The 72,089-nt window shown below is 36.6% G+C and overlaps 4 protein-coding genes across 5 annotated transcripts; all 4 read left to right on the forward strand.

The window, feature by feature from the left end:
- Positions 1 to 5,058: 5,058 nt before the first annotated feature.
- Positions 5,059 to 10,197, forward strand: LOC110774855 (probable leucine-rich repeat receptor-like protein kinase At5g49770). 2 transcript variants are annotated; one of them, XM_021979447.2, is made up of 8 exons: positions 5,059 to 5,564; positions 6,422 to 6,628; positions 6,721 to 6,926; positions 7,674 to 7,800; positions 7,877 to 7,948; positions 8,984 to 9,170; positions 9,268 to 9,400; positions 9,686 to 10,197. In XM_021979447.2, the coding sequence occupies exons 2-8, from the start codon at positions 6,478 to 6,480 to the stop codon at positions 9,947 to 9,949; spliced, it is 1,140 nt and encodes a 379-aa protein (XP_021835139.1). In that variant the 5' UTR covers positions 5,059 to 5,564; positions 6,422 to 6,477; the 3' UTR covers positions 9,950 to 10,197. The 2 variants fall into 2 exon arrangements, with proteins under 2 accessions (XP_021835139.1, XP_021835137.1); XM_021979445.2 differs by having other exon boundaries at positions 5,060 to 5,564; positions 6,718 to 6,926.
- An 8,983-nt stretch (positions 10,198 to 19,180) lies between these two features.
- LOC110774856 (uncharacterized) lies at positions 19,181 to 20,038 on the forward strand. Its single transcript, XM_021979448.1, has 2 exons — positions 19,181 to 19,384; positions 19,532 to 20,038. Exons 1-2 carry the CDS (start codon positions 19,181 to 19,183, stop codon positions 20,036 to 20,038), a joined length of 711 nt encoding a protein of 236 aa, XP_021835140.1.
- A 6,762-nt stretch (positions 20,039 to 26,800) lies between these two features.
- Positions 26,801 to 39,332, forward strand: LOC110774853 (uncharacterized). Its single transcript, XM_021979441.2, has 6 exons — positions 26,801 to 27,059; positions 27,159 to 27,242; positions 29,218 to 29,338; positions 35,814 to 36,113; positions 36,934 to 36,999; positions 38,928 to 39,332. The coding sequence occupies exons 1-6, from the start codon at positions 26,872 to 26,874 to the stop codon at positions 39,015 to 39,017; spliced, it is 849 nt and encodes a 282-aa protein (XP_021835133.1). The 5' UTR covers positions 26,801 to 26,871; the 3' UTR covers positions 39,018 to 39,332.
- A 5,256-nt stretch (positions 39,333 to 44,588) lies between these two features.
- LOC110774854 (uncharacterized) lies at positions 44,589 to 49,172 on the forward strand. Its single transcript, XM_056833515.1, has 4 exons — positions 44,589 to 44,956; positions 45,359 to 45,454; positions 46,739 to 46,884; positions 48,951 to 49,172. The coding sequence occupies exons 2-4, from the start codon at positions 45,403 to 45,405 to the stop codon at positions 49,056 to 49,058; spliced, it is 306 nt and encodes a 101-aa protein (XP_056689493.1). The 5' UTR covers positions 44,589 to 44,956; positions 45,359 to 45,402; the 3' UTR covers positions 49,059 to 49,172.
- The last annotated feature ends 22,917 nt before the right edge of the window (positions 49,173 to 72,089 follow it).

Genomic DNA, 72,089 nt, shown 5'->3' on the forward strand with positions numbered 1-72,089 from the left:
CCCAAACACAGAGAGTGATATTTCATTGATCGTTGAGGTTGAAGAATCAATAGTCCACAAAAATAGCTTCCATAAGGAGAGTATGCCTACTTTCTCTTTTCCTTCTTTTTCCTATTCTTCTTTTATTATTGTTTTTTCCTTTTGTTCTTCTTCCTTTAGGCATCCTACTCCTTACTGGCATAGAGTTCGTTCGGACTTTATGCAATTTTTGTTGTTGGTTATCGTGCATGTCCGGTTGCACGAAAGATGTGCGAGTGCGCATGACAAGCTTCTGCGCTCGTTGGTTGGTTATTTACTAACCAAGGTCGAGCGGAAGGCATAGAAGACTTGGACCCGGAGGGGTTCAACGATTATTGAGACCCTCGATCTTCACTCCTTTAAGCACTGGGGACATTGCTGAGTTTGGCTTTGGGGAGGTATGTGTTATTGCTTTCTAGATTAGTTTATCGCTTTTGAAAAAAAAATACAAAAATACGTTCCGATGAATACAATATCATGCTTCCCTGTGCCCCTTGAACGAAAATTGTTTTGATTCTTGGTATTTGATGATGGGCAATGTAGATGTGTTAGCCATGATTTGATATTCGATTGCTTTGATGCCTTAACATGAGTCAACTCCGACTAACTATTTGTGGACTTGGTGCTTGATTAGTTGATTTGGTTAGGATGTGTGATAGCTTCCTGGTGTGTCATTGATTTTGAGTATTGATTTGCAACTATTAGTAGTATTTTATGACTCATATACATGCACATTGTGGAGGACGAAGGCATTTTTCTATTTAGGTAGCCTTCAGATGAAATTAGATACATTTGTCCCCTCCTTTTCTACCCATGTTGTTGCTTGTGCCCTTTTATTCGGTGACTAACCATATTACAAGCCCATGAAAAACCCCATTGGTTACTAGTCCCAAGCCTAGCTTGGGGGAGCTAATAGTAGTGAGGTGAGGGAGTTGTAATGTGCTACATTTTGAGCACAAAGTAGGTATTGAAAAGGAGTTCGTCTTATCATGTTTGTTGTTGAAAATGAGTTGAAAATGAAAAGAGATGAAAGAACAAAACAAATGTGAAGGTTTCTAAAAAGAAAGAAAAAAGAGAGATTGAAAAGGAAAAGAAAGAGAAAATTCTATTACTCTCATAAAAAAGTTCAAAGTGTTGTTTCAATCAAGTTCTGCAAATTCATATCCTTATGAGTGATTGGTTACAATTGTGAAAAAAATGCAAGAAAGTGTGGTGTTGGCTATTTGTTGTTTTGTCATGTGTTGAGTGGGAGATTATGGTCATTATGTTGATTGATCACGGTTGTTTTTAGGATTTATGCTCCCCAAAGCCAAGGCTTTAAAGCTCACATTATACCCAAATTTACCGCACCCTTACCTAAGCCTAACATTACAAGCTTTGAAGACCTTCCGACCTTTGTGCATAGAGTCGTACTTATGTGAAAATAGTTGTTTATCAATGCAAGTTATGACATGACACATATCAAGTCGACTACTAGGTTGAGTGTATGTTTTTCTAGACACACGAGTGTTGTGAGTTTGGGAGGGCATTGTTCACTTATATGTTGGGAGGAGAGCGAACGGGTACATCTTTTACCCGCCACATAAATGAGTGATGAGTGTGTGAGCACTAGTCTTGAATTCCATTGTGCACTTGTGGTTCGCTTTGCGTGACGATTGTTAGGGAGGATTTGTGGTTGGGTGGATTTGATTGGTTGACATTGATGCATGCTCGTTAGATTTTGCTTGAATTATGTTTTTCATTTTGAAATATGGTGGGGGTGAAGTTGGTCTTGTATTCATCGATGATTTTCTTGCTTAGGGACAAGCAAGGATCTAGCTTGGGGGAGTTTGATATGTGTGTTTTATGTAGAGTTTTTACCCCCGTCCCTTAGTACTTTTTGATCTCAAATGAGCTCTTCGGAGCGATCTTTAGTACTAATGTGCTCCTTGTAGTGTGTTTGTAGTTTCAGGTTCATCATTGTAGGAATTAGTATATTTTTGTGAATTTTCTACTCATTTGAATCAATAAAAGAGATTATGTACTTTCGAAAGCACAAACATTAAGTTTGAAGAGTTTTGAAACAAAGCGAATAACGAAGGAAGTACAAAAATGACTATAGTCCACTATTTTAAGCATAACTCAAGTTCTACAACTCCAAATGATGTAATTCCAATTGGGTTGGATTATGGACTTCAATATCTTTCCAACAAGTGGTCACTCGCCTAATTCCGACGAATAACGAAGGAGATATGACGTTTTGAAGATAGAGGATCGTGCAGTTTCAACACGCGCCCGATCGGGCGAGCTTCGCCCGATCCGGATCGGGCGGTCATTCTGGGCGCTGTTCTGGGCATTTTGCAACCGCCCGATCGGGCGGAATTTCGCCCGATCGGGCCGACTATCGAGCACATCGCCCGATCGGGCGAAGCGTCGCCCGATCGGGCCACGCCAACCTCCAGCGTATTTCGCGAGATTTTATTTCCGATTTTGGGCTCTATTTTGGGAAAACTATAAATACTAGCCCCTTATATTTTTAGTGACATCTTTTATTCTAGTTTTCAATACTTAGTTTATTTCTAGTTTTCTCTCCAATTATTCAAATACTTAGTTTTTAATTTCAAGTAAAGATCCAAACTTTATTATTTTATTTGTTCTTCAATTCGGTATTATTTCCTACCTTAATTTATTTTGTTGCTTTAATCATGTTTTCCATTATGCTAATTGCTTTGTTATTTATTATCATGAGTGAGTAGTTTAATTTCTAGGGTTTAGGGGATCCATGAATGCATGATTGGGATTATATGTGGGCTTGATTATTGATTGATTGATTATAATTTCTATAGCTTATTATTATTGCTCGTCAATTCTGTTCGGCCGGACTATTTTGATTTGAGTTTGATTAACCTTGGATTATGCGCCGAGAGGTATAAATCTGATGTTTTTGGTCTGTGGCTATTAGATAGGAATTATTTCTAGTACGTAGCGAGAGCCCGCTAGTTGTTCTATCCTAAGGAATTCATAAGATTCAAGAGATGCATGTTTTCCTAGTTATGATTGTTAATTGATTGTCATTGTTCGTTGTCCAATCCCGGTCTGCATTTATGGTGAACTGCTGCCCTAGATTCCTTTAATATTGTTATTTTCCGATTTGATTATTTGCTTTAGTTTAATACACAACCCAATCCAAACTCTTGTTACCAGTAGTCTAGATTAATAATTTAATAGTAGAAAGAACGCCTGTTTCCCTGTGGATACGATCCCTGCTTCCCTTGCTATATTTTTAGTTGGTGAACGTTAGGTTTATCTTTGATAGGAGTACGATTTAGCTTGTCAGTTTGACGGCGTAGAATAAGAGGAGATGTGGCGGAGGAAGGAGAAAGGGGGTGGTGGTTGAGGAATAAATCGACGCCGAAGGGCGGCGGAGAGAGTGGGGGAGTGAGAGAGTGGGTGTTTTTTGAGGGAAGAACATAGGAAGAAGGAAGAAGAAAGGTTAGGGGGTAGAAGTTGAAGGAGGGGTAGAATAGTAAAAGCACACTAATGGAGACTTAACACCGTAAGTCATTAAGGGTCATTCAGGGTATTTCATGCGAGAAAATGAAACCTGAGGGGTACCTGGTGAATTACTGAAACAACGAGGGTATCTGTTGAATAAACTTAAACCTCGGGGGTATCTCATGAAATATCCGTTTATATTATGCTAACTCATTTGCTAAAACTTATCTTATTTTTTTTATTTTTTTTTGGAGGGGAGAGTTCGGGTAAGGTTTAAAAAGGTTGCATACAAAATGAATACAGTGTAAGTGTGTAACCCTGTAATGAATTGGATTGAAGAGGAGAAAAAGGAGAGAAAGCTTTAATTCTTAGAGAGCGTGTTTGTGGTTGTGTGAGTGTGTCGGCGCTGGGTCACTTTCTGTCATCATTGTCTTGTATTAGAGCTGTCAAAAATTGATCCGACCCGAGAAATCGACCTGAACCGACCAGTATTTTTAAGGACCCAGGCCCGACCCGAGACCCGAAATTTTGTTAAAATAGGAAACCCGTAACCCGACCGTAGCCAACCCGTTAAAACCGACGACCGATTTTGACCCGTTAATGCATGACCCGGACCCGAACCTGATACCCGACCGAAATATAACCGATAACAAAACTGAGTCAGCTTACCCGACCGAAAATGACCCGAACCCGATTCAATACCCGACCCGATGTCAACCCGAAACCGATTATAACCCGATGAAACCTGTTATTGACTCAATTCGTGACAACCCGTTACCTGAATTTACGCGACCTGTTGACAACCCGATTTGTCATTGACCTAACTAAATAATAACTTAAATCAAGTTAGTATATTTTTTTATAATTACCTAATCTAGAACAAGTGAAAAGCGTTAAACCAAATTTAACCAAATTTATAAAAGTTAAATTATAAGGTTAAAAATTGACTAATCCTGATAGCTATCGTTCCCGGTCTTAACCCGTGTCCGATAGTGAACCCGACCTGAATTTTAACCGACCCGGTAATTATCCGATCCGAACTTGACCCAACTCGTTAAGACCCGAACCCATAATTGTACTAGGCTAGAAAAAGACCCGACCCGAACCCGAACCGAACCCGACCTAAACCGAAATGGAAAAATAACCCGACATGACCCGACAAATTTTCAACCTGACCGAACCCGACTCGAGAGAGTGGGGGAGTGAGAGAGTGGGTGTTTTTTGAGGGAAGAACATAGGAAGAAGGAAGAAGAAAGGTTAGGGGGTAGAAGTTGAAGGAGGGGTAGAATAGTAAAAGCACACCAATAGAGACTTAACACCGTAAGTCATTAAGGGTCATTAAGGGTATTTCATGCGAGAAAATGAAACCTGAGGGGTACCCGGTAAATTAGTGAAACAACGAGGATACCGGTGAATAAACATAAACCTCGGGGGTATCTTATGAAATATCCATTTATATTATGCTAACTCATTTGCTAAAACTTATCTAATTTTTTTAATTTTTTTTTTGGAGGGGAGAGTTCGGGTAAGGTCTAAAAAGGTTGCATTTTACAAAATGAATACAGTGTAAGTGTGTAACCCTGTAATGAATTGAATTGAAGAGGAGAAAAAAGAGAGAAAGCTTTAATTCTTAGAGAGCGTGTTTGTGGTTGTGTGAGTGTGTCGGCGCTGGGTCACTTTCTGTCAACATTGTCTTGTATATCCAACAACAAGAACAAAGGGGGCGCATTGCATTTTCTCTCTCCTCTTTCTCCTTCTCGTTCTTCATCCTTCAAAATACTTTAATTTATTCCAAAGTACTACTTTGATGAAGTGGATTGATTAGCTGCCAATTGCTATTCCAAAGTACCCATTCTTATTTTTATTTTTCTTCATTCGGCGCCCGGTTTGATTCTGCTAAATTTTTTCCCCCTTTTTTAAAATTTTATACTTCATTATATATATTTTTTTTGTGATTTTTGGAGTTAAATAAGAACACCCTTCTGTCAATGGAAAGACCCCAATTCATGAACTTTTATTGGTGAATTTTGAAGTGGTTGTTGTTAAGAGTTTGAAGATCAAATGTAAATTAGGTGGGTAATGCAAATGCAGCTTAGATTTCCCCCCGAATTTGATTGTTTTGTGTTATTTCAGGTTGCTTTAACTTCCAATTTTTAATTACTGTTTTTTATGCTTTTGTTATACTTGTGCTATGTTTCAATGTATCCACATTCATGTATTATTTGTTCGTCATTAGTTCAAGAATTTGAATTGCATGCATTGATGTTGGAAATGTGTAGTTTTTGTATTTCTGAGCAATGTGGAGCAAAAAATTATCTGGAGTGTGTAGTGTAGTAGTGTTTGTTCGCAACTGATTCCGTCCTTTTGTGATTAAGGCTTTGGCATTGTTGTTGTTGTTGTTGTTGTATGTAATGTTTGTTGGCAACTAAGGCCGGGTATGCCAGCTTCAATCCCTAACCCATCTCGTCCTGCTAATAGAAATTCGATGTTTTTTTAATGAACCTCCTGTTAGCTATAATAATCAGAACAACTTAGCTGGATAATATTCCCACATTTTCCCATTTCCCACTCATTTTCTTTTGTATTCTCACTAGGATTTCCAACACCTCCATGTATTCAGTGTCCAATTGTCCACGATGATCACATTATTTGATGAGTTGAGAATAACCATTAATTTTAATGATCAAAAGTGGCACTTTAAACTCCAATATAAGTTCTCTCAAGTGTTCAACTTGTTTTTGTCACTATTTTTGTGATAATGGTTCTGCATTTGATTATTCTATGTCATTGTTAGCCTTTAAGTTTGAATGTTTGACTTCAAGTTGGAGCTTCTTTATGAACTTTTTGTTTTTGTGGGACTTTTTCTTTTTATCAGCATTTATCTATACATAGACATAGTGCTGTTTTAATCATTGCAATGTAATTTCAGGTTTGATGAATGATAGCTTCTACTACCATTAGTAGCTGAAGTGGTTCGAGTGCCAAATGTCAAGGCATCTTGCAGTAATATTAGGAGTAGTTGCAGGAGCTGTGGCATTTGCTAGTATAGTTGTATATGTTATTTGGTTTTGCTGCATCCGTAGTCGAAGTGCTTCGAGAACTTCTGAAACTGGGTCTTCTGAACCTTCTTATCAAGGTAACACTGATTGTTTATCATTTTTGTATGTACTGTACGTGATCAACCACCGTCAAGCTCATTTTCCTGTTTGCCTCATTTATATTTAGTAGGAAAATCTGGTGGCATTGAGTTGTCTTTTCGAGAAGCAAGGCGCTTTAACTGGGAAGAACTCTGTGCCGCTACAAAGAACTTCAGTGAACAAGGTCTAATTGGAGTAGGAAAGTTTGGAGAGGTCTACAAGGGATTGCTCACAGATGGTGTGCTGGTAGCCATTAAAAAGCGGCATGTTGCGCCTACTCAAGAGTTTGTTGAAGAGGTAATGATCATCCTTTGACTGGGAATTAGTATTGCTGTTTAACTCATTCACTGCCGGTTTTAGTCACTTTGTTTGCCTGAGATGTTTGAGAAACTAGTCTTTCCATTCTTCCTGTCATTTAACTGAGTATGCAGCATTTTATCCGTCTAACATCTTGTTCAGTTCTATGTATAAATTTCAAAAGTGATATCCTTTTCCTATGAAACAATTGATTATGCCTATTAGGATATATTTCTCTTAACATGCACCTTTAGAGTTCAGATGCCAAATTTGATGATTATTAGCAATATGTTGGAGAACTTTAGTGGGAAGTCTGGGAACCAGCAAATGTTTATGTTGAACTTCTCAATTTCTGGGTTATGGTAGATTTCACTGCATCTTGATGATATGTATATGTACTTTATAATTTGTATTTATCAGTCTTTTCATACCAAAATAAGCCGAACAAATGTCTGAATGACATGTCTTTAAGGACATTTTTTCTGTTTAAAACCGAAAAAAGGGTTGATTTCTACCCTTTACAATAAGTAACTTTCTTTATCATCCGAAGCATGTTGTCCTGAATCATGCTATATATGAGATGGCGAATTGACAATGTCAAACTGACAGGTTTGCATTGCATCAAAGGCTTATATAGTAATGCAAAATGTTTATTTCCTACTCTTGCTAGCAAGCTTGCTTCTGTTTATCATTGTCACCTGCATTTCTATTGATTTCTAAATCCATTAAGAAATAATTTCCACTCAGGTGCGCTATCTCTCAGCTATTCACCATCGGAACATTGTGACACTCTTAGGTTACTGCCAAGAAAATAATCAACAAATTCTTGTTTATGAGTACATACCTAATGGAAGTGTTGCCAGTCATTTATACGGTAACTTTCAGTAAAAAAAAAATTAAGCAATTTGTTCCATGCTCTTTATCGCTTTAATTAATAAGGGACTTTTCAGGACCTGCTCATGTTTCACGAGAGAAGCTGGAATTTAAGCACCGATTGTCAATAGCTCTAGGGGCAGCTAAAGGTGATCCTCTGCCAAATCCGTGAGCATTTGTGGCTTTCCTGGTATTTGTTTTTCTTTTCCTTGTTCCCTAATAAACAAAAAATAAGTAAAAGGAGCATAAATCTGGGTAAACAAGTCAATAAATTTTAGTTATCAGGAAAATAGAAAATGAAGGTACCTCAACGACTTTATTCTAATATTTATTTGGTTAATAAACAACATCTCCAAACTTTGATCAATGCTAGAAAATACTACCTCCGTTTCACAATACTTGCATCATTCTTTTTTCACGTATTTCCAACACGCTTCTTTGGACATTAATATCTCTAATTGCGTATAAGTAAAATTATAAAAAGTTGATATTTGGAATCTCGCATTGTTATGAATTTAACAAAATCTCACTTGAATATGCCTTTTCTTACATAATTAATGGTGAAAGAAAGTTTGTCAAAGTTGGCTGATAAATAGTGCCCAAATGAGAAACGATGCAAGTATTGCAAAACTGAGGTACTTTTAATATCCATGTAACAAACCAATGACACATTGGTTCCTGAAAAGAAAAAAGAAAGTAATGACACTTTTGTTATTGGCTCTCAGTTGTTTCCATTATGCAGCTTCTTCTCAAAACCCCAAGTGCACTCATAGTTTTCTTGATGAATTACTATATGCCACATTGTATTATTGACGTGAAAAGTAGGTCCCATATAGAGTCATTAGAAACAAATATCTCAGGCCAACCTAGAGAAGTACACCATCTAGCACTAGAAAAACAGTAACCATCAAAAGAGAGGTCAACTGAGTTTTACTCTCGGAGAGGTAATTGGAAGGAAATTTTCTAATAAACTAATTAAAACGTAGGAACTGAAGAGTATAAGCAGTCAAATGCTGATTGCATCTCCTTTGAAAAACAGACAATTACGTTAAGGTTTTAAAAGCTAATTTCATTAAGAAGCTTCTCCAAGGATTATTTGTTGTTTTATGTTTAACTCTGAATAGGAAGGGCTACAGATTATGTATACTAATCAGAGATGCCTCATTTGCTTTAACATCGTGCAGGTTTGGCTCATCTTCATTCCCTTAGCCCCCGTTTGTTGCACAAAGACTTCAAGACCTCAAATGTGCTTGTTGATGAAAATTTTGTCGCAAAAGTTGCAGATGCAGGAATCCGGAATTTTCTTGGAAGATCTGATGCAGCGGGTACATCTTCTCAAGTGGAAGCTGATGAGATTTTTCTTGCCCCAGAGTACGCTCTATTGCTTTTACATTTTCATTTTACAAATCCTTAAGAGTACGACAGTTTGACAGTGATATCATGTAACTGGTATTTTCTTTTCTTCAAGGGTGAAAGAGTTCAGACAATTTTCTGAAAAAAGTGACATGTACAGTTTTGGTGTTTTTCTCTTGGAGTTGGTCTGTGGACAGGAAGCAAGAGAATCATATTCTCCAGACTCCAATCAAACCTTGGTCGAACGAGTAAGAATCTTTATCTACAATTATTCGTGGCTTCCTGAAGATTAGTTTTGTTATTTTATCTGCTAAAACACAATATCGTTGCAATGTCAATATCTCCCTAACGGACATCCTCGTCATGCTTACAATAATGATAAATGTATGATTGGGGGTGCATGTGAGCATACAAGTGCCAACCACAATTTCGTTCCTGGAATTTGTATTAGAAAATGTTGACTTGCCGTTTACTAGCTACTATGATAATGATATTTCTCTTGATGGCAGTATCTTTCTCTTTTGAGTTGTTAGGTGCTAAATTACCATGACTTCAGCACTGTCTCTACCATGGTTGATCCAAGAATGGGAAATAGGTTCACAGTAGAAGGTATGGAAGAGTTTGTACAGCTGATTGTCCGTTGTATAGATCCGTCTTGTGAACTCCGACCCGGGATTAGTTATGTGGTTACGGAACTCGATCAGATATTGGAGAAAGAAATGAACTTGACTACAGGCATGGGGGAAGGAACCCCTACAGTTACACTTGGAAGCCAGCTTTTTAGGGGTTTGAAATAATAGGGCATTCAGCCACAACTGTTTCTGGTGTGATTTTTGTTAAATATTTCTTCATTCATCTTCTCCATCTGGAAAAATAGAAGTCAAATCATCAGAGACATGCAGCTGTTTGATAATTGTATAAAGAACAGCTGTTATATTTTTTTATTTTTTCCGCCTCTTCAATTTATATGTGTATCCAATCAAAAGACCTTATTCTAAACCATTATTTGTTTGTTAATGTATAGTGGTGATGTGATTTTGCTGGATTTGATCTATTATCAATTTTGGAAATGTTTCAATGTTGGAAATGGTATTCAATCAAAAGACCTTGTTATAACCAAACGCATGCCACGACCGATTGGGAACAAACCTGCAATTACAATATAGAATAAATAGCAAAAACAATAATAAAAGACACACAAGTGTTTGTGAGGAAATTTAGATTTCCTCCCCTTAAATATTATCGTATTATTAAGTTCCTGCAAAATAATACAATAACCCTTCAATTGATGATTCCTCTCACCAATGTATTGTCGCTCTTATTTACTAGCTGCAGCATAAACCCTCTTTTATAGGCTAAACTAAAAACCCACGTCTATTAGAATTGTACTTGCTCCCCAAATCTAAATAATTATAGAGATTGTTACACACCAAAATATATCTAGTTTCCTAGTTACAATTCTAATTAAACTAGTAAACAAGATATAAACCAGACAAGACTTATATTTGACTCCAAATCCGTTTCGTATTCTTGTCGACTTAACTAACTTGTGCTTAATTCCTAACAAACCTTCCCTTAAACTCAACTTAGTCTTTTCGCAAATCAAAAAACTACATTCATAGCTTGCCTTCCCTTGAGCCAAAATTTATCCCTCACTACCTCCTTTAAGTATGAATAGGTTTTGTTTATTACGTCGTCCCTTCAAGATCACACTCCTAGCCTTGGTGACCTTCAAACGACCTCCCTCAATATGAATAGCATAACTCAAGCCATCCAAACAACCCAAAGATATGAGATTGCGATCAAGTCTTGAAATATACCTCACCTCTCGTAATTTTCGAGTCTTCCCATCATATGTCTTGATCTCAACCTCACCTATACCCTCAACCTTTGCCTCTTCCCCATTAGGCAAGGTAACACACAACCCATCACTTTGTTTATAAGAAGTAAACCACTCCTTCCTACAATAAATATGTTGTGAGCATCTCAAATTCAAAATCCAACCCTCTTTTGGATCTTTACTCTCCTCCACCATTAGAGCCATGTCCTCATCCATAGCAATAGTAGCGACACCTCTAACCCTACCGTTCCTCAACACCATCAAGTTTTCTTTGTACCTAGGACACACTTTGATTGTATATGTCCTACCTCGTCACAATACCAACACTTGATGTTAGGGTCTGTATTGCTCGCCTTCTTATTGTCTTTCCATTTGTTGCTACTATCCTCCGCTACTAATCCTGCTCCTCCATGAATTGACGATCTCTCTTGCTTCATGAACCTCTCCGCCTCGAATAACGCCACCACAGTATCATCCAAAGCAATTGTTGTCTTCCCTACAAGTAAACTAGTTATCACAGAGTTATAACTTTTAGGAAGAGATGTCAACAATAAAATTGCCTTGTCCTCCTCAATTTTCACATCCAAAATTGTCAATTGGGTGATCAAGCCATTAAACTTATTTAGATGATCTTGTAGTGTGTTGTCTTCCTCCATCTCGAGTGAATAAAGGTCTTTCTTCAAGAACAACTTGTTGGCCAATGACTTAGATGCATACATCTTAATCAATTTGTCCCACAACACTTTTGGATTATTTTCCTCTAAGACGTTGTACTTGATCTCCGGTGCAAGAGCCAACCTGATCTTACTAGTATCCTGTAGTTGCATATCCTCCCACTTGTCTTTGTCCACCAAATTGAGTTTCTTATCCTCCAAAGTCCTACGAAGACCTTAATGCATGTATAAGAATATCCTTAATTGTACTTTGCCACAACGAGAAATTTGTCTTCCCGTTAAAAGGTTCTACTTTGTACTTGTTCCCGAAATCATCCATGGCTAAACCCAGCTCTTGATACCAGTTTGTTATAACCAAACGCGTGCCACGAACGATTGGGAACAAACCTGCAATTACAATATAGAACAAATAGCAAAAGCAATAATAAAAGACATAAGTGTTTGTGAGGAAATTTATATTTCCTCCCCTCAAATATTATCGTATTATTAAGTTTCTGCAAAATAATACAATAACCCCTCAATTGATGATTCCTCTCACCAATGTATTTTCCCTCTTATTTTCTAGCTAGGCATAAACCCCCTTTTATAAGCTAAACTAGAAACCCACGTCTACTAGAATTATACTTGCTCCCCAAGTCTAAATAATTATAGAGATTGTTACATACCAAAATATGTCTAGTTTCCTAATTACAATTCTAATTAAACTAGGAAACCAGATATAAACCAAACAAGACTTATATTTGACTCCAAATCCGTTTCGTATTCTTGTCGACTTAACTAAGTTGTGTTTAATTTCTAAAAACTTTCCCTTAAACTCAACTTATTCTCTTCGCGAATCAACAAACAACATTCAGAGCTTGCCTTCCCTTGAGCCAAATCCATCACTATCTCCTTCAAGTATGAAGAGATTTTGTTTATTACGTCGTCCCTTCAAGATCACACTCCTAACCTTGGTGACCTTCAAACGACCTCCCTCAATATGAATTGCATAACCCAAGCCATCCAAACGACCCAAAGATATGAGATTGCGATCAAGTCTCGAAATATACCTCATCTCTCGTAATTTTCGAATATTCCCATCATGTGTCTTGATCTCACTCACCTATACCCTTAACCTTTGCCTCTTCCCCATTAGGCAAGGTAACACACAACCCATCACTTTGTTTATAAGAAGTAAACCACTCCTTCCTACAATAAATATGATGTGAGCATCTCAAATCCAAAATCCAACCCTCTTTTGTATCTTTACTCTCCTCCACCATTAGAGCCATGTCCTCATCCATAGCAATAGTAGCAGCACCTCTAACCCTACCGTTCCTCAACACCATCAAGTTTTCTTTGTACCTAGGACACACTTTGATTGTATATGTCCTACCTCGTCACAATACCAACACTTGATGTTAGGGTCTGTATTGCTCGCCTTCTTATTGTCTTTCCATTTGTTGCTACTATCCTCCGCTACTAATCTTTCTCCTCCATGGATTGACGATCTCTCTTGCTTCATGAACCTCTCCGCCTCGAATAACGCCACCACAATATCGTCCAAAGGAATTGTTGTCTTCCCTACAAGTAAACTAGTTATCACAAAGTTATAACTTTTAGGGAGAGATGTCAACAATAAAATTGCCTTGTCCTACTCCTTAGTTTTCACATCTAAATTCGCCAATTGGGTGATCAAGCTATTAAACTTATTTAGATGATCTTGTAGTGCGTTGTCTTCCTCCATCTCGAGTGAATAAAGGTCTTTCTTCAAGAACAACTTTGTTGGCCAATGACTTAGATGCTTACATCTTAATCAATTTGTCCCACAATTTTTTTGGATTATTTTCCTCTAAGACGTTGTACTTGATCTCCGGTGCAAGAGCCAACCTGATCGTACTAGTAGCCCGTAGTTGCATATCCTCCCACTTTTCCTTGTCCACCGAATTGGGTTTCTTATCCTCCAAAGTCTTGTGAATACCTTGATGTATAAAAATATCCTTAATTGTACTTTTCCACAACGAGAAATTTGTCTTCCCGTTAAAAGGTTCTACCTTGTACTTGTTCTTGAAATCATCCATGGCTAAACCCAGCTCTTGACACTAGCTACAAGAAACCGTCGAATTTCCGACTGCCGAAAATAGTCGGTAAAAGAGCGTTTTGGTCGCAAAAAATTTACCGACTAAAAGTAGTCGAAAAACGGTTGTCGGCGATACTCTGGTTGGAATTTGGCCAAATTCCGACTAAAAATTAGTCGGTAAAAATTTATGCCTACTTTACCGACTACAAATAGTCGGAAAATTACCGACTACATTTTTAGTCGTAAAATTAACGACCAACAAAGTAGTCGGAAAATTAACGACCAACAAAGTAGTCGGAAAATTATAGAAAATTACCGACTAATTTTTTTAGTCGTTAATTTTCCGACTAAAAAAGTAGTCGGTAAAATTATATTTTTTTAAAAAAAAACTTTTGTTTCTTCCAGTAGCATATGCGCATATATACGGAGTCTCAGAAAAAAAATATCAAATCCATTCATTGGCTAGTAAATTTCATAAGACATGATCTACAATCAAACACAAATACATGGAAGATCTTTTATATTTATTATTAAGATAGCAAATCCCCAAATAAATTACAAAAAATCCAAAAATCTAATATATACGGAGTCTCTGAAAATTTATAATTAAAATTCTATAAAGTTTTAATAAAATAAAAACAAAAATTGAGATCCTAAAATTATTTAGAATAGTTCTTCCTCTGATTAGCATTTGATTCATTTCTTCCTGCTTGAGTCCCTTGATTACTGATTATGAATCGATGGTCGTCTGACGTCTCACATCTGCTATACAGTTCATTTAACCACAAATCAATATCATAAACCCTAAATGTCAATTCCTCCCCAATATTACCAAACATAAAAAAGATTCCATTACTTAGGAAAAATAAAGCATTATTTTCAAAATCCCAATAATTAAACAAAAATAACATAAAAATTGAAGGAATTAAACAATTCACCTCTATATTACGAACGAATATGCTCAAAAACCCCCCTTCGAGCATATACCCGAGCAGATCTGTTGATTTAGCCATTATTGAACATAACTCCTGTATCATACGCGCTTGAGTCCTTCGTATTAAATAAAAAAATGGACCATAGAAATTAAATTAAAAACGAAAAGAAAGAGGATGAAAGTAAATAGAGACAATAATGAGAAGAGAAGATGAAGGGTGCAGATGAGATCATGGGAGAAAGAAAAAAGGAAAGCTAATGAAAGAGAATTGAAAGAAGTTGATGAGAGAGAAAGAGAAATGGGGAGGGAGGCGGCAATAAGGAAATGGGGGGTTTAGATTTTAGGTTTTGCATTTGTGGGTCATGTGACTCATGTCCCTTTAGTTGCTATTTTATTTTATTTAGAGAAAAGGAAAAATACGTATTGTGGTCGGTAACATATTTTAGTAGTCGGTAAATTTTTAATGTTTTTATATTTTTTGAGATTTTATAAATTTACGACCAACATTTTGGTCGGAAATTTTTTGCGAAATATTTCTTTTTGGTCGATATTTTACCGACTACTTTTGTAGTCGTTAAATTAACGACCAACTTTAAAGTAGTCGGTAAAACTTTATTTTGATGACCAAACCTCAATGTAGTCGGTAAATTCCGACTACATTTAAGTAGTCGGTAAAATATTTAGTCGGTAAAATTAGTCGGTAAGTTTTTTTTGAATATTAGTTTTGGTCGACTTAATTCACGACTATTAAGTAGTCGTAGTTTACTTGCAAAGTGGTCGTAAATTACCGACCACTTAATTTTAGTCGGTAAAAAATAATATTAACGACTATTATTTTATTAGTCGGTAAAATTATATTTTACCGACTACTTTTCTTATGGTCGGAAAATTCAGTCGCTAAATCACCGTTTTTTTATAGTGTGATACCAGTTTGTTATAACCAAACGCGTCCCTCTATCCTTCACTTCCTCTCTCCTCAATTCATCCCAAACCCATATTTTTCTTCATAGAACAACCACCTCTACTGCCTTTCACCGCCTATTTGTCAAATATCCTAACAATCAAAACCAAGAATCCTTCATTTATCCCAAACGACGTTTACAAATAAAAAAATCCTTGGCAGTTAGGGTGGAAGTGACTATTTCAAAAAAGGTTGCGATGTTGGTGTTAGGGTAGGGTTATGGAATTGAGTGATTTCCGGTGGATTAAATCAAGTAATTGCTTTTGTGGTTGTTGTTATGGTTGTTGCTGCTCCATCCCATCCTCTGTTTTTTCCACCTTATCCTCTCCTTCTGGGTTTTTGCTCTTGAATTTCTTCTGAATATGGGTGCAGTTTGGTGGTGGGTGTGACTTGATAGGTGCAGTGAATAGTGTATAGAGAGGAATTGGTTCCATGGTTGTTTTTTGTTTGTTGCTACTTCATTTCTCCTCTTTTTCTCTCTTGAATAGTGGTGGTGGGTGCGGTTGTGGTTGTTTTTTTTTTTTATAAAACAAATTAATTCATTGATAAAAAGTCATACGACATCTATATAAAGATATAAATCTAACAAATACATAACAATCGAATCAAATAAAAACTTCTTTTCACCATAGCTACGATCGTAGTATATCAAACATTCTGTATACCCTCTTTTATATCGCTGTAATTTACAGCCTTCATGGACGAGGGGGTCTATAGATTTGTTGTAGCCGTGACAAATATGATTTCCGTCTGATTCGTCTGATTGTAGTCGAAAGATTGACATATTTTTCGATCCCGCATAAATCTTTACCAAAGAAACAACCTGAACTAAACTAAACACACAAAACTTAACTAAAAACAAACCCACTATAGGGGTACTTACTACACCGAAACAATCAAACCCACCATAGGGGTACTTATTGAGATCTAACGCAAAAACACAACGGAATTGAAAGAGAAAGGGCGGAAATAACCAAATTTCCGAAGAAAATTGGCTATTTCCGCCCTAGAAAACCCTAATTTTTATAAACCCTAAAAAGAGAGAAAAAAGAGGGAGAGAGGGGAGAAGCGGCAGATGCGGTTGTGGTTGTTGTTGTTGTTGTTGTTAATTTTCCTAATTCTCGTGAAAATAGTGAAACATGACGACCAATATGAGATGAGGAGAGTATCATTTTGGGATACCAGAAATAAAAAAAATAGAACAATTAATATGGGACGAAAAGAGTAGTAAAATTTATGTTGAAAAATTTATTGACACGTGGGGTCTATACATGCTATAAGATGTTGTGGCTTGTGGATTGTGGCCTTTCTATGAAAGAGGTAGGAGGTTGAAATTGTTGTTTTTTTGGGTGCAAAAGCGAGGCAACCCCAAAAAAATATAGGAGGTTCAAAATCTGATGTGGCTAACAAAGTTGCAAAGGTTGTAACTTGCCATCACTTATGCTTTTAACCCTTTAACATGGTTACACCTAAAGATCGGTGTCGGTCGGGTCGACCCGAGGTCTGACCCGACACAAAAAATCTTGGTTCGACAAGGGGGCACAGTCGTGGGCCGCATTTTTTGAAAAAAGCACGACAAGGTACAACACGGGCGGATCTCTACAAAGCATGCTAAATTTAATAAAATTAGGTTTATGCACGACGGTCCAATCCGACTCGATACAAGGGCCCACGGTACTAGCCAGCATGGGACACATGTTTTAAATTTTCGACATGACTCGTCCGTCCCGACCAACAACCCTATGTAGTTACACACTTACACTTGGGTGATCATGATTCCAAACCAATAAATACACTCGACAAATCACATGGAAAAATCGTAAATAAATACACTTTCAAGATATACATTTAACTTCAATTTTTTTATTCATTTAAACTCACATTTTATTCTATTAACTTCAAATTATATTATGTTAACTAATATTTTATTCAATTTACTTTTTTTGTTTCTTTTATAATTTCCACCTTCTTTTTAGTTTTCTTACCGATATGTTTACGAAAATACAATATTGTTTGACTATTCACAAATTGTTAAGAGTCAAACATTTACACTACAAAATGTGAATGTCCAACCTTGCATTTAATGAATTGGCAAAATTTCTTGCCTCCTACTCTAGGTAAACTAGGTAGTAGCTTGACATTGAATAGTGGAATCACCACTATAAATACCAATGTAAATCATTTGTAACAACTCAATACAAGCAATACATTTTGCATAACCGAGAGTTTGTATCATATCAGATATAAACTTTTCTTATTTCCTATTACCTCACAACACGTTATCCGCACCAATTTTCCTCAGGCATATTTTTTATCTGTTACTCAAAATTTTAGAGAAAGTGGTTATATTCTTAACAAAATGTTTTTGAGGAGTATGCTTTATAGTTGCCCATATTTGGGATCCTCTATATCAAAAACTCTAAACACCCGTTTTTAATCATAAAAGATAGTTCACATTGCTACCGGTCTTATGATCAACTTGGTAAAAGGAGAAAATGCATGTGTAATTTATTTATGACACTTGGTTGTTTTTTCTCATTCATGCATGCATAGTTGTATATATGCACTCTTACGTACTACATGCATGCATAGTAATATTAGCCATGCATTATCATTACATATATATATATATATTATTCATTTGCATGCCTACATGCATATAGCTAGACTAGACTTAAAATAATATATTTTTTTGTGGTAAAAACGATGTAGCCTTTATTTTCAGCTACATCTTTATTTTATTTTTTTCGAACCCACGATCTCTTAAACAGACTAGGGTTCTCGGACCATTACGGCTTGCATCCCGGGGGATATCTTTTTACAATTTTAATTCTATATATCCATTATTTCTTTTCAAATCCATACTGATATTTTTTTGGTAGTAAATAATAAAATTATTAACCTCTTTAGACTATAATATACCAGTTTACTGTAACAAATTGTATAATACAATCATGATTTATCCCCTATAAAAGGGGGATTACCCGTCCCATTTTCACCAAACAACATCTTATCTCCTTCTTACTTTTTATCAAAATCACAAATTTTCCTCTTATTTTCCTCCTCCATTTTTTCCGATCAAACATGTTTCTGGCCGGCAACCCCGACCCTCCACACGTCTTCACCTTCGAGGAAGATTTAAGAAAACTAAAACAATATTTTGTTTTAAAATGATGGCCTCAGTAGTCCTTCTTATGGCATTAATGATTTTCATAATTTTCAACAAATGAAGATCTCCATTTTTTTATGTTTTTGTTTATTTCCGGCAAGTAAGAACAAAATGCATAATTCTTGTAGTACTTCATTTTCCATTTTGATGTATTAATTGTAGTTTGTTGCATTTTTAATTTTTTTTAACCATATATGTAATATTATTATTGTGATTGTTATCTTATTTTTTGCTTAAATTAACGTTATTAGATTTATTTATGCGTGATTCATATTAACTAACTAAGGGGAGAAGAAAAGACAACATTTTAATGATAGTTAATTATTATGAATATGATTAATTAATTATAATGTTGATTACTAAGTTTAATGATTATTTGATTGTAGTTAAAATGGGAGATTTGATGAAAAGACAATTCAATGTGCTAGACTTGTCTGGGCACAATTTTCTGGAATGGACTGTTGATGCACAGATGAATTTAAAAGCCCAAGGACTGGACCATACCATAAAAGATATAATGGTTCCAGGCACTATAGAAATCAAAACTGCCACCGAGCAGGAAAAGGCCAAAGCCACAGTCCTTATAACTTATAAGGCATTATTTACATGACAACCTGAAAACTGAATATCTGTTGGTGGAAAATCCCAAAGAGTTGTGGGATAGCCTTAAAGAAAGATATGGACACCTAAAAGGGTGCTCCTACCAAAGGCTCAATTTGACTGGACCAATCTGAGGTTCCAGGATTTTAAATCTGTCAGTGAATATAACTCCACACTATTCAAAATTGTATCATTACTGAAATACTGTGACCAAGCGGTCACAAAAGATCAAATGATAGAGAAAACCCTCTCCACATTTCATGCGAACAATATTGTATTGCAACAGCAATACCGAGAGAGGGACTTTAAGAAATACTCTGAGCTGATTTCTATACTACTCGTTGCCGAACAGAAAAACGATCTTCTGTTGAAAAACCATAATCTTAGACCAACTGGGTCTATGGCATTCAATGAATCAACTGCTGTTGAAAGCTCAAACCCACCCGAGGAAAATGTTGCTCATAGAGGTGGACGTGGAGGATATAACCATCGCGGTAGAGGACGTGGAAACCACCGCGGGCGTGGCCGTGGTCGTGGTCATGGCAGAGTTATCTCGCCCCTAGAGACAATAACCAAAAAGGGCATCAACAAGGAAATCAAAAGCAGACCCCCTCGAAAGAAAAAGACACATGCTTTAGATGTGGCATGACTAGCCATTGGGGGAAAACATGCCGTACTGCCAAACATTTGGTAGATTTGTACCAAGCATCCATAAAAGGCAAAGGAAAAGTTGCAGAGGCAAACTATGTAAATAAGGAAAATACCTCAGTGCCAAGTTTTGATGTGTCTGATTTCTTCATGGATAACCCTGAAAATGGCAATGATTTGATATCTGGGGATAATAGTAACATATAGATACCCCCATCTAAAATTATGTCATGTATTGTTCTTATGTATTTTTCTTATGTACTTTTCGTTTACCTTGTCATGAATTTTAATCAATAAACTTTTTATCATCATCATTTCTCTAAACTAATTGCATATTTATTTATGAAGATATGAATCCACCTGAAGTTGGTTCTCAATATCAATGCCTTTTGGATAGTGCAACAACGCATACTATCTTAAAAGATACAAAGTATTTTTCAAATTTGACAAAGTTTCAAGCAAATGGAAATACCATTTCCGGGACAGCAAAGCTAATAGAAGGATCTGGAAGATCTTGCATTGTGCTCACAAATGGAACAAAATTGATTATTAATGACGCTTTATATTCGAGTAAATCTCGAAGAAATCTCTTAAGTTTTAAAGATGTGCGTCAAAATGGTTATCGTTTAGAAATAATGACAGTGGATCAAAAAGAATATTTATGCCTCACGGCAGAAAAATGTGGCAAGAAACATATTTTTGAGAAATTTCCAGCGTATTCTTCGGGGCTATATCGTATAGATATACGGCCAATTGAAATAAATATGATATCTAACAAGAAGTTAGATGACAAGAATTTGCTCACATTATGGCATGACCGTTTGGGTTATCCTGGAACAGGAATGATGCACAAGGTTATAGCAAATTCAATCGGGCATTCAATAAGGAATGTTAAAATACCCCGATCAAATGAATTGACATGCTCTGCATGCTCACTTGGCAAATTGATTATAAGGCCATCCAAAAACAAAATTACCACTGAATCTCCATCATTTTTAGAAAGAATTTAGGGAGATATTTGCGGGCCAATTAATACTGCAAGTGGACCATTTCGATATTTTATGGTATTGATTGATGCTTAAACATGATGGTCACATGTGAGTCTCTTGTCAATTAGAAATGTTGCATTTGCTATTCTACTTGCTCAGATCATCAAATTAAGGACTCAATTCCCAAACCATACAATAAAGAAAATAAGACTCGACAATGCTGGGGAATTTACATCCCAAACTTTTAATGATTACTACATGTCGGTTGGAATTGTTGTTGAACATCCAGTGGCTCATGTGCATACACAAAATGGTCTCGCTGAGTCACTGATCAAGAGACTACAATTGATTGCAAGACCATTGTTAATGCGATCAAAATTACCCTCATCTGCTTGGGGCCATGCTATTTTACACGCGGCAGCGTTAATAAGATTGAGACCGACAGCTTATCATGAGTTCTCACCATTACAGTTGGTATATGATCGAGAACCAAATGTCTCACATCTAAAAATAATTGGTTGTGCCGTGTATGTTCCCATTGCTCCACCCCAACGCACAAAAATGGGTCCATAAAGAAGGCTGGGAATTTATGTTGGGTTGATTCCCCCTCCATAATTAGATACCTTGAGCCAATGACTGGCGATTTACTTAAAGCAAGGTTCGCTGACTGTCATTTTAATGAGTCGGTATTCCCAGCCTTAGGGGGAGAGAAAGTGGACCCACGGAAAAAGGAGATTGAAATCATATGGAATGCAACACAACTGTCAATATTTGATCCACGAACAAATTCATGTGAACAAGAAGTCAAGAAAATTGTTCATTTACAAAGTGTTGTAAATCAATTTCCTGATGCATTCACGGATACAAAGAAGGTGACAAAGTCACATATACCAGCAGAGAATGCACCTGCACGCATTGAAATTCCCACTGATAATAAGGCCATTGAAAATGAGTCTATGGCACGAAGAAAACGTGGAAGGCCATTTGGTTCAAAAGATTCTAAGCCAAGAAAGGTAAAGAGGCCTGATGAAGTAACAAATGAAATCAATATTGATCCTCCAAAAGAAGGTCATGAAAGATTACATGAAGAGGAAAATGTTGAAAGAGATTATCCTCCTAAAGAGGAGGAAGAAAAACATAAAGAAGTCGATAACGATGAAATTTCAATGAACTATGTTTCAACCAAGAAACATTACAACCAGAAAAATGTTATCGTAGATCAAATATTTGCTTACTCCATTGCAATTGAATTGATATCTGATAATGATGACCCTGAACCGAAAACAGTGGATGAATGTCGTCGCAGACATGATTGTCCAAAATGGAAAGAGGCAATTCATGCAGAATTGAAATTCCTTGAAAAACGAGAAGTTTTTGGGAAAATATCCACTACACCAGAGGGTGTAAAACCTGTCGGACACAAATGGGTATTTGTGAGAAAAAGGAATGAGAACAATAAGGTTACAAGATACAAGGCAAGGCTAGTTGCCCAAGGTTTCTCTCAAATACCAGGGATTGATTATGAGGAGACATATTCTCCAGTAGTTGATGCTACTACACTAAGATTTTTTTGGTAAGCTTGACGGTTTCGAAAAAACTGCAAATGCGATTAATGGACGCTGTGACCGCATATTTATATGGGTCACTTGACGCAGACATTTATATGAAAGTCCCTGAAGGACTAAAATTACCAGAAAACCACAAACCTAAAGAAATGCTTTCCATAAAGCTGAAAAGGTCACTTTATGGGCTAAAACAATCTGGAAGAATGTGGTATAATCGTCTTAGTGAATATCTTGTGAAAGAAGGATTCAAAAACAACCAAATCAGTCCCTGCGTCATTAAGCGATCCCAGTCAGGATTCGCTATCATTGTAGTATATGTGGATGATTTAAATATCATTGGAACTCCAAGAGAACTTGAACAAACTGCAAAATACTTGATGAAAGAATTTGAGATGAAAGATCTTGGAAAAACCAAATTTTGTCTTGGACTACAAATTGAGCACTTGAAAGAGGGAATTTTTGTCCATCAATCAAATTACACAGAAAGGGTCCTAAAACGCTTTTACATGGACAAATCACATCCAATGAATTCCCCTATGATCGTTCGATCTTTGAATATGAAAGATGATCCATTCAGACCTCGAGATGAAAATGAAGAAATTCTTGGTCCTGAAGTACCATATCTAAGTGCAATTGGAGCTTTAATGTATTTAGCTAACAATACTAGACCCGATATTGCTTTTTATGTGAACTTGTTAGCCAGGTATAGCAATTCGCCAACAAAGAGACATTGGAATAGAATAAGACATTTATTCCGTTATCTACGAGGAAAACCAGATCTTGGTCTACTCTATCAGTCAAGAAAAGATGATACTCTCATTGGATATGCAGATGCTGGATACTTATCGGATCCACAGAAGGCCAAGTCACAAACTGGATATTTGTTCACTTATGGAGGTACTGCAATATCCTGGAAATCAACGAAACAAACATTGACCGCTACATCATCAAACCATGCGGAATTGATTGCTCTTTATGAAGCTGGACGAGAATGTGTATGGCTCAGGTCAATGATCAGTAATATCCAAGAAGGATGTGGAATGAACTCAGTAACAGAAAATCCTACCATCTTCTACGAAGACAATACTGCATGCATCGCACAAGTAACTGAAGGGTACATCAAAGGTGATCGAACAAAACACATATCTCCAAAGTTGTTCTTCACACACGATCTCCAGAAAGAAGGAACGATAAACGTCCAACAGATCTAGTCGTGTGACAATCTTGCAGATTTGTTTACCAAATCTCTTCCATCAAAGAGATTTGAGCAGTTGGTACACAAAATTGGAATGCGTCGTCTTCGTGAGCTGTATTAAATTGAGGGGGAGTATTATATGCACTGCACTCTTTTTCCCTTCGATCAGATTTTTATCCTACTGGGTTTTTCCTGACAAGGTTTTTAATGAGGCAGTATACAAAAGCATATAATCACAAAACTAGTACATCGTTAAGGATGGACATTCAAGGGGGAGTGTTAAGAGTCAAACATTTACACTACAAAATGTGAATGTCCAACCTTGCATTTAATGAATTGGCAAAATTTCTTGCCTCCTACTCTAGGTAAACTAGGTAGTAGCTTGACATTGAATAGTGGAATCACCACTATAAATACCAATGTAAATCATTTATAACAACTCAATACAAGCAATACATTTTGCATAACCGAGAGTTTGTATCATATCAGATATAAACTTTGCTTATTTCCTACTAGTCTTATATGCACGCGATGTGTGCGGGATAATATAAAAACTTAAAATTGTATTACTACCACTAAATACAAATATTAGATAAAAAAAATATTCACAAAGTTCTTATTTAAAAAAATTAAGGTTATACTATACAATCATACATCTAAATAGTGAAAAAGAGTAATCATGCTTTTACATGACAAAGAATCTAAATCTTAATGCCGAAATAAAGAAATTAAATCAATTTACTGGGAAATGATACAAATTAAGAAAGTTTTCTTAGCTACAACAGAAAAATTATTATATGATGATGAACGAAAACAAAGAAAGAAGCAGCAACATCAGAGATATCTCAGGTTTATAACAATGATAGGTGGTCCATACGGAAAATCTACTATAAACTTCCCATCTTTATCAAGCTTTCCATCTACTATAAAAAGTTATTATACGATATAAGATTCGAAACTCTAATGTGCAAAAATAAGAAGGAACGGGAGCTCACTAACAGGAATGGAATTAAAATAGATCCAAGATTTTTTTTTAAAATGTTACTAGAAAAAAAAATGTACAATGTTCATTGATCCAAAGACTTGAAGATTCCTCAAATTCTTCACATTGATTTTACACTCAACAACTTTGGAAATGTTAATATACTATGACCAATTAAATTCAGACATTATAGGCAAATTAGCTGTCAAGCCAAAAGAAAATAACAGCTAAGTTAGAAGGCCCAATAGTTATGTGAGATCTATAGAGCGTCTACTGTGTACCACTATCCTCTAGCTTCCACTTAGTTGTAACTTGTAAGGTAGGATAAGGAGTATCCATATTCCAAAACAGGAACTGATATGAAGCAAGCAATTACGGAATAATCTTATGTTGCAGCACGATACAGGGATGGACAGAAACCTGGTATTCTTATGTTGCAGCACGATACAGGGAGAAATAACAATGATTAAAGCTATCAGGACATGTAGCTGGACAGAAACCTTCGTGAATTACCATAATTATTTAGGTACATGATCTCATTTAGCATCTGCGAATTACATCAAAGATTTCAAACAAATAGAAAAACCTTCGTCAAAAGTCGTAATTAAAAAAACACAATGCACTTACCAATTTACTTAAAACAAATTATCAATTGAAATCTCAACCTATCCCGTGTAAGGAAGAATCAGGTTCACTTATATGGACAAAAAAAAAAACAAATTAATAAAAAAAATTAAAAACAAAGAGATTCAGTTCATCAGAATCCGAATTAACAAACCCAAACCGATGAACCGGAAAATTGAGCAGGAGCATAATCATGGCAAAAAAATCACCTATTACAAAATTTGAAAATTCATAAATATATTTTCTCAACTCCTACTCTCATATTCTTATCGAAATCGATGTCGTTGTTCCTTAACAACTCGATGGAATCCGCGACCTGTTGGTCATTTGCAACATCGAAGTCACTAAAATTGAACTGCCAGTACCTGTACTTAGGGTTTCCAAGATCCGGCATATCCCCTCCGAATCTGACAAAGTTAACCCGAGTTGGATGATCTTCAAAGCATCCACATTATGCTTCAACAGACTGTAGTGAACCTCGGGAGGCAAGTACTCATGCGAAGACAATTTTCGGGCTTTAAGGTATGACGAGAAACTCCGTATCCATAGAAACAAAGGAGAAAATGTCGATTAAAGATCAAATTAAGTAGAACTCTGATTCAAGATTTGCAGACCACACCTTGCGAATCAAAATCGTCGGTGCATGGGCCATGAAGAAGATGAAGAATCCAGATCTTCGAGATTAGTTATGGGTCTTAAGAGTGCTTGTATTTAATCTGTTAATTTTGAGTTTGGATTTCTAGGGTTTCTATGGTGACTGGGAAGAAGACGGCGAACCGTTTGAAGGTTGCAAAGCTCCTAATAATTTGTTTTTCAATTAATCAATCAAGAGTATGATGGACTTTTTAAAAGTGGACACCAAAAGTGTATTTACTCATATGCCTCTCCCCTCTTGGCTTATATAATACTCCCCTCTTGAGTAGAGAATACCTCACAACACAAATATAACAGTTACTTTCTCTGTCTCTTTTTGTTTTTTACGTTTGGTATTTTTCACTCGTTTTAACGACTAATTAATGTGCATTGTGATTTTTCTAAGTTTTTCATGTAAACGAGAAAAATTACGTTTATTTATAATGTTTCCACTCTTATCAAAATTCTGATATTGGAAAAATGAGGAAAAGTTAATGTCTTTATGGAAAAATATGAGGGATTAAATGACTCAATTGATTTAATTGGTTAATATAATAACTGGGCACAAATTTTGATAGAATATTAAATCATTTATGTGATAATATAAAAGGAAATGTAAAAAATATTTTAAATCACCTAAAAAGAAAAACGTAAAAAATAAAAAGAGACGGAGGGTAAAAAATATTTTAAATCACCTAACAAGGAAAACGTAAAAAACAAAAAGAGACCGAGGGAGTATATACTTTTCCCTTACGCCTACTACGTTTCTCCGTATTAAACTTTGGCAAAAACCTTTTCCTAAAACCTCGACTCATTCTCTTTCCCTCTTCCTCCTAGTCTCCAAAAATGAGGTTCAAGAAGCAGAAGCGTCACAGAAAAACCGTCAGAATCTACACTGCTTGTTTTGGATTTCGAGAACCTTTCAAAGTACTCTGCGATGGCACTTTTGTTCATCACCTTGTTGTTAATAATCTCTCTCCTGAAAGTTCCGTCGAAAATACTCTCGGCGCTTCGGTTCAGCTCTTCACTACCCAGTAAAATTTACTCCAATTTGTTTGAGTTTTATTACAATTTCAGTGTTTTTGATTGATTGTTGTACTAATTTTAATGGGTATTGATTTGTTGTTGGTTAGATGTGTTATTGAAGAGTTAAAGTCTCTTGGAAGTTCACATGTTGAATCGTTTCTTGCTGCTCGGAAAGATTACAAGCTTGCTAGGTTGGGTTTTTATTGCCCTTTTTTGCAGTTTAATACAGCTTCGAATTTGTTTAAATAGTTTCTGAATATTCTTATTTTGATGGGTTTTGTTTAAGAAGTATGAATTGATGTTTAATTGTGTCAATTGGGTTTGCTTTGAACTTATGGTTTCCTAGAAAATTGTTGTGGTGAATGTAATTTGTAGTGTAGTTATACTATAAGGATACGTTTCCCAACTGGAATGTCCCTTGCTCGATTTTTGAGGTTATTCGGTTTGAATTCCCCTGGTTTTTATCGAGGTGCTTCCCTTCCCAGTTCTTTGTGAAAATTCCTTTACTTGTGTACAAAAAGATATGCAAAGAAAGGGGATCTATGGAAGGAAGATAAGAGTGGATCTGCACCTGGGTTTCTGCTGAAAGTTTCAACATTTCGGGTTATATTTTGTTCAATCATGTATTTTTTATGTGGAGGTGCTTCCCTTCCCTGACCTTTTGGGAATAATCCTTAATTTGTGTCCAAATAGATATGCAAACACGCGAAGAGGGTTGTGGGAAGGAATTGCTAGAGTAGAGGTGCTCCGTGGTTTCTGTTGAAACCTTCTGTTGAAACTTTTGTGGTTACAAAATTATCTTGGCGCATGGGTTCCTTCTTTAATGTCCGGGATCAGCTGTATTCAATTGCTCATTTTTCTTTGTGTTTTGAAGAAATTGACCTATATTCTTTGAATTTATGACTATTGCCTTTGTTTAAAATATCAAGACACTAACTTTACTTTGTTGCTCCAGAGAGTTCGCTATTCTTATTTAAGCTATCAAAACTTCTTCATCAGTTATCTTTCCACCTCCTTTCATCCTTTTGCTGTTGATGGCAAACTTTGGTACTGAATTCTCCGTTTCTGAAACTTTTTTGAACTTATCTGAACTTAATTTTTAAAAAGAAGTAAGATAAGTTAAGGAGCTCAGATCTTAGTTTTATGAATAAAAAGCTGATGCCAGAGGCCTCCTATAGTCTTGTATTCATTGTAGGTTGATTTTTCCAGGAAGGACGTTGTATGGTTTATTAATGCTCTTGGTAGAAGTTGTTATCTGACTAGGCAGTTAAGGATACTATTGAGATCTTGAAAAACTTCTTTAGTGGAATACGTATGGTATCTAAGTATGTGTAGCCTTATCTGATTTATGTGCTTTATGAGACCTATTGTCACATACCGAATGTTTTCACCGGATCCGTGCGGCGCATTCCTACCTTTTGACGACAAGGGTGCAAGCCTTATGCGGAATGAGTGTCTCAGAGCTCGTTGGGCACGAGAGAGTGTTTGATTCAGAATGGAGACTAGACTAGACGCTTGTGTGCGCAACGGGCACAAGCGGGGCTGACGACAAGAATGTATATGTTTTGGGAGACTTTGTTGTGTCTGGGGAGCTTTGCGCTAGCATAATATCTACAAAAGTATAAAACAACGCAAATAACAAAACAAGACAACTTTTGTGGGGTAGGGAGTATTGGTGCATACTCCCTAAAGAGGTTTATATTGAATAAGCTAAAAAGTACCAGTGAACACTGGTAACATAATGATTCTATCTAAAACATAGAAAACTATTAGAAAAGTCCTAGAAAGCCTTAGATATTAAAGTAAAGGAAGGTTGAATTCTAACACCTACGTTGGGTCAGTTCAAACGTTGAATTCTAACACCTACGTTGGGTCAGTTCAAACGTTGAATTCTAACACCTACGTCATGGGGACTTTTGACTGCTAAAGAATTTGAATGGTTGCATGGATATTTTTTTATACCACTGTGACGGATGTTGTTTGCAGAAGTACATTGATCAAAACAATGAATTTTCATGATATGTTTATTACTTGCCTTTGTGGTAGATGTGAGCATGAAGAGAAGGAAAGTGCTTTGAATTGCATAATGAAGATTGTTGTTTGCAGAAGTACATTGATCAAAACAATGAATTTTCATGATATGTTTATTACTTTCCTTTGTGGTAGATGTGAGCATGAAGAGAAGGAAAGTGCTTTGAATTGCATAATGAAGATTATTGGAGAAAAAAATCCCGAACACTTCTTTGTTGCTACTCAAGACATTGACTTACGAAAGAACTGTCGGAAGGTAACTCTACTTGTTAATGCTCTTCTCTGTTATTGTTTATTATTGTCTGCTGGGTACTTGTGAATACAACGTTTATTTATATTTTTTTTATCAACTGTTACCATGTTGCAATTTTATCTTTAGATGCCGATATCACCATAATGACATTGTGAGACATCATTGTTCTTGTCCAGGTAGAGTCACATTACGACCAACCTAAATTTTTCAGTTATTTCTGAACCTTTTAAAGTTTTCTTTACTTGGATATGCTTTCTTGAAGCAGCAAGTGTTCTATTCCTTACCAAGTTATAATAAATTATTTTGATTTTTAGAATTAGCAATTTTCATTTTTGGATCTTGTTACCTGGTTTGTGGTGCGCTTTAATAGGCGGAACACAATTCACTACTTACTTATGTTAAATTAGGACAAAGTTTTCTACCGTTCCAATACGCAATTCGGGGGGGCACCACAGTCGAGACTCCAGAGTATTAGGTACTAAGTAACACTAATTTGTTGTGAATGGAGCAAATAGAAAAAAATAAAAGACACAAAATTTCTGCCTAAATTAAACTGTACATTGGTTATTTTCCCCCTTTGCTTCGTATTCTTGTTAATAATACGAATCACATAACTTGAGTCTCCAAAATATGTTTTGAATCTTGCTTACTAGAGTGTATATTTGTGTGCATAGAACATTATTAAAAATTGATACTGTTTATAATGGACTTCAAATAGCAGACTCTAGCTTGTTATAGATAGTTAATTTCAGTTAGAACTTAAACACCATCTGTTCTAATTGTGCTTCCTCAATGGTTTTGCGGGAAACAACTTTTTAACTAGAGAGAGAGGAATCATCAATGGTTAAGGGCATGAGTCATCAATGATTAAGGGCGTGTGTCACTCTTGTAAATAGCTAGCTTTCGAAGTACTATAGCATTTATTCCGTTGACTTAGGCAAAACACTATTAATATCAAAACATTCTATACCACAAACTAGTGGTAAGTTGATGCTTGCTTTTAGAATTTAGGTTAGTGTTTTTCAAAAGCTACCTTAAGTCCAAATTAGCTTCTGTGGTAGTGTTTGCATTCCGAAATTAACTTTTGGGAAAGTATTTTTTACTACTCCCTTCATTCCAATAAGATTGTCCCATATTCCTTAAATGGATGTCCCATTGGCTTTGCTCCATTATCTTTATTGTATATTTCCCCCACTTAATAACGCATGTGCAAGTGGTGCAACCACAAAAAGAAAAAATACGAACCCACATGCTTTCATATGAACCAACTTTTAAGAAAGGGATGTGGAGTAATCTTAGTGGGACGGAGGGAGTACATAATATACTTCTCTAATAGTAAGTTGTGCTAAATATTAACATTAAACACTACTTAGGCAGTCGACATCAAAACTAGAGAAACATCTAACTAGTACCGTAGTTGAACAATTGATAGCTACTAGACCAACTACTTTTCTCAAAGAAACCTAAAGTCTATAGTTAGTTGAAAACGTCTTTTCCTTTTCCCTTTTTGTACTTATTTTCCTACGCTCTTATCAAGTGTTTGTTTTAAGCTTATATTTTCATCCCTACTCCACCTTATTTGGCCCCATATTGTCGAGTGAAATCGTGCAAGTATTAGTTGTCCACCATTTATGATGGGTGAAGTATTCGTATGTGGAGCATTGTTTTCCCATATTTAGTTTGATGGATTATGGGAGGGAAATTTACCGATGAGATAAGTACAAGTGAAGTAGAAGATGGTCGTCCCGTTGTCGTCCCTTTGCGTACGTCCGACCCCCCTTACCCCGCTTCTTGCGAGAGCCTATTTGAGGCAATGGGGTAATGATAATGATAATGATAAGTACAAGTGAAAATGAAAAAAAGATATCCATGTTTTAGGTTTAACCATTATTCAGTAAAAGTGCTTTAAGTGGGGGGAAATGATGTGGAAGAGAGAGAAAGTGGGATGAACACCTATGTTGAGGTTCTATTACTCTCATGCCCTTAGTAAACTTTAGGTGAAGAGAAGAAAGAGAAGTTAGGGCATGGATATTGTTGAACCGAAAGAAGGTTTCATCTTGTTTCTTTTTTCTCTCTTTTCCATGTCAAATCCCTCCCCTTTAAACAAATTAAATTTATTTTAATGAATTGATGAACCCCAAACTTTAATAAACAATTCCTTTACTATACCACTACATGGATTATATATTATAATTCATGTAAGCCGAATCCTCAATACTCCTAGTTGAATAAGTAACTTAAATTTGCCTGGAAGATAGTAAAAATTTGCACCCCTTCCACATTGTCTTATTAGAGCATCCATATTCATAATCTAAAATAATGTTAAAAACTTAATTTTAGTAATCTAACCTTTAGGTGTTCTTAAAACAGTCACACCTTTTGATTATTTGAGTATAATCCTTCCGTTAGGGGTTATCTGTGAAAATGACCCCCTTCTGACCGTCAACCTAAATACTAGGTAAATCTTTTTTATTTTTGTTTTAAATTTTTTATCTGTCCTTGCATCATCACAACCTACACCGCTACACGGGTAACTCCATACACCACCCTCAACTACGACATAAATTTTTGGCGAGGCTACGTTGGTGGTGGCCGGCGCTAGACCCTCTAGTTGTCGTCTTTGGTAAACCGTTCAGTAGAGTCTTCTCTTCTCTCTTCGGCCTGTGTTTCTGGTAAGTCTTCTGTTAAGATCTTCTTTTCTCTTTCTTGCTTCAGTCACCTTTTAAAAGTTGTACTTCAATTTTGTTTTTCCACTTATCAACTTTCTTCATACGGGTGGTACTCCCACCTATTTCCTCTAACAATCCCGAAAATAATTAGCTTCAAGATTGGGCCCGTGAAGTTGCACGGACTTGTTGTCGCGCGGTCCAGGCAATGTCTCCTGCTGGACAACTTCTCTTAAAAATATCGTAACTTTCATTCTATTGTCGAAATCATGCGTGTGGCCACTTGTTAGAAAGATATTGAGTTAAACTATCACCTCCAATTTGAATCACCTTCATACGTTGAGCTGAAATAAAGTTATGGTCATTTGAAGTTGATATTTGTGAAAGCGCTCTCCCAAATTCGCCCAAGTAAGTTCATCCATTCCGAGATACTTCTCAATGCTTTGTAAGACCTCTTTGAACGTACCTACAAGGTCAAACAAGTAGTAGTAGTACCCATGTCCAAGAAATATGACAACAGAAACTAAAATCACTACATAAGTACAAGCTCTCTAGTGAAACTAAGCAAAACAAAGCTATTAAGTGTGAAGTGAGGATAAAATGGAGTAAAAGCCAAGGGAGTTAGGGGGCTAAAAAGGGGTATATAAACCACTTATCACAGTGAACATTAAATCTAACATAGATGTTAAGTTCATCCATCCCGAGATACTTCTCAATGCTTTGTAAGACCTCTTTGAACGTACCTACAAGGTCAAACAAGTAGTAGTAGTAGTAGTACCCATGTCCAAGAAATATGGCAACAGAAACCAAAATCACTAAATAAGTACAAGCTCTCTAGTGAAACTAAGCAAAACAAAGCTATAAAGTGTAAAGCGAGGATAAAATGGAGTAAAAGCCAAGGGAATTAGGGGGCTAAAAAGGGGTATATAAACCACTTATCATAGTGAACATTAAATCTAACATAAATGTTAAAAATGTGAAATTATGCTGTTGAACTTCTTAAAAAAAGGATACAAATGGTGTCCCCACCACTTAGTTTTAAAAAGCGCGCCTAAGGCGAGGGCGAGTGGAAGAACAGCTGGAAACGCTCTATCTTGAGTAGGCAAAGCGATATACAGGAGGGACACGCATTTTTGCTGCTGTGGAGGCACGCTTCTATGTAGGCATGGGCGCAGTTTTAGGAAAAACAACTTTTTTAAATTCAAAAAAGAACACGTGAGCATCACGTGACCTTTTTTTGGCTGTTTTTTACCTAGTGTACCCTGTCAAACTAGTAGTTTTAGGGGGGAGAAAAAATTAAGCCCCGTATTTTGGGGATTGTGGAGGAAACTCTAGCCAAAAATTATTCCTGCCTACTTGATGCCGGATTTCTCTAGCCGTCCAGCCACCTCCTTGCCGGAAATTTTCCAATCTTCAGGTACGTTCTTTTGATTTTCCATCTTCCTTTTCGATTTCTCAAAAAAGAATTCATCTTTTTCATGTCTCCTTTCTTTTATTTCTCCATCTTTTTATGTTCTTTTTTTTTTTTTTTTTCTCCGATTTCTCCCTCTTCTGTCATCTTTTTCCGATTTTTTTATTTCTTTTTTCAGAAAAATACAACTCTGTATTTATTTTTTCTAAATTCCAAACTCCGAAATTTCAAGAATAAATTAGTAAAAAAAAAATAACTTTCAAGAATAAATTATTTTCTCTGTATTTTTTCCCCTGTTCAGATCTCTGTTATTTTTTGTTTCCTTTCAGTTCTGCTTTTTTTCTTTCAATTTTACTTATTTGTCTAAGGGCTCTTTTAGTTATATAGCTTTTATTTTTATATTTCAGGGTTTATAGGACATTGTTTGTTAATTGAGATGGCTACCAATGAGGGGTCAAGCACGCCGTCCTTAGGATCAATGGATTATGCGTTCCTTTGTTAATTTATGCATTTATAATATGAGTATCAGGTAGTTTTGAGTATAAAATATGTTCTAGAAATGTTTAAAGGTTTTTGGCACTTAAGGTGCGCGTTGCCTACGAAAGACGTGTGCTTTCGCCTTGCGCCTAGGCTCCGAGACCCTTGTGTGCTTCGCGCTTAAGGCCCACCATCATCTTTCTCCACTAATTTGCCTCTTCCAAAATAGTTCTGATGCTCCTTATCTTCCTCGTGCTACTTCAACTTTAACAACATGCCCCTCTCGTCTACTTACTTCATTCTTGTCATCTCAACCTTCTTTCTATCAAGCTTGTCTCCCTCTTGTTTGTCCTATTCTTATTCTTCTATTTCTTCTTCACACACTTTTACTGTTCTTTCCTTGGACTTTAGTTTCCAAGGGTCCAAGAGCGTGGTGATATGTTACAGCCGCTGAATTTTTATATCTGAACTTCACTGCCCAATCTGATCATGAAAGAATAAAATCTGTTCCTCGTTTAGAATTTTTATTTTTAGGTTGGATAAGGGAGGACTGTCTGTCTTAGAGGATACACTGGGTTCAAATTTAACAGTTGTTACAGATGAAGAAAATTTAGGGGAATTACAAATTTACAATATATGGTAAGAATCTCTCATTTGGGTTAGTTGTTCCTCCCCCTATTTGTTGTGGTTCACTTCTCAGTGAGTGTAAGATTTGACCCGGAATCTGCATACACAATTTATAAAGTAGATTTCATACGAGAGGGCTTGGTGATGTCTGATGAAGGTAATACAGTGATGTGGAAGATGAAGGTCTTTTAACGGGGGTGAGAGTTATAGTAATACTTTGTTTCTGCATATTCTTCGTTGTTCCTTTAAATTACATTTTGGATACATATGAAGTCTATTGTTCGTACTTGGTTCAGATTTGAGTATTATATTTGATACATGGACTGTCTAAGTTTGCGACTTTGATTTTTAATAGCTAAAAGTATGTGTTGATGCTAAGGATGCAAATATACTTGGTTCCCGTTGAAAAGAATGTAAGTAACATACCTTAGTTTTTCTTGGCGTATGTTCAAACTTCCAAGTGTGTCCTCGAAGACCAGAAAATGCCAATGTAGGACTGTAGGAGACTCAAATCTAGGCAGAGGAATGACTGAATGCACTGGTTTGGCAGGATTCTTGGTCGATGTTTAAGAGAAGTCCTCGTACCAAAACATAAAAGGGTAAAGTCTTGAAACCAAACAAAGGGAAGAAAAGGGAGCTCCTTGCATACTTAGTTCCCACTTCGCAGTAGTTATGTCACGACAGGGAAGAATTATCTTCCCTATTTCTCTCTATTAATGGGGGAAGAAGCTGGTCATATATGTGTTATCTGTTTCTAGAATTAGCTTTTCATGTTCACATATTGCCTGCTAGACCTGAGCAAAATGTGTGGTTCTCAAGATAATTAATCTGTGATATCTTTTGATAAAGTAGAATTTCTTTGTTTAAGTGTGATTCTCTTATATTATTGCCTAAATTCCTGTTCTCCAATGATTGTGCTTTGCAATGCTACAGTGTGTTTGCCTAAATTCCTGTTCTCCCATGACTGTTCTTTGCAATGTTACATTGTGTTTTGGTAGGGAAAATCTGGAGGGAAAGTGAGGGATTCATTATCCCTTGTTTGCAATTGACATGAAGGAAGGGAAGGGGAGGGAATTGAAAATATTTATTTTTTTACCCTTCTAATATCCAAATCATTCCAATGTTGGAAAGATTTGGATGGAAAATGCAAGCTCACTCCTTCCCTCCCATGTCTTAACCAATTTGATTGCTACCGATATATACTCCTAATTTTGTGAAGTTATGCCTTCCTGGAGGCATATGGATGCTAATCAAGTACATTCTTTATCTTTAACTCTTTGTTCTAAATCCTTCTCAGATACCTGGGGTCCCAGTGATGTTTGGTCTGCGAAATGCTCTGTTTCTTGAGCAACTTTCAGCATTCCAGCGTGAATTTGTGAAGGCTTCTGAAGAAGAAAGGTTGCATATGACTGATTCAGAGTACAATTTATTACAAAAAAGAGTAAAGAGCATACTGAATACCAAGGTATTAAAGGACTCTTCTACTGCAGAGGACGGAACTGGTGATGAGGATTTACAGGGTCAGATTCCAGCCAGTCTAGTGCCTAGGAAGACGGAAGCAAAGGACAAGGCTCAATTTAAAAGAAAAAGAGCAAAGGTTGTATTCCATTGTAACTGATGGTCTCTTGTACTTATACTCTTATTTCCATCTCTTCTGCATGCACACCCGTTATTCCCCCAATCCCTTGTGAACCTGTGGAGTAAGGATTCTTTCTCATTATCTTCGAAAATATTTGAAGACTTGGTCTAGTTTGGGGGCACTGACAGTTCATGATAATTAATATATGAAACTTTTTGTTGAAAGTTGTCTCAACTCTCAACAGTTCTGAAGCTTTAACTAGACCTGTTTCCAAAATCAAATGGAAGATTGATTTATGAGCTCTGTGCTTCAGTTGATAGTCGAGAACATCTGAAGCTGAGGGTAATGCCTTTGGTCGTTAGTGGTTGAGCTTATAATGTCTCATTGCTCTGTATAGGAGATGTCCACTGTAACACCTTTTTGATGCTATCTTTTGTTACATCTCTTTTTGTAAAAATGTAAGAATTGCCTTTCTATTGTTTCAGATTTATCAGTTAGAACATTGCTCCCTTAATGGTTGCTTCTTCTGCATACATTTTTCCCTCCCCCACCCCTCTATCCATTGCTGATGTTTGGACAAACAGATAATGACTCTATACCTGATGTCTGATATCCTTTCTCATGAATAAGTCACTATCGTAGTTTTCTAAGCACTTCACAATTCCGTGTGTTTCTGGTTTATTCATTTATATAATTTTATTTGTTTATACTAGTAAGTCACTATCGTAGTTTCTAAGCACTTCAAACTGCTGTGTGTTTCTTCATTTGTATAATTTTATTTGTTTATTTATATGGTTATCTAACTCATAGGCTTTCATTGATTTATTCAACCTTGCAGGGTCCGAACCCACTGTCATGTAAGAAGAAGAAAACTATTAGCAGTTCAGGTCCCAATACAGGGAAGGTGAGTTTCTGTTTTCATGAATGCTTGCAGTTTTTTTTAATTTTTTTTTTAATTTTTATTTTTATCTCGAGCTCTTTTGCTGGTTTTATAAGCGGTTTCGCATGTAGAGAATGTTTATATTATTGGTTCAAGCTTATGATCTGATTCGCTTGCATAGTTACTCCCTTCGTCTTAAATTAGTTTTTGTACTTTCCTTTTTCGTCTGCCCTAAGGGCAGACTAGTTTTTTACGCATCTAGTATGGGAAAGATCTCATTAATATTTTAATACACCTCTCTTCTAGGTTGCACGGAAACGCGAAACGGAAACGGATACGGGGATACGTGGGAACGGGGAAACGGCGAATTTTCAAATTGTAGGAAACGGGGAAACGGATTTTAAATAATTTAAATAATAGAATTTTAATAAATATTCCGTAAAAGGAATGCAAATTATACAATAATGGCAGGAAACCAGAAATGCAAATAAACTATAAAAAAAAGGCAAATGAGATAGACACCCTTTACCCACTTTCTCCTTCACCTACCCTTCCTGTTTCAATTCTTCATCGTCCCTAAAACAAGAAGCACTCATCTAATAGTTTCTCTCTCTCCTCTAACACCCAACCATTAAAACTTAAATTTTCAAAATGATTGAAATGTGAATACCCAAATACATAAAACTGAATTCCCAGAAAACCAATTCCATAAATTAACAAAATCATTAAATAATCTGATACTACACATTTGAAGGAGTAGGAGGGGAAAACGTCTGAACCAACTCGGAAACGTCTGAACCAACTCGGAAACGTCTTAAGATCTAAAGAATCACGTTTCTTAGGCGTATTTTAAAGCTATAAACTAACAAAACGTTTCTGAACAAAGTGAAACGTTTCTCAGGCGTTTCAATACGCGTTTCACCGTTTCGCGTCTCCGAAACGTTTCTGAAACGGCAAGTTGTTAATTTTCGCCGTTTCCGTGCATCATACCCTCTCTTCATCACTACTAAAAGTTTAGGGTCCACACTCTTCTCTTAAACTCAATAAATAGAATACTCCACGTTTTCCAATTAGATTTAGATTTTCGGGAAAAAAAACCCAACTATCACCTATCACCTATCACCTATCACCTATTACATCTACCTTTTGAATAGAATAAGAAGTTGATAACCAAACAAGAACTTATCACCTAAAATCACGTGTTATGTTAAATGTCAAACTAATTTGGAACAGAGGAAGTATAACAAATCAAATTCAGGTTTTAAGGATATTGTGATTGTTTCTTCCTATTTTCTTGAAGATCTTGAATATCTTGTGTAAGGTGTAAGTGAAGATTTCAGTTCAGTCATTTAGGCACATGCGTGGAACCTATTTGGTGTTAAGTCCGACCATCCAGTGTATTGTTAACATTTCTGAGTAAAACATGAGAACACCCTGAATCTAAAAGGTCACTATTTGCCTGCCTGCGGTTGTATAGCTTAAGTGTTGAAGCCAGAAAAAGGGATCTATTTGTTTGTTTAGTCCTTAGTTCCTTACTGCTTTAGTAGGTGTCTAGATCTTGCCTATGAACATGTTGGAGCAACATTCGATGGCTTAAAAAAAAAAAAATCTCAGGCTTTTTAATATTCATAATGTTGCTCTATATTTAGTTGCATTTTGTATTTACGTGCCATGCGGGGAAGCAAGCTTCATCTATCACATATTAGCTTCAGTTTAAAGTATGATGTGTTACCCCCATCAATTGAAGTTCATACTGCTTCTAAAGAGCAGAAAACTCCACTGCATACTTGATTGTTTTATAACCGTAAAACTGATGTCCTAGGTTCAAATTTCTCAGCATCATATGGGTGTTTACGCTTCTCATGGACCAAGCAAAGATTCCAATAGAATGAAACTAATTTTTAATCCTCGCAAAGTGAAATATCTCATTGAGACAGGTATTTTGGATGCAGGTAGACAAGACTAGCAGTGACGCAAAGAGAAGCAGACCTCGTACAAGGAAAAGATCTCGGAAGGCCAACACATCCTCAGATGGCGCATGAATTTTGTTTGTCTTAGAGCTTCGTATAGGTCATTGTAGGCTTCAGGTTTTTTGGTATGAGTTAAAAGTTTATCGAATAGGGTTTGGAAGACTGGAATCAATGTTCACATATCAGTTTAGTACGATTGCCATGTCTAGTCTATAATCGTGTACTTGTGGATTGTGATAACAAATTCTCAGAGATAAAGCGCATAATTTTTAACAGTCTGCAATCAAGGGTCTTGTTTGGCTTTATGTATTCAACAAAGACTGGAATCAAGGGTCTTGTTTTGTTTGGCTTTTTGTATTCAACAAAAACATTGATTTTTCTTATAAACTTTGTTTTTTTTTTTGACAAGCAAGAGAAAGGTTATGTTATAAACCATGAAACAATTTACAACCTAGGCTGCAGAGCAGGAAAACACACCTTCTAAGAAGGAAACACCTAGAACACGAACTGCCAACAACAAGCAAGACTCAAAATCTTTCTAATTATCAAGTATACAACTAGTCCCTATCTGTCCCATTTACTTTGTTATTACAAACTTAAGAATTCTATGTTTTACATCAAATTTTAAAATTTGAACAAGAGAAGTTGCTGATGGGACAGCCTTGTCCCACATTGAAGTGTTCCTTGCTTTCCACATCTGGTAAACTAGTCCTGCAATGGCTGCGTAAATTACTGTCCTTTTGAAGGTATTCCTGCAGTACTTCCTTGGCCAGTTAAGCGGAAGCACCTGAAGAATATTCTTTCTATTGGGCTTAACACCCGACCAAGTGGTGACTGCTTGCAAGCAACCAGAGTTGTAAGAGCAGTCAAAGAAAAAGTGGGTGCTGGTTTCTGGAACATAGGTTGTCAGAGGCAATTCATATTGAAACAACCTAGCCTTTATGTATGTCCAGCAGAGCTAACCAGAGAGTAAATTTGTGCTTAGGGAGGGAATATCTGTTCCAGACATTTATGGCAAAGGGATTTTATCGTTCAAAAGACAGCCCAATTCTTCCTTTTCACATATAAACCATGAACCCATTTTACCCATAAATTATCTTATTTTTTTTTATCAATATCCCAAGCAAATTTACCACAGCTGCTTGGTTCCATTTTTTTTTTTTTTTTTTTTTTTTTTTTTTTGACAGCTGAGCTGCTTGGTTCCATAATACAAGCTACCTTGCTCTTTAGTGTAGCACAATTTATCCCAACTAACACTTCCAGTTATGTTGTCATCATAGGCACCAAACTATAGGTAAGACCTACAAATAACATTTATTTTCTGAATAAATAGTGGGAGGGAGAATGTAATACCCGTACTATTAAATTATAAATATATTTATTATATTTATAAAGCATTTTAAAGGAATTTTTAAATTTAAGTTGCATTTGAATATTTACTTAAATGTATTTTATTTTAATTAATTAGAAATATTTATTATTTCTATTTTGGGAAGAAAAACATTTTAAAAATAAATTGGGCGATCAATTTCTATTCATGGAAGAGAAAAAAAAAATTAAAACGCAAGTTCAAATAGAATTTGAAGCTATATATGTCTTTTAATTTTAAAACAAGGGACAATGGTCTTTTCCGTTACTAGTTGTTGGATCGTGCGCTAGCGCGCACGATCCCCCAAGGTATATAAATGTATTTTGTAAAAATATTGCCTAAAAACGAGGAACCTATCGTTTATTTTTTTTTTTAACGCAAAAATAGGAAATATATTAAGAGGTGTTAAAAAACCTCACCCAAACATAAGAGTTTTACAAAGCAGCAAAAGCAGCCCATAGCTAGCACCCAAAAACCAGTAAACAGAGCTATAGATGAAAAGATAATTAGCCTAGTAGTTTTATATAATACAAACCTAAAATAGGTGAAGTTAGAGCAGTTAGCATGATAGTCTGTACTTCATCCTGTCCAAAAGCAATCCATAGCAATCAAGTAGCTTGGTGAGGCAGCATCTCTTTTTCATAGTCCTCCCTAACATTTGGTGGTGGTCGGAAGTGATACACCTTTGCACTTGACATCCTTCTTCCAATGTCAACAAGTCCATGTGCTACCTTGTTAGCATCTCGCTTGATATGGAAGATAGTCACACACCAGTTCCTCTTCAACAACGCAACTGTATCATTGATAATTGGGGCAAGCTGATGATCCTGGTATCCATTTGGGTTTTCAAGCATGTATTTCAATATAGCCGCATCGAACTCCAATTCCAGATGAGTGATCTTCCTTTCCCATGCAATGAGCAAACCCTCCTTTATTGCAGTAAGTTCAGCAGAAGCAGGCCCAACTGTGTTGAAGCGAGTGGAGAATCCAATGTGCCATAGCCCCTTATCGCACCTCAGCACACCCCCACCATTTATGTCAATCCAGGAAGCATCCTTATTGAGCTTGAAATACTTTGTTTGAGGTGGAGCCCAAATTCTTGCAGGGATAGAGTCAGCACTGGAACTTATCGTTTATGATAAACACAAGAAGCATGATAAATGTTAGAATTTATATGTTAAAGTGACATGTATTAGACAAGACGAAACCATAAATATATTTATAGTGTAGGTGCTATTAATAGTTCGAAGGTACAATAGCAAGCCGAAAGATGATATCTCCTAGAAACATGAGACTTCAAACTCCTCCATGTTCCTAAAAAAAACCTACTCATAATATCTAGAGTTAAGGCTACGATAACAAGGTTTAACATGCGATTACTAAAGGTAGAAAAATGTAGTTATTTTAGATAACAAATCTCGATTTTGGTTGGGTTATATAATACATTTTGAATCACAAAATTAAAATGACTCGAAGTTGATATTAAGTTGTGATATTCTTGGCCATCATCTCTGCTTCCTCATCAACCACAACACGAGATTTATGTGGGATGACTTGACCTTTAAAATTAAACAAAGAACATGTTAACGTTAAAATAATCAGTCATATTTAAGGCAAACTGTCCAGGGCATGCGTAAACAAAGGGGGGAATTGTCTCAGTAACATGCTTAGCTACAGTCTCAGATTGTCATTTCCACAAAGCATGCCATCAATAAACTCCATAGTCTCAGTAACATGTTATTTGATGGAAGAAAGATATCTCATATCATGTGATCGGTTCAAGGAATGATGAGTATGGCTTCAAAGAAATAAGAGGAAAAGATACAGAAGGCAATAACATATAATAAAGAAAAGAGTCTCCAAATAGGAAAAGTTGAGGTAGACCTATATTTCTTTGCATATGTTAATAATTTATAAGGATTACGAAGTTATTATATGAAGTTGTACTTCTAAAATATACCAATTCTAGTTTATAAATGCTCATTTTTATTTCCACAAATGTTCTTTTTTCTTTTTACTCCTAACCGTTGATAATAGGATTAGTTGTTAAAACTCAAAAGCACAAGTATCAACTATCAAGTTTAGGCACATAAACAATAACCCTGATACCCCCTCCCCCCCCCCCTCCCTTGTCCAACACACACACACTTTCACACACAAAAAAAGAACAATTATCAACTTATCAGTCACAAGAGACCATTTTCGACATTAAGCATGGTAGTGACAGAAGTGTAGAGGGTGTTTTTGGAGTTTCCCTATGGGGGCGGTTGTTTTAGAAACCTTTGTATTTTTGTACTTTGTAGGAGTCTCCACCAAACATTGTTTAGGGTCTTGTTTGGAAAGACCGTAAATGACTCTATTAGGATAAGACTTGAATCTTTGAAACAGATGGGTGAGATCCGGGCAAGGGAACGAGATGCTTATTCCGCGAGCTTTAGAAATAATTCAAGTGCGTGACACAACATTTTTGAAAATACCCTAGTTTAGACTATATATGTGGGTTTGAATTTAGGACAAATTGAATTTCTACTTTGTATGGCGGTCACTTTGCTTTAAAGTTAATTTAAGGGAACCTAAGATCGGTTTATCCAAGAAATTATCTTTATTAAGCGTGATGTAACCTTGTATTTTGTTGTATTTAGCATGTACGGTGATGAAAGCAATAAAGAAAATAAAGCAACATCACAATAGTAAATAAGTGCGGAATTAGTAAATACAAGACCCCCTAGGGATGGACTAGGGAGTAGGTCCACATTCCCTAGAAGGACTAGGCAAGTAAAGTTGCATAATTGAAAGTGCGGAATTGAAATGCGTTATTGAAAGTGCGGAATTGAAATTGCGGAACTGAAAGTGCGGAATTGAAATTGCGGAATTGAAAGTGCATAATTGAAAGGTGGGTAATTGAAATTGCCATATTAAAATTTGTACTTGGGCACATGAGATCCGAACGCCAAACAACTACTTAAAAATAAGTGCGCTCGACACGAATTCAAAGCCAAAAATCTCAACTTGGGAGAAGTTGTTCCTCCCAAAGTATCCTAGATTTTGCATATAGAACTTGAACTTGAAAGCTTGAAACTTGAAATATTGAACTTGAAATACTTGAACTTGAACTTGAAATATTGAACTTGAACTTGAAATATTGAAATTAAGAGACTTGAATCTCAAAGATCGGGCCTTTTAATGTTGAAAATGTTAGATCTTTGATGTGCTCTTGCTTTGAAAGGATCCTAGTTTAGGGAAGTAGTCATGAACAACCCTAAACATTGTTGGATCTTGAAATTTGGAAACTTGAACTTGTATATTGAAAAATGGAGTGTTGAATCTCAAAGAATAAACCTTTAAAAGTTAGAAAGGAAACATCTTTGATTACTCCATACTTGAGAATGATTCTAGTTCAAAGAAGTGATTACAAACAACTTTGAACATCCTTGAATCTTGAAAGTTTGCATTTTTGTATTTTGAAAAGTTTGGATTTTGAAAAGATGTATGATTGTTGCAAGTGACATTTTTAAGAGTAAAAATGCCAACTTACTAATCATTTTGAAAATAGAAAATCAAGACATCATTGAATAGATTAAGGTTGGGATTCGGAATTACCTAGTTAGGTTTAGGCAAGCTTTCCGATTAGAACTCCCAATTGCTTAAAGCTTGAAGATTGTATGGTATTTTGGGAGGATTTTGTATTGATTTTTGTATTGAATATTGAGGTGCACTTTTTGTATTACGACGTTATGTCTTGAATCTGCCTCCCTTAATGCTTGGAATTAGGGGGTATTTATAGGGGGAATGGCTGCTAAACGCCAGCCATTGCCAGCGCAGCACGCCGAAGCAGCGCCCAGCGCTGGTGACGTGGCGTGAATGCTGCCAAAACAAGGACGCGAGTTCCGTCCTTGATTTGTCTTGTATTGATGTACCTTCGTACGAATAGTACGATGTTTGGCACGTAGTGTTTGCTTAGGGGTTAAGACTTGCTTTTGCGTCTAAAAACAAGCCGTTTCGGGTTTTGAATTTCGGTTTTACGGGACGAGGCCCGACTTGCTCGGTTTTGTGGGTCGGCGCCCAAATTTGACTTTAGAGAAATTGTCATTTGCAACCCATCAATTATAACTCATGCAAGTTGTAGTCGTTGCAACAAGGCTTTGGTCAACGCGGGTCAAGAATTAAATGAGCTACTCGCAGCGTTTTTAATTCATAGCGCGTTGCGATTTTTTTGTTTTTTTTGTTTTCACGAAATCACAGCGCATACAGGTGTCACAAGATGCGATTAGTTGAATTAATTGCAGCTTCGCCCCTTCACTACAAGCTGCAATACAAGTCTTCACAGCCTTTCCCTTCCTCGATCGTTCTGTAGATCTAAGTTCTCCATGTAGATCTACAAAATCGCAGCCCTAATTATCAATTCTTCTACGCAAATTTCAAACGGCGATAACTACTTCCTTATCATCTTTGATCTGTTCCATGGAAAAAACCCTAACCAGCATTTTTTCCTCTGATTGTGAATCTCTCTTTCAAAAATTCCTCAAAACATCTCGTAATATTTTCAATCGTGGTCTACAGAGAGAGATGCAAAGAGGGCGGAAGAGAGAGAAGGAGTACAACCTTCTGCGGCTCGATGTTCAACCTTCTTGTTGTATTTACGGTATGTGTTCGATTCTAAATCTCTATTTTTTCTTGGAATTTGTTTGATTGTTGATGTTTGGGTGGTACCCTTTGTTTTCTTCGAATTTGTTTGATTTATAATGTTTAGTTGGTGATTATTTTTAGGGTTTATGTCTTGTTCTTCATTTAACATCTTAATTTGACATAAATTTCTGGTTTCTGTCGGTCAAGAGACCGATTCAAGTCCTTTTAGGTTACTTTTTTTTGTTTTTCTTTATTATTCCTGTCGATTTTGTTGAACTCGGGGCCAAAGTAGGTAAATGTTGTCGAATTTTGTTGAATGTTGTCGATTTTGTTTTTTAAGCTCTTCCCCCTTTTGAATACTGAATTTCGATTTTGGGAATTTTGCTGATGCATTTGTTTAATCTGGATTTTGCTGCAGAATCTCCCATTGCTGCGAACATTGCAAACATTTCTTGAACTGCAATGCTGGAAAGGGTATGGACTACGGAGTATCACCTTTCTGTGTTTTTTGATGGTAAGCGCAAGTTAGTATTGGGTCTCTTTAAGTATGGTAGAATTTTATTGGGTAATTTTTAGATTGAATCATCTTTTTGTGCTCGATGTTGGATACATACTCTTGAGTCTTGACTCCCTTTACTGCTAATGTTGTTACAACAAGGTTATGAATTACGGTTAATCAGTGGTTATTCATATTGTTTGATATTGCTTAAGAAATGTGTATTTTACTTTTGTCTCTTTACTTTCAATTGTGTGATCTTATATTTCTTTAGGTTAGATGACTGGTAAAAATAAAGATAAATCCCCTTCTTGGTGGTCTTGAGCTCATTTAAGGTCTCATTCATCTTGTTTCTCATGCAGACTATAACTGGAACTAAAGATTTCTTTAGAAGATTATATTTAGGTATATATATAATAATATTTATATGATTTCCTAGGGCGTAGTGACTTCCTGTTGGCATAGTTGCATCTTATCTTTTGACATTACCTATAGACTACTTCATTCGTCCCATTGAAAATGTCCACATTTCTGAATTAGTTCAAACCTGAAGTTCATTTTTCCAAAAAAAAAGCCTTTTTTCAAAAACATACATCACAATTTTTATAAATAAAGTGATACTCGTAACACTTTTAACATAACACATAAAGAGAGACAAATCAAAGTGAATTCTTGCAAAGAACTGACTAGTTCCTCAACTCGTTCAACAACAAATAAGTTACAGAAAGTTTGTGGAAAGGTTGAGTGAAGTATATTAATGAATGAAGTTTAGCAAATACAAGACCAGAGACTTTTGAGAGGTCTCAACTCTCCCTCTAAAGCCAATACAATTCTCACTACCCTCCCTTGTTCCTCCCTTACCCTTTTAATTCCAAAATTCTAGCAACAGACAAAAGTAATTAATAAAAATACTAAGACAAAAGGACTGTTGCGAATAAGAAACCCTTAATAACATTTTCAGGCTGCATCCACTAATGTAAGTGGTTCCTCCCTCCTTTCTGTTGCAGCGCCTGTTGCCTCTGCTGTTGTGATGTTCCCAGTTGGTGGCTTCTCCTTGTGCCTCCGTACATATGTTAGAAAAGGCCGTTGATTAGTTTTTGAGATGCATTGCAATTCTCTTTTTGTTTATGAATTCAGGTGAACAGCTTTTTGTGTAACTGTCAATTCGATATGCCCTTTTAATAGACTGCTTTCTCAAGCCTATTTTCTCTTTGCCTATCTATGAACATGTGATGTGGACTGTGGAGGTATCGTGTTCTTTATTGTATCACCATTTCACTGAAGCGTTCTATTTGTTTGCAGTCGTTCCATCATGGAGATACAAGTATAACACAGGATACTGTGGTCAATGCCATTCAATTGTTTGGCTTAGTAACTTGAAAAGTCGTAATAAACACTCGAGGCGAGGTTCTGGAGCTCAACCATTGAAGCCCTTATCGCCGAGCCAGGTGGATTTCTCACCCTTCCTAAGAGTTCTACATCCAATTATAGACTTGTAGTTGTCTAAATACTTGTTTGCAGTAGTCATTCAGCTATATTTCCAAATGGGAATTGCTTCTAATGGCAGCATGATTAGAGTGCATGTTATGAATATTCTTAAGAACCTGTACCCAATTCATACTAGCGAATCAGGTAACAATGCTCTTGACATATCAAATGGGCTCACACAATTAAGAGTAAAGCCACGTTTTTTAAAACCAGAAATCCATCTCAATTAAGTTAAAATTTGTAATTATTTGCAATTGATGGTGCCAATCCTCACACTTTAAAATCTCTCTAAATGTCGGCGTTTTGCGGCTGGTAATTTATGAATATTTTTAGGTTGTGTTAATTATTTGGTTTGAATATATGTATACTGAACACAATTTTATAATAGAATGTTATGTGAAATTGGGAGAATTTTGTTTGGTTTTGCAGTGTCAAATGAAACAGTTTTAGGCCATTTTACGTATTGGGTTTGTTTCTGACTAATAAGACCGGATATATGGTAGGTTAGGCGTTTGGGATTTCTGAATATCATTCCAAAATTATCGAAAAGCTAGATACATTTTAGGAGCTATATGGATTAGTAGATTTGTGTAATCCTTTAAAGTATGTATTAATGGTCTCCTTTATGGCTTTATGAGTAGGATAAAGAAATAGTTAACCCAGTGATCCTTAGAATCACATGATATACCTTTGACCTAGATGCTAGCAATTTGGCGATAACAGGAGTAAAAGTTTGCCAGGGGCATATTCATGGGTCATGTAATCTATCAATATAACAAGCATCAATAGTTTGATATACTAGAAAATCAAAACCTTATTTATCCTTGCCAAACCTTGTTCCCTTTCAAATTCTAATATTGATCATGTTTGGAAGTTGTGAGGTCAAAGAATAAGGTAATGGTAGGAAAGGAGTAATAAAAATAATCAAATGGATAAGCATATATAAAACCCTCGTAATATACCAAGAACTTATAATCCCCTTGTTTAACATTGGTGAAACTTTTTAAGAACAACTTTACGCATTTAAATGGGTCAATTTGCAGTTATGTAGATGCATCATTGCCGTAAGGGCCTTGGTTTCATTTATAATTTTACAATTTACAGTTTACTTTTCTTATTTGACTAGTTGGCTAAAAAACAAATTATATTATTTCTGGGGTACTTTGTTTATATGTTTTGTCCTAGTCCCTTAAGGTCTGCCAATGCTTTTTGGCTTCTGGGTTTCACTACATTTATACGTAGTATATCGTTAATAGCTCGCTTAAATGTCTCATTTTAGCCTAAATATGTCCTTAACGACCCAACTAGCCTAAAACGTGCATAACCATATTGGAATGAGTCTTAGAAAGTTTAAACAAAGCATATAAAACATGTAATTAGTTTTTTTTGGCAAATAAACATGTAATTAGTTTAAAATGAGTCCATAGGTTCATGAGTTCGAAAATGGGAGCGAAAATGTATCATTTTAGCCTAAATATGTCCGTAACGTCCCAACAAGCCTTAAACGTGCATAACTTGATTGGAATGAGTCTTAGAAAGTTTAAACATAGCATATAAAACATGTATTTAGTTTAAAATGAGCCCTTAGGTTCTTTAGTGCAAAGTTGGTAGCGAAATGCCTCAATTTGGCCTAAATATGTCCTATAACGACCCAACGAGCCTTAAACGTGCATAACTAGATTGGAATGAGTCTTAGAAAGTTTTAAAAATGTATATAAAACATGTAATTAGTTTAAAATGAATCATTAGGTTCATTAGTTTAAAAATGGGAGCGAAAATGTCTCATTTTAGCCTAAATATGTCCATAACGACCCAAAAAGCCTAAAACGTGCATAACCATATTGGAATGAATATTAGGAAGTTTAAACAAAGCATATAAAACATGTAATTAGTTTAAAATGAATCATTAGATTCATTAGTTCAAAAATGGGAGCGAAAATAACGGTATTCAAATCACTATATGCCTATACCAAGTTCTTTTAAATTAGTTTTCGAGTAACTAATACCAAGTTTTTGCTTTTTGAAGGGTTATGTACAAAGAGAAATTCCATACTCTAACGAGGAGTTAGAAGAAACTCGAGAACAATGGGCAAAGTATTTGAAGGACAACTATTTGATGGATGCCGGCGAATGAGTTTGTTGTCTAGTAATGTTATGTTTTATGTTTTTGTTATGTGTTGGATATGACGTTGGATGATACTTGGAGCATATATATGGTTTTTGGAACATATATGTATGTTATGTCTTATATACAGGTCTTTATAAATTCCCGTTTTGTCTGGGTTTCGCAAATTACAAGGGAAACTATGGCAAATTTTTTGCAACCTATTAAACTATTTATAATGTTTTTATTATAATTTTTTGTCAAAATAATAAGATTGTCCAGGGATAAATATATAAATATGCATCTGATTATATATATATTTTTTTAAAAAGCATTAATTACGACGCGTGTGCTAGAACTGAGCTGCAAAATAAAAACTAATTACAGCGCGTATTTCTCAACAAGGCGTTGTAACTAATTTTTATTTGCAACTTATAGGGGTCGAACCGCGCTGCAACTAATACACTATTTGCAACTTATACAGGCCGATCCGCGCTGTAATTAACCTATTAATTGCAGCGTCTATGACCGCTGCAAAAAAACATACGGTATTTGCAGCCATCACAATTGCAGCGCGTAAAAATGCTGCAAAAAGCCCGTTTTACCAGCGCTGCAAATGAGATTTTTTCTACTAGTGGATCCTTATATGATTTTGAGTGGAAAAGGCTTAGTAAAACCAATGGAATGGTCTACTAGATGAGATTGTACTTGGATTTTGAAATTGGTTTTTGAAAATTGTATTTTGTACCGAGTTCCGGAAGGGGAACGATGACAGGCTAAATCGCACTCCTATCAAAGATAAACCTAACGTTCACCAACTAAAAATATAGCAAGGGAAGTAGGGATCGTATCCACAGGGAAACAGTGTTCTTTCTACTATTAAATGACTAATCTAGACTACTGGTAACAAGAATTGGATTGGTTTGTCTATTAAACTAAAGAAAATAATCAAATCGGAAAATAACAATATTAAAGGAATCTAGGGCAGCGGTTCACCATAAATGCAGACCGGGATTGGACAACGGACAACAACAATCAATTAACAATCATAACTAGGAAAACATGCATCTCTCGAATCTTATGAATTCCTTAGGATAGAACAACTAGCGGGCTCTCGCTACGTACTAGAAATAATTCCTATCTAATAGCCACAGACCAAAAACATCAGATTTATACCTCTCGGCACATAATCTAAGGTTAATCAAACTCAAATCAAAATAGCCCGGCCGAACAGAATTGACGAGCAATAATAATAAGCTATAGAAATTATAATCAATTAATCAATAATCAAGTCCACATATAATCCCAATCATGCATTCATGGATCCCCTAAACCCTAGAAATTAAACTACTCACTCATAATAATAAATAACAACGCAATTAGCATAATGGAAAACATGATTAAAGCAATAAAACGAATTAAAGTAAGAAGCAATACCGAATTGAAGAACAATGAAATAATAAAGCTTGAATCTTTGATTAAAATTAAAAACTAAGTGTTTGGAGAAATAAAGAGAACTAAAAATAAACTAAGTATTCAAAACTAAAATAATAGATGTCACTAAAAATATAAGGGGCTAGTATTTATAGTTTGCCCAAAATAGAGCCCAAAATCGGAAATAAAAACTCGCGAAATACGCTGGAGGTTGGCGTCGCCCGATCGGGCGATGTGCTCGATAGTCGGCCCGATCGGGCGAAATTCCGCCCGATCGGGCGGTTGCAAAATGCCCAGAACAGCGCCCAGAATGACCGCCCGATCGGGCGCGTGTTGAAACTGCACGATCCTCTATCTTCAAAACGTCATATCTCCTTCGTTATTCGTTGGAATTAGGCGAGTGACCACTTGTTGGAAAGCTATTGAAGTCTAGAATCCAACCCAATTAGAATTACATCATTTGGAGTTGTAGAACTTGAGTTATGCTTAAAATAGTGGACTATAGTCATTTTTTACTTCCTTCGTTATTCGCTTTGCTTCAAAACTCTTCAAACTTAATGTTTGTGCTCTCGAAAGTACATAATCTCTTGTATTGATTCAAATGAGTAGGAAATGCACAAAAATATGCTAATTCCTACAATGATGAACCTGAAACTACAAACACACTACAAGGAGCACATTAGTACTAAAAATCGCTCTGAAGAGCTCATTTGAGATCAAAAAGTACTAAGGGACGGGGGTAAAAACTCTATATAAAACACACATATCAAACTCCCCCAAGCTAGATCCTTGCTTGTCCCTAAGCAAGGAAATCCTCGATGAATACAAGACCAACTTCACCCCCAACATATTTCAAAATGAAAAACATAATTCAAGGCAAAATCCAACGAGGATGCATCAATGTCAACCAATCAAATCCACCCAACCACAAATCCTCCCTAACAATCGTCATGCAAAGCGAACCACAAGTGCACAATGGAATTCAAGACTAGTGCTCACGCACTCATCACTCATTTATGTGGCGGGTAAAAGATGTACCCGTTCGCTCTCCTCCCAACATATAAGTGAACAATGCCCTCCCAAACTCACAACACACGTGTGTCTAGAAAAACATACACTCAACCTAGTAGTCGACTTGAAATGTGTCATGTCATAAATTGCATTGATAAACAACTATTTTCACATAAGTACGACTCTATGCACAAAGGTCGGAAGGTCTTCAAAGCTTGTAATGTTAGGCTTAGGTAAGGGTGCGGTAAATTTGGGTATAATGTGAGCTTTAAAGCCTTGGCTTTGGGGAGCATAAATCCTAAAAACAACCATGATCAACCGATATAATGACCATAACTCTCCCACTCAACACATGACAAAACAACAAATAGCCAACACCATACTTTCTTGCCTTTTTTTCCACAATTGTAACTAATCACTCATAAGGATATGAATTTGCAAAACTTGATTGAAACAACACTTTGAACTTTTTATGAGAGTAATAGATTTTTCTCTTTCTTTTCTTTTTCAATCTCTTTTTTTCTTTCTTTTTAGAAACCTTCACATTTGTTTTGTTCTTTCATCTCTTTTCATTTTCAACTCATTTTCAACAACAAACATGATAAGACGAACTCCTTTTTCAATACCCACTTTGTGCTCAAAATGTAGCACATTACAACTCCCTCACCTCACTACTATTAGCTCCCCCAAGCTAGGCTTGGGACTAGTAACCAATGGGGTTTTACAGGCTTGTAATGTGGCTAGTCACCGAATAAAGGGGCACAAGCAACAACATGGGTAGAAAAGGAGGGAACAAATGTATCTAGATTCATTTGAAGGCTACCTAAATAGAAAAATGCCTTCGTCCTCCACAATGTGCATGTATATGAGTCATAAAACACTACTAATAGTTGCAAATCAATACTCAAAATCAATGACACACCAGGAAGCTATCACACATCCTAACCAAATCAACTAGTCAAGCACCAAGTCCACAAATAGTTAGTCGGAGTTGACTCATGTTAAGGCATCAAAGCAATCGAATATCAAATCATGGCTAACACATCTACATTGCCCATCATCAAATACCAAGAATCAAAACAATTTTCGTTCAAGGGGCACAAGGAAGCATGATATTGTATTCATCGGAACGTATTTTTGTATTTTTTTTCAAAGCAATAAACTACTCTAGAAAACATTAAACACACCAAAATAAACACACAAAAATAAAAGGAAAAACATACCTAATATGTACAAGTGAGTGAAACACCCCCCCAAGCTAAATCAGACAATGTCCTAATTGGCTCAAGGGGTATCATGAGGAAAGTGAGCAACCCGTGGCTTATTTGTCGCTGATTCGCAAATCGCCCGATCGGGCAGCAGATCGCCTGATCGGGCAGCAGATCGCCCGATTGGGCAGCAGATCGCCCGATCGGGCGAATTTCGAACCTTTTCGTTGAATCTGTGCGCGCCCGATCGGGCGAAATGCAATGCCTTGTTTTATTGACTTTTCTCAGCCCAGAATCCTTCCTTGACCTTTCTACGACGTCATCATCAACCGCCCGATCGGGCGAAATTTCGCCCGATCGGGCATTTCACTCGCCTTTTGTGTCGATCGGGCCACTTTCGCCCGGTCGGGCGATTTCCCAAATTTTTCTTTGTATCGACACGCACCCGATCGGGCGCTCTTCGCCCGATCCGGGTCGGGAGAAATGCAAGCTGCTCCGTTTGGCTTTGATTCAACTTTTTCGAGCTTGGGGCCTTAGACCTGCATAACATTAAACACCAAAACCGTAAAATACACTCATCTCGCCTCTCCAATACCAAGGACTACACTGAATCACACACTTGATCAAAAATTATACTAAAATACACAAAACGAAAGCATAAAGTACACTACGGAAAGCAATAAATGGATAGTTAAGTACTCATCCCCTATTATATTGGTGTAATGTCCCCATTAAACAATCTCAGTTTATGCACAGACAACGAAAGGAAGGGGATGAGAGTCACGACAACTCATCGAATGGGGGCACCAAAGATGGTGCCATCTGGTGTCAAATCAATTGCATTGGATGAGCTATGTGGCGCCAAATTTTTGACGGGCTAAGTCGCACTCCTATCAAAGATAAACCTAACGTTCACCAACTAAAAATATAGCAAGGGAAGCAGGGATCGTATCCACAGGGAAACAGTGTTCTTTCTACTATTAAATGACTAATCTAGACTACTGGTAACAAGAATTGGATTGGTTTGTATATTAAACTAAAGCAAATAATCAAATCGGAAAATAACAATATTAAAGGAATCTAGGGCAGCGGTTCACCATAAATGCAGACCGGGATTGGACAACGGACAACAACAATCAATTAACAATCATAACTAGGAAAACATGCATCTCTCGAATCTTATGAATTCCTTAGGATAGAACAACTAGCGGGCTCTCGCTACGTACTAGAAATAATTCCTATTTAATAGCCACAGACCAAAAACATCAGATTTATACCTCTCGGCGCATAATCTAAGGTTAATCAAACTCAAATCAAAATAGCCCGGCCGAACAGAATTGACGAGCAATAATAATAAGCTATAGAAATTATAATCAATTAATCAATAATCAAGTCCACATATAATCCCAATCATGCATTCATGGATCCCCTAAACCCTAGAAATTAAACTACTCACTCATGATAATAAATAACAACGCAATTAACATAATGGAAAACATGATTAAAGCAATAAAACGAATTAAAGTAAGAAGCAATACCGAATTGAAGAACAATGAAATAATAAAGCTTGAATCTTTGATTAAAATTAAAAACTAAGTGTTTGGAGAAATAAAGAGAACTAAAAATAAACTAAGTATTCAAAACTAAAATAATAGATGTCACTAAAAATATAAGGGGCTAGTATTTATAGTTTGCCAAAAATAGAGCCCAAAATCGGAAATAAAAACTCGCGAAATACGCTGGAGGTTGGCGTCGCCCGATCGGGCGATGTGCTCGATAGTTGGCCCGATCGGGCGAAATTCCGCCCGATCGGGCGGTTGCAAAATGCCCAGAACAGCGCCCAGAATGACCGCCCGATCGGGCGCGTGTTGAAACTGCACGATCCTCTATCTTCAAAACGTCATATCTCCTTCATTATTCGTTGGAATTAGGCGAGTGACCACTTGTTGGAAAGCTAATGAAGTCTAGAATCCATCCCAATTAGAATTACATCATTTGGAGTTGTAGAACTTGAGTTATACTTAAAATAGTGGATTATAGTCATTTTTTACTTCCTTCGTTATTCGCTTTGCTTCAAAACTCTTCAAACTTAATGTTTGTGCTCTCGAAAGTACATAATCTCTTGTATTGATTCAAATGAGTAGGAAATGCACAAAAATATGCTAATTCCTACAATGATGAACCTGAAACTACAAACACACTACAAGGAGCACATTAGTACTAAAAATCGCTCCGAAGAGCTCATTTGAGATCAAAAAGTACTAAGGGACGGGGGTAAAAACTCTATATAAAACACACATATCAAACGACCTCGGGGATTGGATTGTGGCTCTTAGATTTTGGGCATGCTTTTAGCCATTGGAATTTCCGCACGGAGTTGCTCCAATTACCTAACAAGGATAATGGTATGGTCATCATCCCAATGGGGAGACACAAATTAGGTGTCTACAGAAGCCCCCACTTTGACTGAGCGTTTGGCCAGGAAAGCGCAAGTCAAAGAACTTCGAAGCGGACGTAGAATGATCAAGATGTTCTGCAATCAAGATCACTCTTTGTAAGCAGGTACCTGCACAAAACAGGCGTTAGAAAAAAGTGAAGGAAATAATGCCCTTGGTCCAAGTATGCATTCAATGATAAGTCTAATAAATGCGGTTCAGTATTAATTAACAAGTTAATAATTCAGTGAGATCAAGTGAGCTGAATGCCTAGCTAGAGGCCGCTTCACTTCAAGTGGACTTAATGATATTAATCCACAGCTTGCTCTTGACTGAACCCGTAGGGTCACACAAATAGTACGTAAACGGATCAAGTATTTAATGGCATTAAATACTCTATCTATGGATATTCGGAATCGACGGATCTTGGTTTCAGTGGGAGCTGAGATCGTCACAAGCAAGTGGATACTCCGGAAACGATGATATTGCCGGAAACGGAAATATGGATCGCATCGGAAATATAAATATTATCCAAGTCGTAGATGTTGCCGGAAACGGAAACATGGTACGTATCGGAAAATATTATCGAAAATGGAAATATTGCCGGAATCGGAAATATTGCCGGAAACGGAAATATTGTCAGAATCGGAAATATTATCAAAATCGGAAAATAATTCCGGAAACGGAAATATTAAATATTTGTTCGAAACGGAAATTAATTCCGGAATCGGAAATATTAAATATTGTTCGTATCGGAAATGAATTCCGGAACCGGGAATTTAATCGGAAGCGTATCGTACGAATTAGCATCGGACGAGGCCTGCCGGACGAAGGCCCAGCACGAAGCCGGGCCATCGCCCAGCAAGCAAGACGCACGCCAACACGCACAGCCCATGGCAGCGCCAGGCCCACCGCAAGGCAGGCCCAGCGCGCCAAGGCGTGGCTGCGTAGCGTGGGCTGCGTAGCGTGGGCCAAGCGCACGCACGCGTGGGCGCCCTCGTGGCTCCGTGCGTGTGTGTGTTTGTGTCCATGCACAATTCCTAAATCTATTAGGATTTGGTGTATGATTAAATTCCTATTCCTAAAAGGATTTTTTAATTAATTAGAGTCCTTGTAGGATTCTAAGTTTAATTAAATCGTATCCTACTAGGATTCCAATTCCCTTTCCAAACCTCTATAAATAAGGGCCTAGGGTCATAATTTATTTACATGGATTGAAGTATTCTAAGGGTAAGTTTTGAAAGAAAAATAAGCCAATCACTTGCAAACACTTAACCGAATTTCCTAGTAACCTTAAGGGCGATTCTAGTTGGTCTAACTTGAGGCGGATTCGGACGTACTGTGGACTATCTACGGAGGGACGACATTTGGAGTCCTAAAGGCTTGTTCTTGTTCGGTTCGGGCGTAGCTAGGGAGGGCACGCTACAAAGTGTATGCTCCTAAATTATGCTAAATGATTATGTGTAAATAATATGTTTCCTGGCATTAAGGTTTTTCCGCATGATTTATGTTTTGTCATATGTATCATAACCTAACAGTGGTATCACGAGCCTCTTATTATTTTCATAATCTAAATTGCATGAACATGGTTAAATTATACAAATTTGCAAGAAATTAAAAGGGGTGATTAATTTTCGTAATTGTTAATTAATTGCAAATTGCGTTTATTTAATTATATGTACGCAGTTTTTCGGCAGAATATTCGTTACTCAACCAAATTGAGTGATTTTTGAGTCAATTCCGCATGTAAAAGGCATTATAAAACGCCGAAACCCAGAATTTCCAAATTCGAAGCCTAACTATGACTTTTCGGAGGTTTTAGTTTTTCGAACGCAAAAGTTTGTAAATTTAAGATGTTAAATTAAATATTTGCGATTCTTGTTGATAAATCTTGAATTTTTGATTGACCTACTGTATATGTTTAACAAGTTTGAATGCCTAGCCTTGTTAATTATGCAATCTAATATGTAATTATGATTAATTTGTTGAAAATTGGAATAATTTAGAATTAATTTGATTTTCATAATTAATTAATAATTTAATTAGATACCTATGATTAAAAACCACCATAAAAATTGTAAATTTGTGTTAAATTTTAAATTTTTATGACCTAGACTTGAATCCATGTTAATCGGAAATCAATTAATTAATAAATTTTTGATTTTTCGCCCTAAAATTATTAAATTAATATGATTTATTAATTTGTCATTAATTTTTAAAATAAAATTTTAATTTTTATGCGATTCGCTCATATAACTTGCACGCAAAAAGCAATGGACGCTACGTGTTACCCTTAAGGGGTGTTGTATAGTGCGGGCATGCGACGACGAGCAAGGGAGCTCGTCGCCCATGCGGTACGAATGCAGCGAGCAAGGCTATGGTGCACGAGCACAAGGCAGCAGCCCTGCCTTGTTTCGTGTGCTATATGCAATGGGCGAGTGGGAAAGGGCGAGAGCAAGGCATCGACAGTCGCGTGTGGGCAGCAGGCGAGCTGCGCCACGACGCAACTGCCTCGCGCGCAGCGAGCGCAAGCTCTCGTGCGACGAGCGCTACGCCCAGCGACGAACGCTCGCGCGCACCGAGCGCTTGCTCGCAAGCTACGAGCACTGCCTCGAGCAGTAAGCGCAAGCTCGCGTGCGTCGAGGGCAGGCGCGCGCAGCGAGCCAGAGGCCAAGCGTGCCACGAGGCGCCTTGCGATGGTGTGCAGCGATGGATGCGACGCAGCACATAGGCTGCGCGCACATGGCCAGCGATGGCTGCGTGCGTGTGGCCTATGGCTGTGCGTTGCGTGGTGATGTTGCGTACTTGTGTTACGATTAGATCGTTTTAAAATTTTAATTTGAAATTTTCAGTTTATGTAATTTTAATTAATTTTAAAATTAATAATTTAAATTGTTTTCTTGGATTTTAATTTTGAATATTATAATTATAATAAATTTCATTTATTCTAATTATTTTACTAAAATTAAAATCATGAATTAATTTAAATACGACTGAAAATAAATTAAATATGTGGATTCAATTATAAATTTATATGAGCTTTAAATTTTAATTAAATTTGTATGTTTCCGGTTAGACTAGAAATACATTTTTATGTTTAAAATTAGTAAAGCATATGAATTTATTGGTTTAAGTGGGAACCCCTTTTTATTCATAAACTCTTGATTAGGTCTACAAATCCTTAAGGTTAAAACAACTTGATTAGAATTAATAAGGACTGAATAATTTGTAGATTATTGGTGCCCTTGATTAATTGCTGCAAATGTTTATGTGATGCATACAATGTGTTTTAACTAACCAATTATGTGGGCCATTCATGATAATGAATGGGTGAATGGTATATATTGTATATGTACTGTTTTGCAGGTTATGAAGTGACTAGTATGGCCCAAATAGGATAGAAAATATGGTCTGCGTACCATTAATTTGAATGTAATTGGTCTAAAGCACCAAATTTGTTTTTCAATTCAAATATGGTCTGCGTACCATCAAATAGTTGTAATTAGTTTTAATTATAGCTTATCCTATTTGAAGAAAATGGCGCCTCCCACGGTGAATTTCAAGACGAAGTTCCCATTTTCGAGACGGACTTTGAAGTTGAAGCTTCAAGATGAGGTCGGGCCATACTAGATCACATTTATCTTATGCATGTTTTAAGTTATTTATTGCTTTAAATATGTCTTACTTATGCATGAGATTGTGGCTTGATTATGTTGCATGATTAAGGATTTTAGTTCACTTGAAATCTAACCAACATAGTAAGAGCCTTAAGTTCCAAACTTAAAAAATTGAGTTAAAAGGTGCCATACCAAAATATACACTTGCTTGGATATCCTTTAGATCAATCTAGTAATAGTTTTCGCTCAGCGAGGTGTTACTTATTGGTCTTAAAGGGGCAAGGTACACAAATAATTGTGAGTACACGTTAGTTTTGGTGAAACTCAACGATATAAGTAAGGAGTCCTTTTATGTCGTGGCAAAATCGATAGGTTTACCTAATAAGTTCTTAGACGTACCTATCAACCAAGAGTAGTTTCTAGACTATTAGCAAAAGGCGTTTGCTTACCTAAAAGATTTTAGAATTGAGTCTAAATACATAATGTGCTTAATTCTTCAATGGATTTTAGGATCTTGGAATCATTTTATTCACACCTGCCGGAACACATAACTTGAATAAAATGCTTAATGAACATTGAATTATGCATGTATGCTAGAATTTAAGTTTATTAAGAGAAACTGTGAATGGTTATTTATTTGTTTATTCTTTTCAATTGTAGTTTTAATTCTGGAAAACAACAATTCATTCAACATTCGGTCAATTCTCGAAATGGAGAAGTTGACCGGGAAAAACTTCCTTGGCTGGCAAAGGAACTTGAAAATAGTTCTTATGCAGGAAGAAAGGGAGTATGTCCTAGAAGAGGCGATGCCCGAAGCCGCAGGCGACGGGGTCACTCAGGCAGCCCTCAATCGTTGGATTGATGCCAACAAGGATGTGAAATGTCTAATGCTCGCCACAATGAGTGCAGATCTGCAGAAAAAGTTCATCAACTCAGATGCTTTCACGATCATCAGTGAGTTAAAGAACATGTTCCAAGATCTGGCTCGAGTCGAAAGATTCGAGACTCATAGGCAAATTCTTGAGACCAAGCTTAAGAAAGGCGAGCCCGTAAGTCCACATATTCTCAAAATGATTGGACTCATTGAGAATATGAGTCGGCTGGATCAGCAATTTTCTTAGGAAATGGCTATAGACACCATCCTCCATTCTCTTCATAGCGGGTATGATCAGTTCAAACTGAACTACAGTATGAATAGTCTGGACAAAACGCTCACTGAGCTTCACGGTATGCTGAAAACCGCTAAAAAAAAGACGCTCAAAAGTGATAAGCAAGATGTGCTTATGGTGCGTGGGGGCAAGTTCAAGAAATCTGGAAAGAAGAGGAATGCTAAGAAAGGTGGCAACAAGGCCAGCCAGACTAAGCAACCAACTGGCGCCAAATCTGAAAAGAGGAAGGTCAGTCAACCCACTTCTGAATCTGAATGCTTCTACTGCAAGAAGAAGGGGCATTGGAAGAGAGATTGCTTGAAGCTAAAGGAAGATCAGAAGAACGGAACAGTCGTTCCATCTTCAGGTATTTTCGTTATAGACTGTATACTTGCTAATTCAACTTCTTGGGTATTAGATACAGGTTGTGGCTCACACTTATGTTCCAATCCACAGGGACTAAGAAGAAGTAGAAAGTTAAGCAAGGGAGAAGTCGACCTACGAGTGGGAAATAAAGCACGGATTGCTGCATTAGCTGTAGGAACTTTTTATTTGTCGTTGCCCTTTGGGCTAGATTTGGAACTGGAAGAGTGTTTCCATGTTCCAAGTCTTACTAAAAACATCATTTCAGTTTCTTGCTTGGATGCTAAGGGATTTTCCTTTTTAATAAAAGACAATAGTTGTTCGTTTTATTTTAAAGAGATGTTTTATGGATCTGCTAGATTAGTCAATGGACTTTATTTACTAGATCATGACAAACAAGTTTATAACATAAATACCAAAAAGGCCAAAAAGGATGATTCAGATCTCACCTATCTGTGGCATTGTCGATTAGGCCATATTAACTTGAAACGCTTAGAAAGACTTCAAAAGGAAGGAATTCTAGAACCATTTGACTTAGAGGATTATGGTAAATGCGAATCATGTTTACTTGGCAAAATGACAAAGCAACCTTTCTCTAAAGTTGGAGAAAGAGCAAATGAACTATTGGGTTTAATCCATACAGATGTATGTGGACCAATGAGTACAAATGCTAGAGGTGGTTTCAACTACTTTATCACTTTCACTGATGACTTCAGTAGATATGGTTATGTCTACCTAATGAAGCATAAGTCTGAATCCTTTGACAAATTCAAGGAATTTCAGAGTGAAGTAGAGAATCAATTAGGCAAGAAGATTAAGGCACTGCGGTCTGATAGAGGCGGTGAATATCTGAGCTATGAATTTGATGACCATCTGAAAGAATGTGGAATTCTATCAGAATTGACTCCTCCTGGAACACCACAATGGAACGGTGTGTCGGAACGGAGGAACAGAACCTTGCTAGACATGGTTAGATCAATGATGGGTCAGGCCGAACTTCCATTAGAATTTTGGGGACATGCACTAAATACAACTGCACTCACTATAAATAGAGCTCCGTCTAAAGCTGTCGAAAAGACTCCATATGAGTTATGGTTTGGAAAGCCTCCAAATGTGTCTTTTCTTAAGATTTGGGGATGTGAAGTATACGTCAAACGATTAATTTCAGACAAACTTCATCCGAAATCTGACAAATGTATCCTTGTGGGCTATCCAAAGGAAACAAAGGGGTATTACTTCTACAATACATCTGAGAACAAGGTGTTTGTTGCTCGAGATGGTATCTTTTTGGAAAAGGATCACATTTCCAAAATGACAAGTGGGAGAAAAGTAGACCTCGAAGAAATTCGAGACGAACAACAAACTCTAGAGAATGCTCAAGATGACGTTCAGGATGAAACTCAGAGATCTTTAGAAGAATCTGGTGAGAATCATGGTCAATCTAGAAATGTTACCCCGCGTAGATCGCAAAGATATAGATCTCAACCGAAAAGGTACTTAGGTATTTTGACGAACGAGAGCTATGACGTTCTATTATTTGAAAGTGATGAACCTGCGACTTACAAACAAGCTATGACGAGCCCTAGCTCCAAGAAATGGCAAGAAGCCATGCAATCTGAATTAGACTCCATGTCAGAAAACCAAGTATGGGATTTGGTCGATTTGCCAGATGGCTACCAAGCCATTGGAAGCAAATGGGTTTTCAAACTCAAAAAGGACAAGGATGGGAAACTTGAAGTTTTCAAAGCTAGATTGGTTGCAAAATGTTACTGGCAAGTCCACGGTGTGGATTACGATGAAACCTTTTCACCAGTTGCAATGCTAAAGTCTATTCGGATAATGTTAGCAATCGCTGCATATTACGATTACGAAATATGGCAGATGGATGTCAAAACCGCTTTCTTAAACGGCGTTTTAACAGAAACTGTTTTCATGACACAGCCTGAAGGTTTTTAGGATCCAAAGAATGCTAAAAAGGTATGCAAGCTAAAGAAATTAATCTACGGATTGAAGCAGGCATCAAGGAGCTGGAATATACGTTTTGATGAAGCAGTCAAGGACTTTGGTTTCATCAAGAACGCAGACGAATCTTGTGTATACAAGAAGGTCAGTGGGAGCAAAATTGCTTTCCTAGTGTTATATGTCGACGACATATTACTTATCCGAAATGACATTCCTATGTTGAACTCTGTCAAGATTTGGCTCGGGATATGTTTTTCGATGAAGGATCTAGGAGAAGCACAGTACATATTGGGCATCAAGATTTACAGAGATCGATCTAAAAAGATGATTGGACTTAGTCAAAGCACTTATATCAATAAGGTGCTTGATAGGTTCAAGATGGCAGACTCCAAGCGAGGCTACCTACCCATGTCTCATGGAATAACTCTAAGCAAGACTCAGTGCCCAAAAACACTTGATGAGCGTAGACGAATGAATGGGATTTCGTATGCATCATTGATTGGTTCAATAATGTATGCTATGATATGTACACGCCCGGATGTTGCGTACGCACTAAGTGCTACGAGCAGATACCAGTCAGACCCAGGAGAGGCGCATTGGACTGCTTCCAAGAACATTCTGAAGTACCTGAAAAGGCACAAAGATGACTTCCTGGTCTATGGTGGAGATGATGAATTAATTGTTAAAGGCTATACGAACGCAAGTTTCCAAACCGACAAAGATGATTTCAGATCACAGTCTAGGTTTGTCTTCTGCCTCAACGGAGGTGCAGTAAGCTGGAAAAGTGCTAAGCAAAGCACCATTGCGGATTCTACCACTGAAGCGGAGTACATTGCTGCACATGAAGCAGCAAAGGAAGCTATATGGATAAGGAAGTTCATAGGTGAACTTGGTGTAGTCCCCTCCATTAAAGGACCAATAGCCCTGTATTGTGATAATAACGGAGCTATTGCACAGGCAAAGGAGCCTAGACACCACCAAAGAGTAAAGCATGTACTTCGTAGATTTCACCTTCTATGAGAGTTCGTTGAAAGAAAACAAGTCGAGATAAGCAAGATTGGAACTGATGACAACATATCAGATCCATTGACTAAACCTCTGCCGCAGGCGAAGCACAACTCGCACACTGCAGCTATGGGAATCAAGCATATTGGAGAATGGCTTTGATGTCCTTATTTAATGTTTTAAAAGTTTTAGAATTTAATTCTTTGTAAAACATTATTGGTTAATCATTCACAATAAATGAATAGAATTCATTTTTCCATTTAATTTGTGGTTTATTAAATGATGAGTCCCTTCAATTTGACGATATATTCAAGATAGACTGTCAGGACCAGTCCTGTGACTAAAAAATGTCTATCAAGTGAACTTGAATGTCAAAGGTTGAAAATGGTCCCTGGTCGGAGTTTTCTATAAAATTGGACGCATAGAAAACGTTAGACGACTAGAATGCAAGATGACTAGTAGTTCTGTTTCTTGAACTATGTGGACATGGCAATGTCATAATCATTTGCATAGATACTTACTTTGGGAAGACTAGTATCGGACAGACCTATGAAACTTTACTGTAAGAGATGAAAATCTGTCATAAGTAAATTTCATTAAAATTATTAGACACTAAATCCTCAATACCTGAGTGATTTGAGATTACTTGTTTGAGAACTGGTTACTTTGACATTGACCAACCGTCGCACCGTAAAAGGAGGCTATAAAGGCAACGCTCAGGTAATCACCTATCAAACGAAGTCTAATCTCAAGATCGCAAGATTGGGATTGTCCTCCCATAAATCGGGATGAGATGCTTAAAAGTTGTACAAGGCCACTCGGAGAGCTAGAAACTGTGAAATGCATGGCCGTGCTCGGATGAATCATAGGCTATGATTATCTATTTATTTGATCAGTTGAACTCTGAAACCGAGAAACACCTCTGGACATAATAAGGATGACAACTCTTACCTTATGTTCAAGAGCAAGCATCGAGCGACGAAGGAATTAGGTAATGCACACTTGTCCCAAAGGACAAGTGGGAGACTGAAGGAAATAATTCCCTTGGTCCAAGTATGCATTCAATGATAAGTCTAATAAATGAGGTTCAGTATTAATTAACAAGTTAATAATTCAGTGAGATCAAGTGAGCTGAATGCCTAGCTAGAGGCCGCTTCAGTTCAAGTGGAATTAATGATATTAATCCACAGCTTACTCTTGACTGAACCCGTAGGGTCACACAAATAGTACGTAAACGGATCAAGTATTTAATGGCATTAAATACTCTATCTATGGATATTCGGAAAAGACGGATCTTGGTTTCAGTGGGAGCTGAGATCGTCACAAGCAAGTGAATACTCCGGAAACGATAATATTGCCGGAAACGGAAATATGGATCGCATCGTAAATATAAATATTATCCAAGTCGTAGATGTTGCCGGAAACGGACACATGGTACGTATAGGAAAATATTATCGGAAATGGAAATATTGCCGGAATCGGAAATATTGCCGGAAACGGAAATATTGTCAGAATCGGAAATATTATCGGAATCGGAAAATAATTCCGGAAACGGAAATATTAAATATTTGTTCGAAACGGAAATTAATTCCGGAAACGGAAATATTAAATATTTGTTCGTAACGGAAATTAATTCCGGAATCGGAAATATTAAATATTGTTCGTATCGGAAATGAATTCCGGAACCGGGAATTTAATCGGAAGCGTATCGTACGAATTAGCATCGGACGAGGCCTGCCGGACGAAGGCCCAGCACGAAGCCGGGCCATCGCCCAGCAAGAAAGACGCACGCCAACACGCACAACCCATGGCAGCGCCAGGCCCACCGCAAGGCAGTCCCAGCGCGCCAAGGCGTGGCTGCGTAGCGTGGGCCAAGCGCACGCACGCGTGGGCGCCCTCGTGGCTCCGTGCGTGTGTGTGTTTGTGTCCATGCACAATTCCTAAATCTATTAGGATTTGGTGTATGATTAAATTCCTATTCCTAAAAGGATTATTTAGTTAATTAGAGTCCTTGTAGGATTCTAAGTTTAATTAAATCGTATCCTACTAGTATTCCAATTCCCTTTCCAAACCTCTATAAATAAGGGCCTAGGGTCATAATTTATGTACATGGATTGAAGTATTCCAAGGGTACGTTTTGAAAGAAAAATAAGCCAAACACTTGCAAACACTTAACCGAATTTCCTAGTAACCTTAAGGGCGATTCTAGTTGGTCTAACTTGAGGCGGATCCGGACATACTGTGGACTATCTACGGAGGGACGACATTTGGAGTCCTAAAGGATTGTTCTTGTTCGGTTCGGGCGCAGCTAGGGAGGGTACGCTACAAAGTGTATGCTCCTAAATTATGCTAAATGATTATGTGTAAATAATATTTTTCCTGGCATTAAGGTTTTTCCGCATGATTTATGTTTTGTCACATGTTTGATAACCTAACAAAAAGGATAGAGTCTACCTCCGTGCGGTTGTGATGACTCCGATTTGTACTTGTACTGTTCCTCCGCCATTGGTTCGGGACGGAGCTTGGCATCGAAAATTTGAATCTTGAATTTTTGAATCTTGAATTTTGAATCTTGAATTTTTGAATCTTGAATTTTGAATTTTTGACTTCTGAACACCCGGAGTTGATCCGTTTGGGATGTGCTTCACTAGGGATAAGAGCTTTTTATTGGCTCTTAAGATTTCGAAATTTCGGCTGACTTTCCTGGAGCTTGGGTCCGTTGGAAGTCGAACGCCTGATTCTTGAAACGCTCATCTGTTTGTGCTCGGAGATACGAGTGTATACCCGTATTTTCGAAGGATGGCCTGATTCGACGTTTGATGCTTGGTGCGGAAGACCGTAGCAGCAAAGGACGTGCAATCAGCACGGGAGACCGCGCGCTGCAGATTCCTGCGCATGCAGCAGGCAGCGCCCAGCGCGGAGCTCGGGGTCAGGCGCGGGGCTGAGCTATAAAAGCTCCCCTTGCCGTGCCATTTTTGAGGCACCCTCTCTTGAATTCTTTGCTATTCTCTCTCACAAAGGTCGATTAGCCTCTCCCCTTGGTCTTGTTCTTACCTTGTCCATGTAAGTATTTCATGTTTTTGCTTATGAAATAATCTCTAGGATTGCATGTAGCTTTGAACTTTCTCGTATTTTGGAATGATGTTTGTATGCTTAAGCTTCTTGAACTTTGTTGAGAATTGTTTGATAGCCACCTGAACTGGAACTTTTGGAACTTATAGATTTGAATTTTTGAAAATTTTCTTGAATCTTGTACGTGGTATTTGTAGATAGTGGTCTCACTGGTGACCTTGCGGGGTCTCAGGAGAGAATAGGCTAGGATGCCTAGGTGTTGTTTGTAGAGCTTTGGAATGTTGGCTTCGGCATGGTAGCCTAGGCGTTGGTGTTGAGCTTGTATACCTGCTTCGGCGTGGGTAGCCTAGGCGTTGGTGTAGAACTTGTATACCTGCTTCGGCATGGATAGCCTAGGCGTTGGTGTAGAACTTGTATTTTGAACTAGAGGTCCCTGGCTGAATTTGTACTGCCACTGGGGATTTTTGAATTTTTGACTTCGTACAGGCTAGTATAGGATATCCTCTGAACTTTGATTTTTCTACGGGCTAGTATAGGATAGCCCCCAGTTTAGGATTTTGACACTTTGTAGTCTGCTTGATTTAGTATGCCTTGTCATACTCGGAGGAAGCTCGCCAAATCTTCGGTGGTTCGAGCTGCTGAGGAGGACGCTTCGGACGATGAAGCGGCTGCGGTAAATGCGCTGGATGGGGGTATGGTTCCCCGGAGAGCACCCACTTTCGTCGGTACTGGCTGGAGTCCTTTCGATCTGGTGTTTCGACCGGAGTTTCACTTGTCTCAGCGGCCTCGCGCTGGCCTGGTGAGTCTTGTACTATGCTTTGAATTTGTATCTCGTACTTGTATAGGTTTTGAGCTGATTCGTTCATCTGTAGGCCAATGGAGAGCTGTTTCGCACCTTCTGGTCCTTGGCGGAGCTTCAGAAGGCTTTTAAAGCCATCCGTGCTGACGAGGAGGCTATGGGGATCTGGTTGCAGACGGGCCTGGTCGATTTCTGGCGTGCCATGGGAGATACTCCGATAAGAACGGGGATCAAACCCCGGCTACAGGCTTTGCTGGAGCGGTCACTAGTAGAAAAACATTCATTTGAGGCGTCACTTTTATACTCATTACCAGCGTTTTAGGCGTAGCAGCAAATAGAGTGGCAGCAAATGAATGGTATTGATTTGCGGCGTTAAAAAACGCCTCAAATTAATCATTCATTTGAGGTAGAAAAAACGCCTCAAATGAATAGTATTGTATTGCGGCGTTTCCACCTAAACGCCTCAAACTTTGGTAAAATTGCGGAGTTTAAACGCCGCGAATAATGTGTAATTTTTTTAATAAATAATATATTTTTTGTATATTCAACAATCCCAAAAATATTGAACCTGTACTCAAGCCACATTTATACAACGTCCAAAAGTATCATCAACCACCAATAACTTCCAATAAACTTTGACTTTTACATATAAGTTAACCATCATATGTTTACAAAAACAAACCACCTAAATAGTTTCAAGTCTATAATAACTATATCTTATACACTTCATACGTTACAAAATTGCACCAAAAATATAATAAGGCAATTATATATGATTTTAATAGCAGGAAACATCCACAAAAGAGATCGATGAAGCGTTAATTATTTACACACAATGTTCGGTGAAGTATGATGCCCATTTGTCTCGTATTTTATCAATTTCTCATCGGTGAAAGGATCTCCACTCAGAGATGTGCAAACTAACAAAATAATATAAATATATATATATCATAAAATTAGTTATCTTCGGTTGGATAAGCATGGAAGGGCAAAGCCCATAGAATCAAGAACCTTGACAACAACATTATTCATGACAATAAAGGAACCAAAAATCGTGTGTCTTTCCATCAATAAAACTTAGTCCACTAAAACAATAGGTTTCATTGAGGAAACAAAAGGCTTTACTGAAAAAATTGAATGACAGTTAGTGTATAAAGAAGCTGCTGACTTTATTGATCATTATAGGTCATATTTTGACTGTTATAGTCGTTTTTGCTCCCAACTCTAACCCGTGAACTTAAATTGCTTTTCTAAAACCTTTAAATGTTTAATATACTTAGTATTAGGTTACTTAGACTCATTCCCATATACTTTGGTCAAGTTATACACGTTTAAGGCTTTATTGATCATTATAGGTCATATTTTGACTGTTATAGTCGTTTTTGCTCCCAACTCTAACCCATGAACTTAAATTGGTATTCTCAACCCTTTAAATGTTTAATATACTTAATATTAGGATGATAAGACTCATTATCATCTAATTTGGTCAAGTTTTGCACATTTAAGGCTTTATTGATCGTTATAGGTCATATTTTGACTATTATAGTCGTTTTTGCTCCCAACTCTAACCCGTGAACTTAAATTGGTATTCTAAACCCTTTAAATGTTTAATATACTTAATATTAGGGTGAGAAGACTCATTCTCATCTAATTTGGTCAAGTTATGCACATTTAAGGCTTTATTGATCGTTATAGGTCATATTTTGACTATTATAGTCGTTTTTGCTCCCAACTCTAACCCGTGAACTTAAATTGGTATTCTAAACCCTTTAAATGTTTAATATACTTAATATTAGGGCGAGAAGACTCATTCTCATCTAATTTGGTCAAGTTATGCACATTTAAGGCTTTATTGATCGTTATAGGTCATATTTTGACTATTATAGTCGTTTTTGCTCCCAACTCTAACCTGTGAACTTAAATTGGTATTCTAAACCCTTTAAATGTTTAATATACTTAATATTAGGTTACTTAGACTCATTATCATCTACTTTAGTCAAGTTATGCTTTATTGATCATTATAGGTCATATTTTGACTATTATAGTCATTTTTGCTCCCAACTCTAACCCGTGAACTTAAATTTGTATTCTAAACCCTTTAAATGTTTAATATACTTAATATTAGGATTATAAGACTCATTATCATCTAATTTGGTCAAGTTATGCGCGTTTAAGGCTTTATTGATCGTTATAGGTCAAGTTTTGACTATTATAGTCGTTTTTGCACCCAACTCTAACCCGTGAACTTAAATTGGTAATCTCAAACCTTTAAATGTTTAATATACTTAATATTAGGATTATAAGACTCATTATCATCTAATTTGGTCAAGTTTTGCACATTTAAGGCTTTATTGATCGTTATAGGTCATATTTTGACTATTATAGTCGTTTTTGCTCCCAACTCTAACCCGTTAACTTAAATTGGTATTCTAAACCCTTTAAATGTTTAATATACTTAATAGTAGGATCACTACAAGAAAATTTATATACAGAGGCAACACCTTGAGGCAATTCATTTTTTATGGCCTCTAAAAGTGCCTTTTAGCATTAGTTAATTATGGTAGCCTCTAAAAGTTATTTTTAGGGTCGGTGAAATTTAGCCTGCCCCCAAAGGTACTTTTTAGCATTAATAAAATAATGGTTGCCCCTAAAAAGTTTCTTTAGCATCAAAAGAAATTAAGTTGCCCCTAAAAAGTACCTTTTAGCATTAATGAAATAATAGTTGCCTCTAAAACTGTTTTTTAGCGTCAATGAAATTTACGTTGCCCCTAAAAGGTACTATTTAGCATTAATGAAATAATGGTTGCCTCTAAAACATTTTTTTAGCATCAGAAAATAGTAGTTGCCTCTATAACCTTTTTTTAGCATCAACAAAATTTATGTTGCCCCTAAAAAGTACTTTTTAGTATTAATGAAATAATGGTTGCCAATATTTTTTTAGAATCAGAAAATAATGGTTGCCTCTAAAACTTCTTTTTTATCATCAATTAAAATTTTGTTTCCCCTAAAAAGTATTGTTTAGCATTAATCAAATAATGGTTGCCCTTAAAAAGTATTGTATAGCAGTAGGATTCCGTATACAATAATTAAAAAAAAATTATTTTTATGTCAAAATTAAAGAAATAATCTTATATTAGAGAAATGTTATAATTTTAATTCATGGTCAACTCTAATTAGATTAAATAAGTCAAAATTATTGAAATAATGTTATATTAGAGAAAACTTAGATTACTAAGGCTATTTTAGAGAAAGTGAAAAAATATTTGTTATCAATGAGAATTTGCAAAAGTATAATGCTACCAAAGAGAATTTTCCTATTTTTTTAGTTTTAATAAAGTAATGTTTTCCTCTAAAACCTTCTTTTTAGCATCAATGAAATTTATGATGCCCCTAAAAAGTAACTTTTAGCATTAAAGAAATTTCGGGAAAGTCTTTGATTTTTATTGTTTGTTTTTTATCCATATTATGTGCTCGTAACCGTGGTTTTTATATTCTTCTGTTCATTTCTCCGACTTATTTTTCATGAATTAGGTTTCTGATTTTTTTTCCCCTTGGATTAATAAGGGTATAATAAACTAAAGTAAATGATCAACCAATAGGAGAATAATATTATGAATTAATAGTAGCCTATGTAGGATTCGAACCTACATCATTGTGCAATTGCACAAAGCTCCGCCAATTGAGCTAATAGACTCTTTTTATTGGTATAGTATCATGGTAGTTTTAAGAAGAAAAAATAAAGTGTAGTGACATTAGTTTACATAGTCGTTTATTATCTTAAGTGAGCCCATGCAAACCAGAATTTTATCTAGCCTAACTGATCAAAATAACGAGCAATGATCAACAACCCCACATACATTGTTAATTACAGTTGGACCGCAGTCTTTATAAACTATAAAATGAAATATATATATCACGTATATACTCAGTTGCAAATGGAAATGAATTTGGCATATTTATTTACTTATACAATCATTAAAAGAAAGGAGGGAAAAAGAAAGGAGGGGAAAAATACTCTTTCACCGAACACATTTCCTAAAATATTGTAAGTATGATTAAAATAGTTCTAGGACCTTAGTCACAGGTATTTGGGGAACATTATAGTATTATACACATAAAAATAATCTTCAAGTCTTCATCCGAATCATCCCTACCAAATGTCATTTTCTGAATCAAGACTAATATATTTCCAGAAGACTTTACCCAAACCCAGCTTGTGCTTAGTGAAAAATGAAATGGCTGGGAAGATTGAAATTTATCAATTCGACTAAAAATTACAAGCAGTTTACTAATTGATTAAGAATCCCACTGCAACAAACTAATTGGTTGCAGCTCACAGCTAGAACAGAATTACAACTTCAAACCCACTGCACGGCCAGAACGTTGTATATATAATAAAGAACCAAGTAGCAACTCTCACCTGTACCTCAGATGAATAAAAGAATCGAACACTATTGTAGAGTAGTCTAACAACCCTTATAGGATGGCTCCTAAGACTAAACTTGTTGCAATACTGCCTGAATACACCCACAACACCGTGTTCTTCAACCCAGCATTCGAGAGCCTGATTGTTGGGTTAACTACAGCAACCACGAAAGACTGGAAGCTATTTCCATAAACCCATATCTGAAACAGACAGATAAGCTCAGAACAAAGCAAACTATATAATTCAAATGATGATACAGAGCTGCTTATTCTTATGTGCAGCATAGATCAGACATACTGCATCGATTTCTGAGGCAAGATTGTAAGTATTCTCTAAGTTTTCAACTGAAACATATTATTGCAATTCCAATTTGAGACAATATCCTTACAATACCAGAAATGTAATAGCCAATGATGTACGGAAGACAGACCTTTGACGTTGGATCGGCTTCATGAGTGGAAAGAGCACACAAGTAATACACAACAACTAATTGATTGTACATCTAACGTCTGAGGACGAAAGAGAAAATGTTCCGCGGTCGTTTCATGTCGGCCTATTCATGCCAGCAGATATATCAGCAG

The sequence above is a fragment of the Spinacia oleracea genome, chromosome 6 (genome assembly GCF_020520425.1).
Source record: "Spinacia oleracea cultivar Varoflay chromosome 6, BTI_SOV_V1, whole genome shotgun sequence".
In the NCBI taxonomy this organism is placed as follows: Eukaryota; Viridiplantae; Streptophyta; class Magnoliopsida; order Caryophyllales; family Amaranthaceae; genus Spinacia; species Spinacia oleracea.

Bases quoted from the DNA above. Each gene is read 5' to 3' on its own strand.
- LOC110774855 (XM_021979445.2), top strand. From the start codon at position 6,478: ATGTCAAGGCATCTTGCAGTAATATTAGGAGTAGTTGCAGGAGCTGTG. The intron at 7,949-8,983 runs GTGATCCTCTGC...AACATCGTGCAG, and splicing joins AGCTCTAGGGGCAGCTAAAG to GTTTGGCTCATCTTCATTCC. The intron at 9,401-9,685 runs GTAAGAATCTTT...TTGAGTTGTTAG, and splicing joins ATCAAACCTTGGTCGAACGA to GTGCTAAATTACCATGACTT.
- LOC110774856 (XM_021979448.1), top strand. From the start codon at position 19,181: ATGGGAGATTTGATGAAAAGACAATTCAATGTGCTAGACTTGTCTGGG. The intron at 19,385-19,531 runs GCATTATTTACA...CTGAGGTTCCAG, and splicing joins CAGTCCTTATAACTTATAAG to GATTTTAAATCTGTCAGTGA.
- LOC110774853 (XM_021979441.2), top strand. From the start codon at position 26,872: ATGAGGTTCAAGAAGCAGAAGCGTCACAGAAAAACCGTCAGAATCTAC. The intron at 27,060-27,158 runs GTAAAATTTACT...GTTGTTGGTTAG, and splicing joins GTTCAGCTCTTCACTACCCA to ATGTGTTATTGAAGAGTTAA. The intron at 37,000-38,927 runs GTGAGTTTCTGT...TTTTGGATGCAG, and splicing joins CAGGTCCCAATACAGGGAAG to GTAGACAAGACTAGCAGTGA.
- LOC110774854 (XM_056833515.1), top strand. From the start codon at position 45,403: ATGCTGGAAAGGGTATGGACTACGGAGTATCACCTTTCTGTGTTTTTT. The intron at 45,455-46,738 runs GTAAGCGCAAGT...ATTTGTTTGCAG, and splicing joins CCTTTCTGTGTTTTTTGATG to TCGTTCCATCATGGAGATAC. The intron at 46,885-48,950 runs GTGGATTTCTCA...TGCTTTTTGAAG, and splicing joins AGCCCTTATCGCCGAGCCAG to GGTTATGTACAAAGAGAAAT.